The sequence below is a fragment of the Protopterus annectens genome, chromosome 8.part0, assembly GCF_019279795.1.
Source record: "Protopterus annectens isolate FY-2018-M chromosome 8.part0, PAN1.0, whole genome shotgun sequence".
NCBI lineage: Eukaryota > Metazoa > Chordata > Ceratodontiformes > Protopteridae > Protopterus > Protopterus annectens.
The window spans coordinates 206,158,125-206,230,213 of NC_056741.1; positions in this window are offsets into that span (position 1 = coordinate 206,158,125).

The following is a 72,089-nucleotide window of genomic DNA, read 5'->3' on the forward strand; positions in this document are numbered from 1 at the left end:
GATTTCTTTTTGCTGCTGTTCTTCAAGTTGATACATACTAGATTTTTGGGTGGACCATGGCCACTGATCCATCCTGCAATTTTCCAAAGGTTTTAAGGGAAGATTCTACAACAATGTAGACTACATCTCAAGGAACCCAGACTACCTTGGACAATTATGTTGCTCAAAGTTTCCCTTCTAACAATGGACATTCCAATACAAATGTAAGTGGAAGCTTTACAAATTATATGGAGAAGCTGATGGGGGAGAGACACATTAAGATTGGTAATCCTTTTTCTACTACTGGTTTTGGCAATCTTGGCTTACCTGTGGACAGCCAGGATTTATGTGACACCCTGGAGAAGTTGATGCTGGCAGAAACTAAGGTACATTTAACCATTCTGGGTTTACAGTGTTATTTAGAATTGAAAATAACCCCTAGAGGTATACGGGCATTTAAAAGTCCAACTACTCCCTTTGATTTAGCTAATGATGCTGACAAAACCTTTTGTGACCACTAGGTGGCAGCAGCGCACCATTGTGCAAGTGAATGGGTCTCTATTCTCATTGAGAGAGACATGCTGATGCAAGCAAAGTTAAAGGAAGATATTAAGCATACTTTTTCCAACCTGTCTCCCTTGCTTGCTCCCTCTCAGGTTGATTTGGTGTTATAGGACTTGAATGGCAAGCTTAGGGAACTAGAATATCTCTTGATTGAGAGAAAGAGAAGTAAAATCAAGAGGGATTCTCGTGATTATGAGAATAAGCATGCTTTTCTTTGGAAAACTAATGAAAGAAGGGACAAGAACATTTTTCTTTCAAATGGGGGCTTAAAACGTTCACACTCAGTAATTTTTTCTTCTTCTGATGGATTAACAAGTGTGTGTGACAGTGATGAATCTACATATCTACCTCTTCCCAATGGCCAGTGTCCAGAAGCCATGCAAACTTTTTGTAGGCAGGGAGATGACCAGAGTGGACAACAGAACAGAAAAAGGAATAAGAACTTTCAGGGACAGAATGTTTATACTAAATCAGACTATAGACCTCATTTTAAATGAGGTAGATGGAACTGAAAATTTACCAGTAAGTTTGGATAATGTATCTTTTAATTCTAATTGTTTAGTGAATTTGTCAGGTTGCAATTTAAATGACAATGAGTGCCATATTTTACAATTTGGTTTAAAGTTTGTACCTACAGTTATTCCTCGCCTTCACATGTTAAAACAAGATGTTTTTTTCCTGGTTAGGAAATTGCATTTAAAGTATTTTTTTAATAGGACAGACAATGCAAGGAATATTAAAGTTTCTGACCTTGCATTATTGTATTTTATATACATAAATATATATATATATATATATATATATATATATATATATATATATATATATATATATAAAATGATTAATTGTCTACAATATAATTATTCATTTATTCATGGAGCATGTTGGCTTAGATGACTGGATATTGCATCAGTATTTTAGCAACAAGTTTTTATATGTCATATGTTTTTAAAAAAAAGGGAATTACATAATTTTAAATATATACGAAGGAAGGTTTTTAGTTGTTGTTTGTTGTCTGATGAAGTTTGCTATTTGAGACAAATGAAAAGTGCTTAACAGTAAATAAAGAAGCCGTTCTATATCTCTCACCGTTATTTAGTTGGCTTTATTTATATAGTTTGTGCACTTTTTGGTTCATTCACTTTGAACATCTGTTAAGTGACTAAGCATTCATTATCATCAAGGCCTTTTTTGCCATCTTCTACATGGATGAAGGTGCCATATTAACTGTCATCATCTCTCTCGATTCAGTACCACTTCATTACCTTCTTTGACAGCCATACCTGACTGTCACAGGTCTTCTCTCACACAATTCTTCCATCAAATTGTCCTTGGTTCCTCTTGTCTTCTTCCTATCTGTCCCAAATATTCCTCACCAGAATATCTTCTGCTTTCCTGCAAATGTGACCCAGCTACTGTAATCTGTTCTCTTTGAGCCTCTCTGCAATTGTAGCTACTTTGGTTTCCACACTGATGTCCTCATTTCTTCATCTGTTCAGCAGTGTGTATCCTACCACCAGTCTCATGTACTTAATCTCAGACACTGCTAGCTTTTTCTACTGTTCTGCCTTCAATGCTCAGGTATCTGTACCATACAGTGCTATGGGTTGCACCACAGTTCTCTACACCTTACATTGCAGCTTATTTTTCATCCTTCTGTCATATCATATCCCTAACACTCTGTGTCAGTTGCCTGCAGTCCCTCTGATTCTAGCTTTTACCACCACTTTCCAACTCCCCTTCTCTTCAATGACCCATCCCAGATAGTTGAAAATTCTAAATTATGCCACTATTTTCCCGTTTATCTTAATTCTCAGCTTGTTCTAATTTCTCTCATTTGCTGCCATTACATGTCATATATGTACTCATTTTCATCCTGTGTATCCTCAGTTTTATATTCCATTCCCCTGTTATCTGCTGAAGTTCTTGTTCAAGCCTTACATGTAGTGACACATTTGTCTGCTTATAACAGATTTGTTGATCTGTCCCCTCTGACTTGTTTGCTAATGTAGTCCATCACAAGTATGAACGAGAATGGGTCACTGAGCTCTGATACACACCCACTCCCACTGCGAAACCTTCTGTGAGTCTGAACAATGGTCATAATTGTGTCATTGGCCCCTTGTATATAGCCAGCATTAAGTTAACCAATGTTTCTGAGACTTCATACCATTGCAAGACTGCCAAAATCAGCTTTCATCATATGCTTTCTCCAAGTATATGAATGCGAACTGAACTCCTGTCTAGCCTTCTTCTTAACTATCTGTCTCATAGAAAACATCAAGTCAATTGTTCTGCATCCTGATCTGAATCTGAACTGCTCATCTCCCATCTTACTTTCTAATATTTATTATGTTCATTTATCAGTTACCCTTTCCAGAACTTTCATGCAGTGTGATAGGAGCTTGATACCTCCATAATGCCCACAGTTGTGCATGTCCCCTTTGTATACTGGCACTCGCTGTCCAATAAAATGGGATTCATCTCTATCTCCATACTGCTATGAATACTCTCTGGAGCCACTTCACCCCTAACTCATGCAACATCTTGATCTAATCTGTCGTGACCTTATCTGAGCCTTCTGCTTTCCCTGACTTTATTTTCCTTACTGCTGTTCTTATTGTTTTGAGAATGTTTGTGTGGAGCCTTACTGTTGTTTTTAATTTTTCTAGGGTGGACTCTTCTTTATCTTTTATTGTGTATTGTGTCTTGGGAAGAATAGCTCCTGTGGGGTTTTCTGCATCATGAATCTGCTGGAAGTACTTCATTCATATGCTGTTGATGTTCTGTGGATTGATGAGCAGGCTGTTGCTAGCATCACTTGTGAATGGTGTTTGATGACTATCTTTTTTACTTTTCTGTCTTTGCCTTGCAACCTGATAAGAGTTTCTTTGTACCATGTACTGAGCCACTTTCAAGAAACTGTTCCTCGATGCCTTATACTTTGCTTTTGCAACTGCTGTCTTTGCCTGTTTATTATCTACCCAATATTCCTTCTTTAACTGATCTGTCTTTTCTATCTTCCATATTTTCCAGCACACTTTCCTTCTTTTGATAACTTCACAGACATCTCTCTGCATTAGACCACCAGCTTTCCTCATGTACACTTTTTGGCCATCTAACCTGGACTGGCACACCAACGGTGGAGGTGTGTCCATATTCATTAAGGATATCCACCCCTCCAGGCTAGTTGCTCAGCATAATGCATCCAAGGTCGTCCTAGTGTGACTAACTCTTGGCAAATCTGCAATCCACATTGTAGCTTGCTACAGATTCCCATCATGCCCCAGAATTCTCACTCCTCTTTTCTTGATATACTGGAAAATATTAGGGTTCAACCAAATGCCCTAATAATGGGCGATTTCAACTACCCCAGTCTACTCATGTACCATCTCCTTCACTCAACGCTTTCTGGAATTCATAAGTTTCAATGCCCTGGATCAACTTACCCACACCCCCATCAGAGGTAACAATATCCTAGACCTAGTCATTACCAACATGAGTGACCAGTGTTCCACACCTGAAGTCAACACCTCGTTGGTCAGATCTGACCATAAGCTAATCGCCCTAGATATCTACATCCCACCTCCACCTCCCCATTAAGGAAACCATGCTAAAAAATTTCTCCAAAGCCAACTTCATGTTTCTTAAGATGTTAACCTAACTGATGACCTGAAATTGCAAAAAAAAAATTGATCTTTCCTTTTTTTCCAAAATGTCTATAGTGCGTTTTTTTTGTGGCGCTTCTGTATTTTATATTGATGTTCATGCTGCCTTTTTTACCAATGTCGTAGTATGCAGTGCATTATTTACGTAGCTACATACACTTCATGTTTCTTAAGACAGAAGTGGCGAACTTCATGACACCCATGCAGATGGAAAATACAGTTACGACTGCTGAATCCTACACAAATGTACTCTATAAGCACTTACACGAGTGCATGGATCATGCTAACCCAAAGAGAACCAAGATGCTATCCTCCAAAAAAAGGAAGCCAATCTGATGTTCCCCTGCCATAAACAAACTCTACAACAGAAGGAAGAAACTGTTGCAAAAGAGAGTAAAATCCCATGAGTGGAGGAGCTCCCTGGTCAGCCTCAGTAAGAAGCTAAGATCCCTTATAAGATCCTCTAAATCTAGCTACGAAAACAAAATCACCACTGATTCTAAGGACAACCACAAAGCATTATACAGATATGTCAGGAATCTCAATGGCAACACCCAGATCTGCTCTGAGTTACAGCACAATGGCACGAAAGTTACAGAACCAACTGATATTGCCAACATCCTGGCAGATAGGTTTACTGCTAACTTTACCCCCTCCCATGCCCTAAGGGCCCATATCTATATAGGAAGAATGCAGAGTCCCTGTAATCACAACTACGTGAGTAAAAGTTGTACTCTCTAAAGCCAAAAACACAGCATCCATGGGACCGGACAACATCCCAGGCTGTGTTTTACACAAACTTCTGAATGAATTGGCTCCCCACCTAAGCACTATGATCAATCATAGCCTCTCATCAGGCTTTGTGCCCACTGAATGGTGTGCAGCAACAGTTATCCCACTCCACAAAGGGGGAGCCACCACTGATTCCAGGAATTATCGCCCTATTAGCCTGACAAGCCTGGTCTGTAAGGCCATGGAACATATCATCATGGAACTCATAAACAAAGACATTAGTAACCTCCATACTCTGGACCCCACCCAGTTCGGGTTTGTGAAAGGCAGATCATGCCTCCTGAACCTAATCGACTTCTTTGAGGAAGTCAACAAAGCTGCAGACTAGGGTAAGGTGGTTCACACAGCCTATCTTGACCTCACCAAGGATTTTGACACCATTCCCCATTCTGGAATTATAGATAAACCTCACTAAAAACTAGGTATAAATCCTTACGTCACAAGATCGGTTGAAAACTGGCTCAATGACAGAACTCACACTGTAAAAGCTGCAGACTCCAAATCTGACTTCAAACCAGTGATAAGTGGAATATCACAAGGTTCAGTCCTGGGACCTCTCCTGCTTGGTATCTACTTCTCTGAAGTACAGGCTAACAGAGAAGGTCTTTGGCTAACGAATTCACAGATGACTGCAAACTAAGTGCCATAGTCGAGTCCCCAAATGATGTGGACATCCTACAGAAGGTCCTCACTGCAACAGATGCCTGGTGTCAGAGCCATGGCGTCAAGCTCAATGCCAAAAAGTGCATTGTCATCCCCTTTGGTAAAAATTCTGTACCCATGAACTACCACATAGGTGGCAGTCTACTTAACACCAAATGTGTGATAAGAGACCTTAGAACCCAGCTGGACAGTAGTCTTTCCTTTAATACTCACATCACCACAGTAGTCAGGAAATCCTTCTACATGGCACACCTCATCACAAAAGGGTTCTCATCCAGGAAAAAAGAGGTCATTGTTCCCCTCTACTCAACACTCATAAGACCCATTATAGAGTACAATGCCCCTTTTGGAATGTACCTCACAAGACATCTGCAGCAGCTGGAAAGGCCACAGAAGTACCTCACAAATAGGACTACTGGCCTCAAACAGATACTCTACACTGACTGTCTCAAAAAACTCCAGCTTTGCTCCATAGCATATCACCTACTCTGAGGTGATCTCTGCTTAACATATAAAGCTATGTCAAACCCAGAGCTGTTGGACATGCTGCACCTAAAGAAATCCCAATCCCTCTGAGCTACACACTCTAGGGACCTAAACCTTGTCACCACAATAAACAGGACATACTGAAGGGATAGATTCCTGTCCCAGAGATTTCCCATACTCTGAAACAAGCTACCCATCTATGTCAAGCAAAGTTCCTCATTAGCACTCTTCAAGAAAAATCTTGATGAGTGGATGGGAGATAGGCAATACACCCCGGGGATCACTTCTGTGGATCTGCTCAACAGAGGCACAGGCAAATAACTTTCTTGGGTGGCATAAGCCAGGGAACCTTGTTGGTTAGGCTTACTTAGGCCCTTGGGCCAAAAGCCTAGTACCTACCTATGAACCTGCCTATGAACCTATGAACATTACTTCCATACATGTCCTGGCTGCATTATCTATCCCATAGTCCTCACACATGCTGTTTTGAGGTACCACCATTCTTCTTCAATCCACCTGTTTCATCTAATTCTTGAAGTGCTACAACTCTGAGTATTTCCTTGAGCTCTTGTGCTTTTTCTCTGCATCTTCAGTCTAGTCTTTGTTGACCCTAGAGCCTTCTCTAACCATTACTTGTAGATGACTGTGGCAAACAATGGTTTATGCTGTGGGCTGACTGCTTTACTGGATATGACTTTGCAGTCACTAATTGTACCGTAATGTTGTTTCCTTACTATGATAAAGTCTACCTATGTTTGGTGATGGCCACTCATATGTGATCTTGTGACCATCTCTCTTGTTTAACTGTGTGTTGGTTATCATTATCATTTACCAGAAAGAAGTGCAGAATGGCCTCCTCTTCTTTATTTCTGTTACCCCACCCATGCAGACCCAGGCAGTCCTCATATCCTGTTCTGTCTGGCCCTAGATGTACATTTAGGTCCCCCATTATCAGCACCAGCTCATGTTCTCCTGCAACTGCTGCCAGAATGTTATCTTAATCAAAACCTTGATTTGGGGCATAGGCTGAGATTATAAACAGTGGTCCACCCTTACTCTGGAGTCTGATTGCCACGAACCTGTCAGTGATTCTAATGATATCCCTTGCTGTCTTTTGAAGCCATTCCCTCTCCTCAATTCTCATACAACTTGCAGTCCATCCTCCCCTGACTAGCAGACTCTGGATTCCAGTCTAATTGACTAAGCACTAAGAAAGCATAATTTTGATTCATTAAGTTCCTTTGTAGGTAGTTACCATGTATGCCAGTGATGGCAAACCTTTTGGGTTCAGCGTGTCAAAAATTCGGAAAATGTCTATCTTGACTCTGCTGGTGTGTCACTCCCTCCCAAACAAAAGAGCAACACTCCTTTTCATATTCATTTATTTAAAAATGCAATCCAATCATGTGTGCTGCTGTGTATTATAAAAGTAAAAGAAATATCAATGACATACAATACAGAAAATGGTATGCACTCTGATAATTGGCCTTAAAACAGTGCACCAAAAAAATGACCCTACTTTTAAAAGTAATTTTGAATTGAACTGAAAAAAAATATGGAACACATTGCATTTGATTTGATTAACATCAATTAATGACTTTTTTTGTTATTGTGCTTTAGTAAATAAGTACAGGGTCACATATTCCTTGTATTTTTGTTCATTCGGTTTCTTTGGTAACTTAGGTGTTGGTGAACACTGGTGTGTCACCTTTGACATGCATGTCACAGGTTCACCATCGCTGAAGTGAAGCATAGTTTGACCAGAGCAGTTTCTGTTTAAGTGACTTAGAGACAATACATAAACAAAGACTGAAGGAACCAAGTATTGATCCAGAGGAAGCTGCTCTTTAACACCTCATAGCCTCAGTTCTCTGAACTAACTTAACTGCCAGACTTCTTTTGTTTTTTTAACCCCATTCTTGGAAGTACTACTGCCAGACCAGATGATATACGTTATCAAATAATGTTCTTATTCTGCTAACAATTTTAGCAAGCTAGTGTATTTATTTGTTTATTTTTTAAAAACTTGTCTGTGGTCATGAAATTTAATGAGTATTTAAAACTAAAGACTGGAACTGCGGTGGTGGTGCTGCGGTAGCGTTGTCGCCTCACAGTAAGATGTTGTCCTGTTCTATTCTCAGCTAAAGCATCTTCTGTGTGGAGACATGCGTGAATGGGCGTACCTTCATTGAAGGTTGTGTGTCAGTGCTGGCAACTCAGCACGTAAAAATCTACTGCCAATCATTAGCGGACTGGAGTTCCGCTGTGGCGACCCCTAACCGGGAAAAGCTGAAAGACACAACAACAACTGGGGAGGGTGTGGGACTCATTCCTCTCACTCGCAAGATAACTCACACTCACAAGAATTCTGGACAAAGCCAAAAATAATAGTGGATACTTACCCAGAATCAGGGACATATTTTAAACATTTCTCTTATCAACTTAGAAAGTTACTAGAATAGCTGATTTTGCCTCAATATGCATTTTCTAAAGAATATGATGTCTGAAACTCAAATGTTTATTACTAGTTAGTGAGAGTAATTCTCATTGATTTGCCATTAAACTACACATTTTACTAGGGACAGACAAAAAATTCTGGACATTCTGCACTGAACAGTTGAAAAGGTAAGACTGTGTCTGACAACGATATCAGAGGCATTCTTTTTTCATAAAGAAAGTTGTTCAACAGGCCTTTATATCACATTCAGAGTGGAGGAGTGTATGATTGGGCTGACATGCACAAAGCAAAAAATCTGCAAACAAGGAGTTCTGTGTCTGTATCAGACAACAAGTTAGATTCATGTGTGTGTGTGTGTGTGTGTGTGTGTCTGTGTGTGTGTGTGTGTGTGTGTGTGTGTGTGTGTGTGTGTGTGTGTGTGTGTGTGTGTGTGTGTGTGTGTTTGTGTATGTGTGTGTGTTTATTTCTTCAGTACTGTTCTAAGACTCACACACACACACACACACACACACACACACACACACACATATATATATATATATATATATATATATATATATATATATATATATATATATATATATATATACACACACACAGGGTTCCTATTAGAACACCAAATGCTTGAAATGTCTAATGTCATATGGTCAACACCATAGGACCGACATTTCAAGAGTTTGAAGGTTAAATGTAACAGCACCATATGGTGCAGAATGGGAGAATTTCCATTTTCTGCACTGATGTGCGGTCTCTGAATTGGTATATTTAAGTAGGGGGGTGTGGGGGGTGCAGGGGGGCTTGCCCCCTTGCTCACACCATTAAGGTAAGGTTTTCTTTCCTTTTCTTTTTTTTTTTGTTATTGTATATTCGATCTTTCAAACTTCGACCATATGTTTTCGAACATATGGGATTCGAAGTTTTGAAAGTTTGAATATATAATATAGACCCCCACACACACATACACACACACACACACACACACACACACACACACACACACACACACACACACACACACACACACACACACACACACACACACCAAAACTTATGCACAGACACCTTTCCAGGAATTCACATGGTTATATAAAGTATATTTTTGTGGATGAATATTGTAGGACAAGTCTCATTATTAGTTAATTTAGTGTACAAAGACACAGAGTCCCAAGAATTCATATCTTTATATAAAAGTTTGGAGATCCTTGAAGTGCTACAATGAAAAAAACTTTGGAAAGCACTGATCTAGGCCTTTACTGTGATCTGAGGTATGAGTAGGAAGAGTAGATCATAAATATATATATGATTTAATGGCAACAAGCTGAGTTGAGGGAGGTCCTTGTGTGTGTGTGCGTTATGTGTGTTTGGTTATGCAAACAATATATATGTACATACATGTACACACACACACACACACACACACACACACACACACAGACACACACAGTGTAAATGTTTGTGTGTATGTCTATATCTATATCTAACTATATAGACAGATGATATAGATATCTATATCTCTGTCTGTCTATATACAAACATGTTTCCAGGTTTGACGTGGTTTCGGTTTTTGGTGTTACTAGTTTGTGTTTCGTGGAGTTTATCTAATTCTTAGTCTAATGGCGTTCCACCCGTCTTCACCTGCTTCACCGAACCTTTTGGGATCTCAGTTAATTGAAACAGCTGGTTCCAACAATACAACTGCTAAAGCATACTTAACAGCTACTGAAAACACGAATTTTGGACTTCTTATGTAAAAAAATTGATGCACTATGTAAACGACTCGATCATTTAGACTCTAATCAGAAAGTATTTAAAGACTTTATGTCCGCAAAAGCTGCTGACTTGAATATGTTGCACATTGACAGTGTTAATTTCACTACTGACCAGTTTAACGGGAACCACGGCTGTACTACTGAAAGCAACTCTGTGACTCCTTCCAGTGATGACAGCACACCGCCACCAGATCAAGGGTCACCAGCTATCATATCGCAAGCCAGCAGACAAAAGGATTTACCTATACAAACACAGCCATATGGTGTTTCTCAGCCATCTGTTTTACTAGTTAACGGTACGCCTAATACTACTTCAGGGCAACGCACTTCTTTTACGTTAACTAATAATTCGCCAAAGCTGTCTTTATTGATAAAAGACTCCTTTTCATTAGGGAGAAATTCAGTAGAACAAGTTTGTTCTAACACCAACAGGGGAGAACAGTCACAAGACAAAAACGTCGCACCAGACATTGTAAGTAATTTAAAAACCCTTGATAATCACTTGCTGAAATTAAAAAAGACACAACTTGAGATCGCTTATTTCAAAAAGTGTTTAAATGTTAAGATCATACCAAAGGGTTTACGTAGAACTCAATATCCTACGGGGTTGGAAAATGATTCTCCTTTTCATAAAGAACTTGTGCAGTTGTTTAAACGACAGGGAGCAGATTTGCTTAACCTTATGATTAAGCATTATTCTATTTTTGTCAATGAATTGACTGATACTGTGCTCGAGTTGGACAAACTTGTAATTAGTGACTCAGAGTTTTTCAGATATAAGTATGATTACTCTAGGTCTATAACGAGCATTGATAAACATCTGACTAAACTGCAAGCTAATAAGAACAGAAAACTTGAAAGAGACATTAAAGCCTATAATGAAGGCACAGCATACCCTACGCCTTCTCCAGCTCAAACTTGGCAACGCTTGACTGTTAGAAATGCTGTTCAAAATGCTTGTATTTTGACTGAATGTGCTAGTTGCAAATGTTCACATTCTAATGATATCCATACTGACAATGTTGAGTTTGATAATAATTACTTGGACGATGATGTAGAATTTCCAACTTTAAGAAGAAGCGAAAGGCTTCAGAACAATTCAAAAAAACAATCATAATTCTAATTCAAGGTTCATTAATACTAAAAACGCTACTCCTTCCAATAGAAGTTCCAACCATGAGTACAATGGAGCAAGACCTAAACAACAAAGACCAATGCACAACTTTAATACAAGGTCAAAAAATTTTCAATAGAGGAGGAAACTGGAGTTACTGAATTTTTGATTCAGGCCGAGTCCCCCTCCATTGACACACATGAACCTATTGTTGCTAGTCCTTTTAATTATGAGGCAAATGTTGTCTTGAACAACCTCGAGAACACTTTAGCTTCACAAATGCCTATAGTTATGTCCAATAAAAGTAAAGACTTTAAAGTCTACAATTTCTCTTCTTGTCCAATATCATCAGATTAGGTTGAATTATTATCTAAAGGGCAAACATATGTCCCTTATACGAAGTTTGACATTACATCTGCCATCCTTGATCTTAAACTGTATACTAGGAAACTAAACTTCCAATATTTATTTGGCAATATTACAAATACAGGACCTCCACTAAGCTTCCACATACCTAGTACATTCAATCCACCATTACACCCTGTCATACAAATGTTTGAGAATGTCTGTGAATTAGATTTTAGATCTCTCGCTAAGGAGAGAACAAAGAGAACAACCAAGTCTGAAGAAACTGACTTAATTAAATTTGTTCATTCACAAAAAATTAGACTATGTAAGCCAGATAAAGGGGGTGGAATTGTAGTGTTTGACATCGATGACTACAATTGTCGGATGAGAGCTATGCTTGACAATGATTCATATTCACAGAGTTCTAGGTCAGAGGTGAACAAAGCTTATAACTTAGTGAAAATATGCATCAATGATTTATTTATTGAAGGGCAAATTGATCAGGAATTATTAAATTACTTGTCTACTTCTTTTCCTACCTACCCGAGTTTCTTTGGGATCCCTAAAATCCATAAAGATTTATTTAATCCCCCTATGAGACCGTTGGTCGATGGAAGGGGATCACCTTTATATGTTTGCGCTAAAGTTATTGATTCTTTTTTGCAGAAAATAGTAGCAAATGAAAAACAAGTCTGTAAAGACTCTTGGTCTTTTTTAGAACAGGTTAACACTCTTGAATTTGACGCCAATTATAATTTCTTAACGATTGATGTAAAAGACCTATACACTTGTATTCCACACACAATAGCTATTGAATGGGTAACACTCATGATGTACAAACACAATGCTTCAAAAAAAAGACATTTTTTTTAGTTTCTGAACTTTTGGACTTAGTCCTTTCATATGACTTCTTTATTTTCGATTCATCATTTTTTGTTCAGAAAATAGGCATTGCTATGGGTTCTTCTTGTGGAGCAAGTGTAGCAAATTTAGTGATGGCATTTTGGGAGTTTGACTTTGTTTTCAAATCAAAGTTGTACCTAGACACAGTAGTGTTTTACACTAGATACCTTGATGACATGTTAATAAAGGGTAACGACCACACAGCCTCACTCCTAGTGAACTCTTTTAATACTTCGACTGAATTTTTGAAGTTTACGCACACGTTTGATAGCTACTCAATTTCATACTTAGACATAAGGTTATCTAAAAATGTTGAATTGAATAGTTATGTATCTAGAGTTTATCGTAAAGTTACATATTCGGACACATTTTTACACTACTCAAGTTGTCACCCCTCCCACCAAAAAAAGGCGGTTATTAAAGGGCATCTAGGAAGAGCAGCCCGGATTGTTACTCTCGATTTTGAATTCGATGAAGAATGTTCATTCTTAAAAGAAGCTTTTATTAAAAGAGAGTACCCGGTGGAGCTCTTAGAAGAGATGATAGCCGAGGTGAAAAGAAAAAGGGAAAATAACATTTTTAGACCTTTATTGGCTATTAAAGCCCACTGCTTTGACTAACACCAACTAGAGTAGTGATGGCATCAATGTTGTACAAACTACTAATAAATTTAATAATAATAACTCTAATAGAGCTAACTATTTCTCTACAACATATGTAAAAATGAGTTCCTCATATATTAATATATTAAATAAAAATTGGAACTTGTTTAGAAATAACATGACTTTAATAGATAAAATAGGACATAGACCTAAGGTTGTTTTCAAACGTGGTCGTAATTTAAAAGATACTTTGAAGTTTCAAGACAATTTGTCGGGGAAGTCGACTGGGATGTTTAAATGTGAGGCTTGCAATATGTGTAAACATATTTCTGTAAATAACTCTTTTACATTCGAGGAAATTAAATACAAACTACGCAATAAGTATAATTGTAATTCTAAAGACACTATTTATTTAGCTAAGTGCAATTGTTGTCCTTCCTTCTAGGTGGGAAAAACTGAGCGGAGACTCAGAGATAGAATTTATGAACATATGTACGCTATTTCCCACAAGAAGGCTGACAACGCACTGGCTAAACATATTATTTCTTTTACAGATCACCCCTTTAAATTTATGGTCATTGATAAACTAGAAAGCAACTTTAGGGGTGGCCCACATTCTTTAAAATTATTAGAGCTAGAACTGAAGTGGCAAGTTAAATTAAATGCAAGCAACTTCCCTGGGCTTAATGAAGCCCTTTCAATAGGTGCCCTTTTGAAATTAAAAAGCTTGGCGAGATAGTTTCTCTTTCTTATACAATGTAGAATAACTATTCTTACAATGTTTTTATGTTTAAATACATTTTTACTTTTAAGTTATGTCATTAATGAATATATATTTTTTAGTTTTAGTTAGTTTAGAAAATATATACATTTTTGTGTTTTCTTTGTATAAATGTAATTGGTTTATTTTAGAGTCTACCAGGAATTATTACTGCTGTGCGTCTTAATTGCAAGATATACACACTCATATCCTTTTTAAAACTTAATTGTTTAATGAAGTATTAATTGTTTAATTTTGGCGCCTTTTTACCATATAAAAATAAGTGGATTTTGTCATTTTATTGTTCTGAAGAAGGCTAACTATCGTAAGCCGAAAAGCGCTTTGACACACTTGTTAATAAAGGTTCGTTTCCAGGTTTGACGTGGTTTCGGTTTTTGGTGTTACTATATACAAACAAGTACCTATATGGGGTTACAAAGATTCCTTGAACAAATAACCATCATAACCCAGCTGCTCACAACAACAGCAATAAAAACTGCATTAAAAACATAAAACAACAAAATGAGTGCATAAAAGGATTTTTTTTTTTTTTTGCAGGAGACAACTCTCTCTAGACTCCTAACCCTCCTGATTCTTATATATACCAATTTTAACCTTGCAAAACCATGGAGTAAGGGCAAATTACCCAAACCCACTGCAGGGTGATCTCATGCAATGCAGCTGTGAGAAATAAAATGCATATTCAGTCAGCAGTATATCTTTCAAGCTATATTTGTATGTGTATATATATATATATATATATATATATATATATATATATATATATATATATATATATATAGATAGATATATAGAGATAGATATATATCTGTGTGTGAGTCTGTGTGTGTGTGTGTGTGTGTGTGTGTGTGTGTGTGTGTGTGTGTGTGTGTGTGTGTGTGTGTGTGTGTGTGTGTGTGTGTGTGTGTGTGTGTTGAACAGTATAACAGATATCCATTGTCAAACAAACTGTATAGCTATGTCCACATGTTGCAATATCCATACCTTGTTACAACGTGTGGATTGTAGGACTGGTCTCAGTGACAGTTCACATTAACAGACACATTACTGGGAATTCCTTAAAGTGCCAAGCATGAGCATTTCAGTTCATGCCAAAAAGTCCCTTCTCCCAAGAGCTAAATTTCCAAATGGTGTATTTAAGACTTTTGTTATCTAGTTTCAGCACAATCCTAAAATATGGAAAATTTGATGTTTTATAGACATTATCATATTTCATTGCCAGTTTCACATATCCATTGTCGAACTGTATTTTTTGCTTATGTATACAGACCAGTAGTCACTTGTTCATGCAGACAGTAGCATCCCCCCACAGTCACTCTCTTACACAAATAGGTATGTAAACATGAAAATGCACACATACATATATACATACACCACAATCCTAGTACCTATTTTTACCTTATCTGAAGCCCTGTGGTTACCCCAACCAACGTAATAACTGAAGCGTCATTTTAGCACATGTCTAATAGGCCTTGGTGGACTAGTATATATATACCGACCCACTGATCCCTGTTATGATATGTGTCATTAAAGGACTTCACTTTTTATGTTCTCCTTGGTGGTCTGGTAAATCCACTCACCCCCGATCCCCATTATTATGTTGGTGCTGTTATGGCATTTTAAAGGGTAATCGCTGGTCTAGAGCACCCTCAAGTCCCTAATTCCTGTTATGGCATTACAGCACTTTAAAGAGTATTCCCTGCTGTCTATTGTATCCATCCACCCACAAGCCCAGTTATGATGTCAGTGCCATTATCATACTATAAAAATATTCTCTGGTGTCTGGTGTACCCCCCCAATCCCTGTACTGCCACTGGTGCTATTGCAGCATTTTAAAAAGTAATCCTTGGTATCTAGTGGTTTCCCACCACCACATTCATGGTAGGTGGTTAAACACAGCCTTTGGGCCATGTTCAAAAACACCTAGTGGTGGATATGGATGTGTTGATGCCTTCCTGGAAGCAGTTCCAGGGAGAAAGCACATGGCTAATTATAGGTTCATAGGTTCATAGGTTCATACTAGGCTATCTGCCCTAGGGCATTTATAAGCCTAGCCAGAGTGTGTGTGGCTTTCACCACCCCTTAGGATGAGAATACTATACCCATTAGTTTGCTGTGCCTCTGTCCAGCAGTGATACAGAGATGATTCCCGGGGTAAACCTACGATCTCCCATCCACTCGTCAAGATTTCTCTTGAACAGAGTCAGTGAGGGGCTCTGCCTCACATGGACTGGGATTCTGTTCCATAGTGTGGGGAGTCTCTGGGTGATGAATCTGTCCCTCCAGCACGTCCTATTTATATCCATGTTAAGGTTTAAGTCTCTTGCTCTCGTGGCTCTGGTGGATTTGGATTTTTTGAGGTGGAGCATGTCCATTAATTCCGGGTTGGACCTGGCCTTGTATGTCAGGCGCAGATAACCACTGAGCAGATAGAGCTGGAGTTTCTTCAGTCGATCATCGTATGACATATGTTTGAGCCCCTTTATCCTTTTGGTGAGGAACTTTTGGGGTCTTTCCAACTGCTGCAGGTGTCGGGTAAGGTACATTCCGAATGGGGTGTTGTACTCAATCATTGGTCTGATATGTGAAGAGTACAGGGGTAAAATGACCTCTCCTGATCTGGATGTGAATCCCTTCATGATCAGGTGGGCAATGTAGAAGGTCTTCCTAACCACTTTGGCAATGTGAGTGTCAAAAGAGAGGTTACTGTCAACTTGGGTCCCCAGGTCCCTGATAACTTCTTCCGTGTTTAATGGATTACCACCTATGTGGTAATTAGGGGTTACCTTGTTTTTCCCAAAGAGTATGACTATACATTTTTGGCATTTAGCTTAAGGCCATGGCTCTGGCACCAGTTATCCATTTCTATGAGACCTCTCTGGAGGATGTCTGTGTCTGATGGAGTGTCAATTATGGTGCCCAGTTTGCAGTCATCTGCAAATTTTGTCAGCCACAATCCCCTATGTTTGCCTGCACTTCAGAAAAATAAATGCCGAACAAGAGGGGGCCCAGGACTGAGCCCTGTGGGACACCGCTCATGACTGGCTTAGAGTCTGACATGGCACCAGCAACTCTAACCCTGTGTGTTCTGTCCTTGAGCCAGTTTGCAACCCATCTTGTGACATATGGGTTTACATCTAAGCTGGTGAGCTTTTCTATGATGCCCGAGTGGGGTATTGTGTCGAACGCTTTTGCTAGGTCAAGGTAGGCTGTGTGAACTGCCTTACCCTCATCAATGGCCTTAGTGACTGTTTTGAAAAAGTTGACCAAGTTCAAGAGGCAGGATCTGCCCTTGACAAAGCCAAATTGGGTAGGATCCAGTGTCTGTAGGTCCCCAATGTCTTTATTTATGAGTTCCATTATGATCCTCTCCATAGCTTTGCAGACAAGGCTCATCAAGCTTATGGGGCAGTAATTTCAGGGTCCGTAGAAGCACCGCCTTTGTGGAGTGGGACCACAGTTGCCGTACGCCATTCTTTGGGTATGTATCCTGTAGTAAGGCTAAGATTAAACAGCAGCCTTATGTGTGGGTTTAGTTCCTCATTGAGTTCGTGTAGCACACAGCCGGGACACCGTCCGGTCCCATTGATGCTGTGTTTTTGTTTTAGAGAGAGCAGCTCTCACCTGGGCATCTGAGATGTTTGGGGGGCTAGACTCTGGTGGGATAGATTTTTCTCTTTTGGGGGGGGGAGGGGAGAAATTTGCACTGAACCTGTCTGCCAGTATGTTGGCAATGTCTGTGGGTTCAGTGATTTGTTTATCATTTTGGACTAATTCTGAGCATATCTGGGAGTTTCCACCCAGGTTTCTAACATAGCTAAAGAAGGCCTTATGATTGTCTTTTGTGTCATTAGCGATTTTTCTCTCAAAGTTGGCCTTGGATGATTTTATGAGTGATGGTAGTTTTTTGCTAGTATTGATCAGAGATGCCTTCCCTTTTAGGGATTTTGCTCTGTCATGTAGTAGCTTTCTCCTCTTGTTGTAGAGTTTGTTTATGGCTTGGGTCCACCAGACCAGGCGCCTGCCTTTGGTGGAAAGGGTCTTGATTTTATTAGGGATTGCTTGATCCATACATTCCTGGAGGTGCTCGTAGAAGGCATTTGTAAGGGTTTCAGCAGCATGGGTTGTGGTTTCCACTGGCTCGGGAGCCTTGAAGGATACCACTCTAGTCTTAAGAAGTGTGAAGTTTGCTTTTGAGAAGTTCTTCACTGTGGTCTTTTTTGCTGGGGGTGGGGGTCGGATGTGGATCTCCAGTGAGATTAATTTATGGTCTGATCTCACCAATGAGGGATATACTTCCGGTGTGGAGCATTTTGTCCCCATGTTTGTGATGATCAGGTCTAATATATTTTCTCCTCTTGTGGGAATGGTGACTAGTTGTTCCATAGCATTTGAGTTTATGAACTCCAGGAACCTTTGGGCTAGGGTGTTGGGGCTTGAGTAATGTTCCTAGTCTATGTTTGGGTAGTTGAAGTCACCCAATATGATGGTGTTTGGAGAGACATTCATACTCTCCAGTGTCTTCAGGAAGGCTGTGTGGGTTTCCTGAGTTTGAGAAGGTGGTCTGTAGCATGTTACAAACTGTAGGGCAGTTTTACCTATGGTTAATTGCACCTGGATGGTCTCCGATGCTTTGTGCATTGCCACTAACCTGGAGGTGTGGGTATCCTTTATGAATATGGATACTCCCCTCCTTTTGTGGTTCGGTCCGGATTTTGGGGCCGGAATGCATGATATGAGGTATAACCTGATAGTGCTGGGGTGCTCTCAGGAGCCTTGAACCAGGTTTCAGTCACAGCACAGACATCAATGTTCTCCATACTGAGGAGGGCTTCGAGGGCGTGCATCTTGAGGTTTAGACTTCTGGCATTGAGCAGTATTACCCTTAGTTTTCTCCATTTTTGTTTTCTAGGGCGGTAGGTTTATCATTTGAGCCTTGCCTAAAAAAGGCACTATGGGGGTGGCAAGAGCCTTTGCCAATATCCAGAAGCCCAGGGGTGACAGGTGCAAGCCGTCCCTTGCAAAGCAGCGTGGCTTGTCAAGCATGTCATCCCAGGCAGACAGACATTGGATCCCCTTAGAATGACACCAGTAATAAAGCCAATTATTAAAGCTGATCATTTTGTCTCTGTATTGTGGCATCATTCTTGGTGAGGGTAGGATACTGCTCAGGGTCAGGGTCATACCGGCCTGGGCTACATAATCTGAGAGCTCCTCTATGTCTCTTTTCATGTAGTCCAGGGAGGTACGTCTCAGGTCGTTCACACCGGCATGGACAATGACTGAGTCATTCTTGTACTTGCTGTGGAGTGACCTGAGTGCTTGTGTTATGTGGCAGATTCTAGCGCCTGACAGGCAGCTTACTGTGATCTTTTCCTTGTTCAGTCTGGTGAGTGGGACGTCAGTGTGTCTGACTATGGAGTCACCTATAACAAGTGTGTCTGGCATTGTGTTTGGCCTTAAGGGCTGTGACTGTTTAGCACACTGACTTTGAGAACTATGTGTTGCATGTCTTATGTCTTGAGGTGGCAGTTGCTTGGGTTCTGCTTTGGAGGCCTCTGTAGTTTTGGTAGATTTTTGATCAGTGCCTCTGAGTATGTCTTTGTGTGTTTATGTGTTTGTTTTGCAGTTGTGATAGTTCTATGTGAAACTGGGTTTGTGGTGTGCGTGGTTTCCTTCTCCTCCTGTCTGGTCTTGCCAGTCCTGAGTTGAGAGAGCTCAGCCTCCAGTTTGGCTATATAGTTGCATCTCTCACATGTATTTGTGTTTTGTGGGAGAAGGAGTGGGTTGTCTGTGTACATGAGGCAATTGTAACATTGCCTCAAGATGCCCAGATTCCCAGCTGAACAGGAGAGGACGCTAGCAACTGACCCTTCGACATGCTAGAAAAAGTGAAAAAGTTTGCTGTGTAACTGAGTCAGAAGGGACCTATAGGGAAATGGTTACTCAAGGGGATTCTAGGCTAATGTAGTACTTTCTTTAGTATACAAGTACTTTACCTATATAAAAATGCTTTAGGAGCAAGTGCTGAGCTTTTGAGATAGAGAATAGACTGTTTAGATTGCAAGTAGAGAAGTTCTAAGGGAAAAATTGAAGAGCAGACTTTACGGAGCCAGAAATAGTTTAACCTTGTTTAACCGGCGCTGCCCGATGGTGCTCTATGGGTAACTCCGTGCTAAATCACGCAAAAGCGCGCTAAAGCGGGCTTTATAGCAGGGGGTTGAAAAGAGCTAAGAATTGGCCCAAAATGGCCAACAGACTACAAGTTTCTGGCTGGAACCACTGCTCTAGAGACAAATAGGCTGCTCAGTGCTCCCCACTCCCACTGGTGAACAAAGAAGCTTCCCTTTATCCAAATATATTTATGCCTCTCTTCTCCAAGAATGCCTTATTAACATTCTGCACAACTGTAGGGCCAGCCCTTTGCAGTGTTATATGTCTTCGATTTAGCGGACTGTATAACACTGTGTAAGGGCATTTGCGAACTCAGGGAAAGGTACTGTAATATATACATATAGGTGTACACATCATGGTAGCCTCTTGAATTCCCCATTGTCTTTTCATAACTGTAGTTGTTATGTATGTAGCAGGATGTTAATCTAATGCTTGTCATTGGAGTGTTGCAATGAGTGTCTATATGACAGCTGCCTGGCATTTAAGTGTTTGCTGGTCTGTAGGTTCATACTGATGTACAAGCTTAGCACTACATTGCTCTTTACTGTACTGCACTGTCTGTACAGAAGTTCTACAGTACTGATAGTGGTGTGTATTGCATTCTGCTGGGTTAAGTTTTCATTGCCCTTTTTTATTAATTTGTGAGCAATCACTGTAATGTATGAGATTACAGAGGTGCTTATAGTAGAAATTTGTTATATTTTATGTTCAAATATGTGCTGGATTAGGTTAAATATGTTTTACCTTACTACTGATGAGTTATATTTTCCAGGTTGCACAGATAATAAATGTTGCATGTACAGCATTGCCTACTTGTGATCAATGATTGAAATTTTTAACAGCTTGTTGCAGGCAGGGAAAATTATTACTTATTGTGCAATATACTGGAAGTGCATTCGTCATCTCACACATCAGAGGAGCTTCATACATGTTATTTTCTTTTATTCTTTTCTGTCTAGCTGTTTTATGTGCTATGACTTGATTTGACCAGACTGTACATGACTGTCATCTCTTACAGGGCCATTGCTGGAGATAGACCAAGTGGACTGGTAGTCTGAGCATTGCACACCAGCAAGTCATCATGCAATGTACCATCTTAATACAACATGATTCATGGATGTGATTTCCAATTGAGAACCTATAGCTCCCAACCTTGACATTGCCAATCATCACCAGGAACTGCCTGATATGGTATAGGAGGCCTTTACATGGGTCCTGGTCAGTGGCTTGAGAGCAGATGATTATCACACTTCGAAGGATCTTGCAGGAGTTGGAAAGCCCCCTCTTAGATCAACATAAACACTTCTGCCATTAAATATCTGGCTTAGGTGAGCATGGTATGGTCTAGCTATACATGTCTTAATGAGTTGTAGTAATGCCTATGTTGTTCACCAGTTGGCTGTCCTCCTTTTCCCTGTACAACCATCTGTATTATACATGCTATTTTTCAAATGTTTTGGAGTGATGCTGCCTGTTTGCTTATTCCATCACCTGCTATTTGATTGGTGAAATGTTTGTAGTACAGGATAGAAACATTTTTACACATCGTTGTGCCATGGTGGCTTTAACAGTCAGGAGGATTGCAAGTGTGCATCTTACTCTGGATTGTATTGACATGGACACTTGCATAATGAGCATAGTGTATATGCCACTATACAAGTGTACTGCATGCTGTGATGTGCATGCATGGTGGAATCAGAAAGCTGTATGCATTTTGCTTTTTGTGGTGCAATTATATCTTCTCTGTACCATCACAGTACATATCAGTGCACATTAGTCCATTTTGCCTGCATATAGTTCGGTTGATGTTTGCTTATTCTCCACGGCAGTTCCCATTGGTGCATGATGTTTTAGGAAAACACACACACACGCACATACTGCACATAATAATGTGTGTATCACATCTTTTACATGTGGGTGATCCACAGGACTGGCTTCTGCACTGGGTGAGCATTTCCCTTTGATAACTGGACTTGGGCTGATGTTTTGAACACAAACTGGTTGCAACATGGCAAGAGATAATCAATTAATCCTTCTATTAATCATTCTTCAATGAACAAATGTATTTGTATATAAGACTTAGGGCTGGATTCACAAAGGATTGCATGGAGTCTAAGAGTAGAGTAAGACTCCATACAGCCAACATGTCCACCGAGCGATCCAGGAACAGCCGGCAGGGGCGTGCAAGAGAGCTCCTAAAATGACTCTTACACGGACAGAGTTTGGTTTTGCAAATTACCTCATTTGCTGCTGAAAGCTATGCAAATGAGGTAAATTTGCGATCCAGGAAACCCTAACCTGTCCGAGTAAGAGTAGTGTTATTTGCAGAAATGTACTCGGTTGGCAACTGAGTACCGTTCTGCAAATAGAAAAACGGAGCCATGACAGCTCAAAATAAAGGATGCATTCAGTTGAGGAAGCATGCCAATGGCCAAATATAAGGCCATTGACATCTAAGCATGTTGCAAATTAATAAAATCAATTTTTTTTCCATGATTTGCGATGTTTAAGCATAGCACAGCGCCGTGCAAACATACGGTCCTTTAAAAAACAGAAAATAACACAAAAATGGGCAAAAATAGGCATTTCAATAAAAAATGTAATTTGCCTTGCAGGTGAATGGCAGACTGAAGACAACATGGCCACTGAGGAGGGGTTGCTATGGGGGGAAGCTAAATCCCAGAGATGTAACCAAGCATTAGTAGGCAGTCCTATGCAAATGAGGGTAAGGATAGTGAATCCCAATTTTACATAGCATATGAGCCAAGTCCATGGAGTGTAAGAGTAGGATAAGGGGAGTATCAGAGTAGAAGATAGGTGACATCATGAGGGGGGTATGTATGAAAGACTATAAGCTCATTGAAGCAGAGTGGCATGTGTTCGCTGTCAGTCAGTCATCACTGGAAGAGGCGTATCAACATGTATCCTAGCTAAAGGCAAGAAATTGAAGGTGTACACCATGGATAACACTAAAGTTTCTTGTACAAATGCCTACAACGTGTTTGCGCGCGTGTGCGTGTGCACCTGTGTGCGCACGTGTGTGCCTGTGTGCGCACGGTTAAGCCTGAGTAAGCAAGTGTTAGGTTGTGGAAACCTGTGTAAGCCCGTGTAAGCATGTGTGCATGTGTGTGAGCTGGTGTGCGCATGTTGGCGCTCCTGTGAGCGTGTTGGTGCTCGTGTGTGCTTGTTTGCGTGATGCTGCCCCCTGTGGTAACAGAAAATGGAAAAGGAAGGAAAACAAATAGTAGGAAGTTAATTAAGGAGAACTAGCAGAGCTAGCAGGTGAAAACAATCAGAATCAGGCAATTACACAGGCAGTACAGTAGCCCAGCCCAGCCCAGCACTTAAAACTCTGCAAACAACATTCCACCATGTTTTTCTCAGAGACACTGCAGCACTGCAGTATACTAAGAGAAGTGAAAACTTAAAAAGCTCTACTGAGACAAAAAAATGTTAGGGGCTACCATTGCTATTATAAGGCAACATATACAACATGCTGAGGGTGGTGACAATGCAAATGCTGCTGAGCAACCCACAGTGAGGAGACGGAGAAGAGTGTACAGGCCCAGGGTAACCTATCAGGGGCTACATGAGCTGGAGATAGTGGAGCGCTATAGAGCAGACAGAGACCTCATTCAGCAAATTGTTGAGCTGTGCAGGCCAAGAACCAACAGAGGGGAACCCATTCCAGTGGAAACCAAGGTATGTGTTGGCCTTAGAATACTAGCAACAGGTACCTTCCAGAGACCAACTGGTGATATAATGGGGATTTCACAGGCATCAGCATCCCGGGTACTGCACCAGTTCCTGAATGCCATGTCAGCACATGTCGGTGATCATGTATATTTCCCCAATTCCCGTGAGGTATTGGCCAGCAATATGCGTCTCTTCCAGCAAATAGCAGAATACCCTGAGGTAGTGGGTGCAATAGACTGCACGCACATATGCATCAAAGCACCAGCTGGTGAGCGGGGTGGAGGCTACTACAACCGCAAGGGCTTCTCCTCCATCAACTGCCAGGTTGTGTGTGATGCCCAGGGCATAATACTGAATGTGTGTGCTGGCTGCCCTGGAAGCTACCATGATTCCCATATCTGGAATCTGATGCAGATGTACCAGACATTTGCCATTGGGGACATCCTTCATGGTAACCTAGTGGGGGATGCTGGATATGCACTGGAGCCATGGCTGGGGACACCCATCAGAAATGCACACACACCTGAACAGGAATGCCATAATGAGGCACACGCACAAACATGAAATGTAATTCAGCATGTGTTTGGGCTGCTCAAGTCACGGTTCCGGTGCCTGGATACATCTGGTGGTGCCTTGCAGTACTCACCAACTACATGTACCCAAATTGTCATGGTATGAGCTATGCTACATACCATGATCCTGCGAAAACAGCTGCAGCAGGAGCAGCATAGGCCTGGGCCAAACAGCCCCCCACCATTGCCAAAGCCATCACAGGCAGAGCGTAACTCGGAGGAATGACTTGAGCTTGCCCCAGTAGGCAGAAGGAGGTGTGCCCAATATGCCTTGGCCTTGGAAAAGAGGCAACACATAGCACATACACTGGCTCAGTAGGAACCCCGGAAATTATACCTCTCTCTGACTCGCACATATAGTAAAAGGGATGTCTAACTTGACACTACCTGTTTTCAAACATGTACAGGGAGTGTACTATGTGCATCCAACATAGGCAGCCCTGCAGCACCACCTGAGGCATGATTGCCATGTTTTAAGCAATATAAAGCAGTGCTAAACAGCCTTTACCACTATTTAGTATATGTAAACAAAATTGCATGCACTAACTAGCACAACTCTGGGCACTGTTGAGCAATATTGGGCAGCATTAAGCAGTATTAACATTGAGCAATGTAGGGCAAGTCCGACCAAAGTTGGGCATAGTTGAGCAAAACTAGGTAAACATGCTCATATTTGCTCTACTGGTCTTTAAGCAGTCTGGTATGCCCAGTATGAAAATAAAAAGCAGTAACAGTCCTCGAACTCAGCATACTGTGCACTACAGTCACAGTACTGAACCACTAAACCATGACAGTATTTCACTGGTCAGACTGTATGAAGAAATGTTGATAAGTCTATGCAAAGTGTCTCATGGAAACCCTGCAGGCACAGCATAATCCTTGTAGATTTATGCCACAAAGGTGAGCCCTGCAGTAAAAATACAACATGATTTTCAACACACATATAGTATAAATGTGAATATTGGGCGTGTTCACACACAACAAATGTAGTGGACTTCAGACAGCAACATACTGAAAGGTCACACTGGGCATGCTCACACACTTAGGCTGTGTCTGAGTACAGCAGTGGGCCACACATATCTGCCAATTGCATGTCTTAACCCAGGAACCTCTCACTATTCACCAATCCTGCCCTGTGCACACAGTTCTATGAAAACAGATACATGTATAATATATTGGAACCCTGTCATAATCAAATATGTACTACAGATACATAGGTTGTTCACAGAAAGTGGAAAGGCATAGAAGATAAAAAAACTGCAATCAGTATCATCAATAAACAATGTGCACTCCAAACATTATCCAATCCAGGTTATGGAAAAAGAATCTGGGAAGGAGTCCATACAGAACCATGATGCTTCCTTCAGCTATGTCATAAATAGCAATGTACACTCATATATGTCCTGAGTCACTGCCAGCTGTAAATGACTGGCAATGCCAACATCCTGTCAGACAGGCCTATACATACATACCCACCTCACACTGACAAAAGGCCCTATCATCATACTAGGAGATATCACATGTAGAATGGGTAAACAGCTCCTTCTAAAGCTGAAAACACAGCATCAATGGAATTACATTGTTACCCCATATGTGTCATACGTGAACTGCAGAACAAACAGACCCTGCACCCGAACAGTCTGTTGAGCCTCACCCTCTCTACAGGATATGAAACTGTTGAATGGGTTACAGCAACATCTGGCATACTCCACAAGTGTTGGAGCACAACAAACCATGGGACCTATAGTGTTATAAGCCTATGAAGCCAGATCTTCAAGGCCATGGAGTCCATCATGATTGAAGTCATAAACAGAGCTATTGGAAGCCCACTAACACACAACACCACCAACCTTGGTTTGGTCATGGGCAGATCATGGTTTCCAAACCCGCTAGACTGTTTACAAGGCAGTCACCCAGGACATACATCAATGAAATGAGCTACACACGTCCCACATAGACCTTGAATAGCCCTTTTCCAACATCCTAGACACATGTCGTATCCACAAAATCAACAACCTGTGCATAAATATGTATTGTCATCTGATGGATTGCCAACTGGGACACAGATACATCACACAAGGTAAGAATTGTGGAGTCCTGTTCAAGCTGGTAACACCTGCTGTCCCCCATGGCTCAGTCCTGGGATTGCATAAGACAAAGTGCACACTCATTACCATGTCTAGTCTGATGATGTCAGCATCCTACAAATATAGCAGTGGAAATTAACCCCCCCCCCCCCACCCCAGGAAAGCATATAGCACATTGTGTTAATGCGTACCTCTCTAGTATCATAACACAGTTAGGTAGAGGTTTGAATCCTGCAATTGCTGAGTGAGAGTGTGTGTGTGTGTGTGTGTGTGGGTGGGGGGGTGTATGTTGGCATGTGATTTCCTTTGAGAGGAGTGCCCTTTTTGGAGACAATGAAAATACCTGAAAAGTGGTATAGTCATCACTGGCAAGTCTGATGATGTCAGCATCCTACAAATATAGCAGTGGAAATGAAAACCCAGCCATAAAGCATATAGTGCATCGAGTTAATGCGTACTTTTCTAATATCAAACATAGTTAGGTAGGGGTCTGAATCCTGCAATTGCTAAGTGTGTGTGTTTGTGTGTGATTTCCTTTGAGAGGAGTGCCCTTTTTGGAGACAATGAAAATACCTGAAAAGTGGTATAGTCATCATTGGCAAGTCTGATGATGTCAGCATCCTACAAATATAGCAGTGGAAATGAAAACCCAGCCATAAAGCATATAGTGCATCGTGTTAATGCGTACTTTTCTAATATCAAACATAGTTAGGTAGGGGTCTGAATCCTGCAATTGCTAAGTGTGTGTGTTTGTGTGTGATTTCCTTTGAGAGGAGTGCCCTTTTTGGAGACAATGAAAATACCTGAAAAGTGGTATAGTCATCACTGGCAAGTCTGATGATGTCAGCATCCTACAAATATAGCAGTGGAAATGAAAACCCAGCCATAAAGCATATAGTGCATCGTGTTAATGCGTACTTTTCTAATATCAAACATAGTTAGGTAGGGGTCTGAATCCTGCAATTGCTAAGTGTGTGTGTTTGTGTGTGATTTCCTTTGAGAGGAGTGCCCTTTTTGGAGACAATGAAAATACCTGAAAAGTGGTATAGTCATCATTGGCAAGTCTGATGATGTCAGCATCCTACAAATATAGCAGTGGAAATGAAAACCCAGCCATAAAGCATATAGTGCATCGTGTTAATGCGTACTTTTCTAATATCAAACATAGTTAGGTAGGGGTCTGAATCCTGCAATTGCTAAGTGTGTGTGTTTGTGTGTGGTTTCCTTTGAGAAGAGTGCCCTTTTTGGAGACAATGAAAATACCTGAAAAGTGGTATAGTCATCATTGGCAAGTCTGATGATGTCAGCATCCTACAAATATAGCAGTGGAAATGAAAACCCAGCCATAAAGCATATAGTGCATCGTGTTAATGCGTACTTTTCTAATATCAAACATAGTTAGGTAGGGGTCTGAATCCTGCAATTGCTAAGTGTGTGTGTTTGTGTGTGGTTTCCTTTGAGAAGAGTGCCCTTTTTGGAGACTATGAAAATACCTGAAAAGTGGTATAGTCATCACTGGCAAGTCTGATGATGTCAGCATCCTACAAATATAGCAGTGGAAATGAAAACCCCCAGTAAAGCATATAACGCATCGTGTTAATGCGTACTTCTCTAATATCAAACATAATTAGGTAGGGGTTTGAATCCTGCAATTGCTGAGTGTTTGTGTGTGATTTCCTTTGAAAGGAGTTCCCTTTTTGGAGACTAGGAAAATACCTGAAAAGTAGTATATTCATCTTTGGCAAGTCTGATGATGTCAGCATCCTACAAATATAACAGTGGAAATCAAATCACTGTATTCGTGTGTACTTCACTAGTATCATAACATAGTTAGATAGGGGTTTGAATCCTGCAATTGCTGAGTTTGTGTGTGTGTGACACTGTTGGTTAATGTGTGTGGGTTTTGCTTTTACTACTGTATGACATATCAGTATAACAACTGTATGTGCATTGCACACTTCAGGTATCTTTGTGGCATATACATATATGTTCAAGTGACCTCGATTAGTTCATAGGTGTGAAGCCTGCTGTCTACATGAATACATCTGTTACCTTTGACAGATTGTGCTGCTGCTTTCCAGACCTTAGGTCACATATGTATGTTTGTGACAAGGCCAGCCACTGTAGTGATCTGTGGCCCAGGTCATCTGTGTCACACACACCCATGACAGTTTCTATAGAAGAGTGTCAGTGAGGGTTCATGCCTGGGGTATATGTCAGACATGTTCAAACACAACAAAGTCTCTGTCAATAATGGACAGTCATTATAGGTGACAACAACTTTGTGGATATGCATACAGACCCCTTATTGCTTATGTGATACACCGAGGGACATCAGAATACCTTTGGAAAAGTGAATACCAAAAGACAGATGACATAACACTTGGCTGTATGTACACATCGGTACCCATTCTACATATTGGGGGCTACTACCTATGTGGTACTGTCGGGATACTATGTTTAGTAAATGTGGATGACTATGCTATAGATGGCTTATAGCTTTACAGCATGGGTTGGACAACAGTTATCTGTCTGTATGATACCCTTGAGGAGGATAAGTGCCACATCCGGAGAATGCATTGCAGGCCACTGTATACATTGCCAGATGTGGACGGACATATCCCTAGTGTGTTTGCTTGTACCTCAGAGGGCTATATGCCAAACAGGAGTGGTTCCAGGAATGGGTGGTGGTCAATACCACTGGTTACTGGTAGAGTATAGTACCGGAAGGATCCAAATGCTATTGAGTTTCCTACATCTGTGTGTCACTTGTCAAGACATCATCTAACAATTGGTTATAGTCAGGCTGTTGAGGTTGTGTATACTACCAGAATGCAAACCAATGACAGATAGTAACAGTATCACCCACAGCATAGTGTCAAACCATGTCATACACACATGTGTACCCAAGTTAAAGCATATTTGTAGTAAAATGCATACTGGCCACCAATAGAACCTATGAAGTATTAACACTGTGTAATACAGAGCATGTCACCCTTCCCATGTGTCCACTATGCAAGTACATGCAGACAGTGCACCTCCACCATGTTCAAAAATGTGCACCTGCAAATCTGTGCTGCACACATGACACATGTACTGTCCACTCACCAACACATGCTGGCAAAAATACACACATCAGCCAAGTGGCACATGGGCAGACAATACATTTTTGGAATTAGCACTGGTGTAAACAATACTACATTGATAATCATAGCTTTAATGCATCATGCCTGCTCAGATATACCTACAAGGATATCATTACACTCTACTGTTGACAACATGCTAACATTGATACACTGCTATAAAGTCACCCTGTGCATCAGCACCATGTTAGCCTGCTCCTGCATCAATGTGACAGATGTCAGGAGGTGGCACAGTATTATCATATGCACAGGGTGTGTTGTTGATTTGCCAGAGCCCGATATTGACCCATCCAATTGACATGTATGTGTGTATGTGTGTGTGAGTGTGTGTGTGTGTGTGTGTGTGTGTGTGTGTGTGTGTGTGTGTGTGTGTGTGTGTGTGTGTTTGTGTGTGAGGGACAACAGTACAGCGTGGGTCAATGTTGATGTAATGTGTGCATGTATGTGTTAGTCCTAGGTGTTTGGTTTATGTGTGTGTCTGCATGCACACAGTTCCACCATGTGGCTGCCATATACGGGAGGTTGTGGGACAGCCACAGACTGTACCTGCCAGGCTGTACAGATCACCGTCTCTGGCCATGGCCACAGTACCTGCACCTAGCAGGGGTACCATGGACAGTATCGGATACTAAGCCAGACTGGGTACTATCATCAGAGGCAGAGGTATGTTGACTGGACCCATGTCCCTGCTGGGACTGGCCAGAGCCATGTGCACGTTGTCTGCTATGATGGTCAATTGACAGCCCAGCCCCAACATTGCTGGGGCTGCTACTGCCAATACGGGAGCGGCTGTGACTTGTGTGTCGTCCGCGATGACTGCCAGCCGATTATGTTGCTGGCATACATCCACGTCGATGTCTCAGCCGTCCTGCACTGTCCTGGCACATGGACATGACATTGTGGAGGACATCTAATGTCTTCCACCCAACGTCCATCAATGACCTCGGTGTAATTATGGATGGCACCGGCAAGGTCACGGATACTGTCACTGATAGTGGTGTTATGGGCTCTCTGCGCCCTTAGTTCCTGTCTGGTGTACCATTCCATACGTGTCTGTGCCTGCATTACAGCCCGGAACATACCTGAGGTTGTAAGACCTGTGGGGGCATGTCTGCCAGGGGCATTATGACCAGCGGTGCTCCCACGAGAACCCCTGTACATCTGCCTATGTGGTACCATTCCAGGAATCTGAGTATGGCTGCTGTGAGGGGATGCATGTGCCATAGATACCACACTATCCTGGTCAATGCCTACTGTATGCTGTCCCTCAGCTAAGGCCATTGGTGATGAGGGATGTATTGTCAGTATGAATGTGCGCATAGATGGGGTGGAAAACTGTGTACTGTCGATTGACGGACCAACAACAGACCCTGTCAAACCTGCCTGTGCCACAACACATGTATCACCATTTCCACTATTTGTGGCAATGTCGTCAGGTTCCCTGCTGCACTCAACCAACACAACCTCAGCACCTGTGAGAGGAAGACAGGAAACACACTTTACAATCTGTGCATGATGTTAGCACACATGCACACATGCACACATGAACACATGAATACATGAACACATGCACACATGAACACATGAACACATGCACGCATGCACACATGAACAAATGAACACATGCACACATGAACACATGAACACATGTACACATGCACACATGAACACATGCACATATGAACACATGAACACATGCACACATGCACACATGAACACATGGACACATGAACACATGCACACATGAACACATGCACACAAGAACACATGAACACATGAACACATGCACACATGAACACATGAATGCATGCACACATGCACACATGCACACATGAACACATGCACACATGCACACATGAACACATGCACACATGAATACATGAACACATGCACACATGAACACATAAACACATGCACACATGAACACATGAACACAAATACACTACTCATTAACGTAGACACACACACACACACACACACACACACACACACACACACACACACACACACACACACACCAACAGCAATCCAGAACATACTCATTAGTGGTTGATGGTGGAGTACAGTATCACAAGCCAAAGAGTCCTATCACACGTGTCAGCATGCAGGATGTGTGTTGTTCAACAGCATGCAGTGTGAGTGTAGAGAGTCCTTGTTAATAACAGTATACATGTCTTTGATGCATGTGTGTTGTTCAATGATTGGCCTCACCCTGGAACACAATGTGTAGATGGACACAACATTGCTGTGCAAGTATTAAATGCTTTTCAATGTCCTGTGTACCATCACTCACAGGTATACATACCATGGCTGGATGCACACAACTGTCAGGTGTATAGCAATGAATGGTATGTGTAGTACTGTAGTTACTGTAACTGGATGTAGTGTAGTACTATGAGCCATCATCAGGCAGCATCATGTGGTCACTCAAGGCCACCAGTGTGTGCCACACTGGCAACTATCTTGCTGTACCTGAACTGCAGCACTGTGGCTACATTAACTATTTCACAGGCAGTTGTTACATGGGTATGTAAGGTGTTCAATAGGGAGCATTGCCTAACATGAATGTGTTGTGTGTTAAGAGTGTCACACTGCCCCATGATAGGCCTCTACCTCTCAGGTATGGTATGTGTGCTGTGTGGATGACATTTGGGATACTGGAGTCTGACCTTACAGCAGGTGTCTAAATACGCCATGTGTATCATATTAACATGTACTGCGTATGACAAAGTGGTGTATGTTGTGTGCATGTGTATTGACTCTGCCTATACAATGTCCACTACAGTGTACCACAATTGTTTGGGATGCTCTGTGTACTGCATGTGTTTGAGGCAGCTACTCATGTTACTGGGATGTGCATAGTCCCACAGAAAACATGCAGAGCATGCATTATGTGTAGGTGTTATACATGTGTATTTGGCCTACAACTCATCTATGACATGCACATGTTATTTGCTATATCAAATGTAAAACACTCACCAGCATGGGTCTGCTGTCTTGCTGTCACACCAGAGGGACCTACAAGTATTTGAGACAGTTTGTCAGTGTCAACAACTATGGCACTGCTGCTGTGAGTTTGTAATTGTACAGTAGTACAACGGTTGACAGTCACAGGCATACAGATTATGTTCCAGATTATCAGTATTGCACAACACCAGGCTCATCTTCTAAATACACAGTACACATCTGACATATGCATGTTCTAACAATCGAGCTAACAGTAGTCTACAGATATGCCATGCCACCATCTGTTGTAGTGGTTGGCCAGGAGCCACCATGCTGATGAGCAGCTCTTCCACTCTGGTGAGGGCTGGATGTGATGCTGCACCACCACCTGTAGCAAGCTGTTGTCTGCGGACATCAGAGGCATGCTGCCGGACATGTCTAATTAAATCACTGCAGTGATGGCGTACCTGCTCATAAGTCCAGTTATGCATGCCTACATCATTAACCCGACGGACAACATCTTGCCACAGTGCAGTGCGCTCATGCTGGTCCTGGCTGGTTCTGGAGAACAGCAGGGCGTGATGTTGTAGTAGTGTGGATATAATAATTTCCTCCTCTTCAGGGGAATAAGCAGGGTTGCGGTGGTGAGACATGTCCCTGGAAGACAAGAAAACAATAATTGTCAGCAAGTCATGTGGCACACTTAACATTCTACAGTACAGATATCAATGAAATGCCATATATAAAACAACCTATTGGCTGTCAGTAGATACACACGTTTAATACCACATATCAGTGCTCAGCCCACAAATGCCTGACAGTGCCTGGCACGTTCAATATATTAAGCCATGTTCTGCACAGCAACAAAGTGAAACCAGTATGTAAGACTATACAACAGTACATGGCACACTGTATGTGACACAATGCACCACCTAGCCACAGGAGGTATATATGAAGCTAATGCATACAGAAATATGTCATCCATCAAAATGATTGTGAAGTACAGTTACAGTACTACCAGTACACCACACTACTTGTTGATAGCACCCCCCTATGTAACATATGTGCACATTCATCAATATAGGTGGCATAATGCTGTACTACACTATACATGTTGCTAGATATGCACTTATATCCTGTAACACACATACGACCGAGGCCATGTTACAAGCATACCCACACACACATCAGACATACCTACAAGACACAAAGGTATGGCAACCCTGATGAGCTTTACCTGTGTACCATACAATACTGTGTGTCAGCACTTACAAAACCTTATGCCTGAGGTATGTAATGTGTGAGGAGTACAGGTAACAAACAAAACAGTGTTTTCAAGCAATGTGGATATACACCATACTGTGCTGTTTAGGCCTACAGCTTCAGGCAGTACTACTGTTCATACAGGATTTGTATTCACTAGTGTTAACAATCAATAAGCATACATGTACTGCTTTAGCCTACAATGGCACACTCCAGTCAACACCATGGGACTACGTCACACCGTATGTCATACTGCTTTTCCTGCCTAGCAATGGCATACATATCTTCTGTGGGGATCATAGATAGAACACTACATACCATGATACAAACAGTTTCTCACTAGGCTATCACACATATACACAATGTTGACACATTCATCTACACATTTGCCATCACACTCAGTCAACCTCACATAGCAATTAATGCAACATATACATGCATGTGTGTATCGGGTCCTAGGTAGCTAATGGGCTATGAGTCATAGGGCCTATAGAAGCCTAGCCATATGGTACCCTGCCCTTCAACACCCATGTCATTTAAGTTCATGTGTAGAGCCACAGAGGTGATTCCCGGGTTGTATTTCCTATCTCACATCAATTCACCATGATTATTCATGATGACTGCTAATGAGGACCTTTCTTTGCTATTGATAGGTAGTTAGTTCCAGAGTATGGTATGTTGTGTCTGAGATGAGAATGTACCACTCCAGCGTGTTCTGCTTTTTGACGTTACAAGGTTTAAATCAGTACAGTGTGTAGCTTGTAGGGATTTTGATCTGTTTACATGGAGCATGTCCAACACCTGTGAGTTTGGCATAGCTTTGTATGTTAGGCAGAGGTTGCCTCTGGGTAGGCGGTATGCAACACAGTGTAGCTGTGGTTTTGTAAGACAGTCTGCATAGGGCATCTGTTTGATTCTGGTAATACTCTTTGTGAGGTATGTGCCTGGCATCTACAGTTACTGTAGATGTCTTCTGAGGAACATACCACAAGGGCCATTGTACTCTATGATAGGTTTTATGACTGATGAGTAGAGTGGAACATTGACCTCTTTTTCCATGGATGACACACCTTTTCTGATGACATGTGGACTGTACACAGTTTACATGACTAGTGTGGCACTGTGCTCATCAAAAGGGACACTATTTTCCACCTGTGTCCCATGGTCACTTATCACACTTTCGGTGTGGAGTAGACTCCCACCTATGTGGTAGTTCATGGGTACAGGGTTTCTAACAAAAGGGATAGCAATACATGTACAACATTGAGCTTGAGCATACATATAAACATACAGCGTTGTACATATAGATGTACATATAGGCACATATACAGTCCACCTTTCATGGTGGGAATATCAATTATGCAAAGGTTGAGAGGGATACAGTTATGTAATAATATTGCACAGTCTTGTGCAGCATGCATTGAAGGTATTCACAGCCCATGTATCTTTAGCAGGACTCCCTGTCTGGAAGAATAAAAACTTAACAAATCAATCATACCCACAGCATTTAAACACCACATGTCATATACCAGCACTCTCTTGTTTGCGACACACTACAACCTATATAACATTATGCACATAACAACCTTCACCAACATATATATGTCCACCCTTCACAAACAGTTGCAGTATGTCCCTTGCTCTATGCACATGTACAGATGCTAATATATCTGACACATACATATCTCTCCATATGTGTGTGCCATACACACACATGGTCCACACTGTTGTAAGTCCGTACACCTCATGGATGAGCTGTTGGGCCTTGCTACAACATGAACAGTTGGCACATGTGTGCACACAGTAATATTACAGGAAGTATATATAGCTGCAAATGCTACCTTACTATACTAGCCTGGTACAGCAGTTGACAATGCTAAGCTACACATTATATGACTATCATGCATGTCTTACTCTGTCACATCCAAGTTTATATAGCTGTTTGCACTACTCCCCCAAACAGCCATTATACACAGTACTGTACAGAACATAGATAACATGATCAGATGTCTGGAATTTAATGTTGAGCTACATTTGTCACAGTTATGTCCCACTGCACACAGCTACACACTAATTTGTTCATGGCAGTAGTTATGCATGGCATCAGTGCATACATACCAACTGCTGCCACATATGCATGTTTCAAAGTATGTACAGTACTCTTCATAAACATCTAATACTTGCTGGTAACTTACATATCTGTTACATACCTGTTTGTCAGTTGCAGGTCCGTCTGTGTATGTTATGACAAAGCTATATTCTGTGTTTACTGTCTTTTTGGTATCGGTTAAGTAATGTTTGTTTTTACTTATCTTTTTTTTTTTGGTTATTAATTAAGTTTTTTTTTTTTTTACTTAATTAATATTTTAGGTTCTTAATTAAGTAACTTTATTGTTTTACTTAAGTATTTTTTTTTGTCCTCTCCTGGATCTAGCTACACTCCAAGTCATGCAATGTAATGATTGCATGTGGGGATAGCAAGTACAGTCTACTTTTATAGGTATCTGCGCATGTGCATGTAATGCCCTCTGCACCTATTGGTGCCCAGCATTTGGTAAAAGCATACAGCCTGCTGTGTGGTAATTGCAGTACACACTGTCATAGCAACCCACTGCTATAAATTGCTAAGTTATGTAGGCGTAGTGCTTTCAGATTTCCAGAGTGGGGCCCATGCTTGTTTGCTGTGGACACTGTTGTTCCATTCAGAAGGTTGGTATACTTCTTATAGCTGAAGCTAGGTTTATAGCCAGTGATGTACATGTTGTACTCAGACCTGACTGTTGCTACTTCCAGTACAGAGATATCAGTGTAGATTTTAACTCACCCCTACAAATGCTTACACAAGATATATGTGAGTATGTAGTTTCTCTTCTGCTTATATTAATAACTGCCATACAGAAGTAATTATTGCAATGTATTCTTTTGACACATGAACTGTTTGTGAACTGTTATACTGTGAATATTAATGTACTCACTTCTGCAGGGTTTGTGCTTTTTATTGTTGACATTAGCACAGGATTATAAAGAAAACTGGACAATTCCAGTACTCAGTATGCCTACTTACATCCTTGGTAGACTCTAAACACACAAGTATATTATAAATTTGGGGGGGTGCAGACATACAGAGAGCATTATGTATTATTGTGTGAATGTTATCTTACTGGACTAAAAGGGTTGGTGTGTACCTTTTAGTTTACCAAGGCAGGTGGTCTGTCTGCATAGTTCCCAACTGTGAACTTATCCAGATGGTAGCCATATGTTAGCCTGTTATTCTTTGTCTGGGCAACCCACAGGTGTTTACAGCACTGGTACAATGGCATTGTCACAGTCAGTTGCTACCAGTACATGGCTACATCCTTTGGTATTTATGTGTTGTACTCCTACAGAAGGGTATCCTTGTGGAAGTCCTCCCAAAGCTATTGGCAGAGTGTGTAACAGCAGTAAAGCTGATATGCCTGTGTGTTTGTGCCTCTGCCTGGCCTATGAAACCCTCAGATTCATACTTGCATGGAGTCAGGGATAGGTAGTTGAAAGTGAGGTACACCTTCCAAATAATAGAGACAGTAAGTGTAGACTTGAGTGAAGCAGTGCATATGGATTAGTACACCTTTTATGAAGTACAAGTGGTGTCTACTGTTATTATTGTCATTATTCATTGTGTAATACCCCACCTTTCTGCCTAACATCAGTACTTTTCCGAGGGATTCAGAAGGACACAGCTAATATATGTTTCACAATTAGGGACATCCCTGAAAAGTAGTCACAGTTGGGAAGTATGGCCTCCGCCCTAATCAGATATGCCAGTGTTTCTCCTGCTATGATACTGTGTGGGGGTTGTAAAGTGCTTCTGTAACATTATTTGCTGCTAGAATGACTGCTTCTCACATCACAGTCATGTAATGCAATTCCACAACAATTGCTGGCAAAGATCCACAGAACAAGCTTTGTGTTATGGCCTTGCTATTTTTCCTTTACATTCACTCATTGTATTGCATGATATATTTATTTCAGTACCAAGTTATTGTATATCTGTTGTGGCTCAGTGGTACTTCATGCAGTCTAGTGTGTCCAAGGTCTGTGGTTTGAGACTGACAGAGGTGTTTTATTTTGCTGCTGAGCAGAACAAGGCCACTGACATACAGAGTGACTAAGGCACTTTTAAGCAGTTGTAAGTGGGTTTGCGCGGGTTTGCACGACACTTAGCACAGTGCACACAAGCGCACCCCCGCTAACTACTGCTTAAAATTGCTTACTCCTGCTAACCCCCGTGATAATTTCTTTGAAAGAAAAGAAAATGGGGAGATAGGAAAGTGGTGAAAAAGGGGGCACAAAGAGGGAAAGACAGTAGGGAAACCAGCTCGGGATGTGCAGGACGGGTGAAGGGAAGGTCCATAGCTGCCCATTTCTTTACCAGCAACAGCTGTGCATATTGCAGAAATTTGGAGTGAAATTTGAAGCCTTCCACCCCCGAGAGAGGGGTGAGGACAACAATGTATGTTGTACTGCCAATTATAATTATCAGTTTACATGTCCATCGGACATGTGTGTGAGATGGGTAGCTATGTATGGGGCGTAATTTTTTTGTGGGAACAGCTTGCCCTTTTTTTTCAGGAGAGAGTGGAATTTGAGGTAGGGGAAGTAGGTATGTTGTGGGAGGTAGGTTGGGGAGGTAAACAGACAAGACAAACAAGACACATACAGGGCCAGAATATGACACATGGGGTGGGTGAACACAATTGACGGGGAAGGATGTTTGGAAATCGCAAGCCCATGAGCCCACAGATGGTAACAGTGGAACTGAGATTCCCACCCATGGCATTCACCACTGCACCTTCACAGACCCGAGGGTAGCTGTGCTGGTGGCTGTGTAGGAGGGGCAGGTCAACCGTGAGTCGCGCCACTCTTGCCTCGAGCTGACGTAGAGGATCAGCGACTGTGCGCTCAATCTCTTTATGCACCACAGCCGGACCATTCGGAGGGTGATGGATGGCCCTTCTCTGGCCATGCTTGCAGGGGGGGGACGAGCCCCATCCCCTGCAGTGCTTCCACCCGAAGGTGGCACAGGGCCACTGGAGGAGGAGGTCCCAGGCTGGGCACCGGACATGCTGGTGCCCGGTGCCATTACCAGCTGAGGTGGGAGAGGAGGGTCCGCTGGGATCAGCCTTCCCATATGTTCTATGTTTAGCAGGATTTAATGACAACATGGGTTAGTAACAGACAACAGCATTCCAAATTAGTTGTAACAGCATGCAGTAGTATTCCCATTAACCCAACACACAGGTATTCCAGCAGTTGAACAGCAAGTATAACACATGCATATTTAGAACACCAATGGACATTCCAAAAGCATGCAGGATTGATTGGTGGCAACAGGCCACCATGGTTTGGGTATGTGAACAGGGTACATGCATCAAAGTGCATGCAGATATTTATAAACCAACAGGACATATGTCCCAACAAAGTTTTTGAGATTACACATACCCATTAAGTTGTGGAATGGCATTATTTATGAACATAAAGTAAGGTTAAAAAAAATCCATTAACAACTTGTATATACTTATAACTGTACTCTACATTCCTATTGACAGCAGGTATATATCCCCTACATGTATTATTACACTAGGCAGTGTCCATGAAATTGTGAATTGAGTTTTGATAGTTGTTTATATACCTGACCTGTATCTGACATACAAACTGTTCCAGATGCAGATGTTACTGCTACATATTTCTGTATTTCCTTTATATTCATATATCTACATATCTGGCTGTCTTCAGGTGACATTTTCAGCTACATTTAAACAGACCCCTACATTTCTAGCAGCACACTGACATTTCTGGGGATCACATTCACAAGCTACTCATGTGCCAGATTAACCTGTACATACTAGCCATGAACCAACAGTTGAGGACTGTATATATGCTTAAGGGCTACTGGCATTCCCTACATCCACTTTATATGGACTTGCCCAATTGTGGATTGACAGCATTTAATACAACTGTACTACTCCATAATGCAAGGGTATTACAACATATCAAAGAAATTGACACATACACAGTCCAGGCATTCTACTTTATTAATTACATTACACACTTTTGTAGTGGCTCTATATCATTCATGTCATATTTTGGTGCATGCAGAATACTTTTATTCCAAACCTATTATACCTTTATTAATGGGTTCCAGCACTTTTTTACACTCTCTCACTTAATTTATATTACAATACATGCAGAGACTTTATTCATGGCTTATTAGAACTTTATTGATGGGTTACAACACTCTTTTTCAGGCTCTCTCACTTCTTTTATATAATAATACATGCAGAAGAATTATTAACCTGCCTGGTGGTGCAGCCTTAGCAGCCTATCTGCATAGGCTTGCTGATTCGGGGCATGGACACCTGCAGCTGTAATGTAAATTAAGGGATATTGAGACATACCTATCCATAATATAGACTACAAGAGCATTCCTTACATACTTCATTCCATGGCTACCAACTCAGTAGTGGGGAGTTTTCCATTTGACAGGCCTCCCGGATCCATTGGGTCAGTTGGTCCTGCTTCCGTCTCTTCAGGTCTGAATGGTGGTGATGGACCTGCTCACCAGTCCTTGGGATGCCTGTGGCACTAGTGAGATCATAAGCTAACCTGTTCCAAGCCTCTGCTTCAAACTCCGTACCTTGAAACTGGCCCTGCAGGAGTCTAGACTCATGACGATGGACAAGGAGCCAAACCATGTATTTTGACACCTCAATGCCCCACCTTTGTGCTCTAACGTGATTACCCTCTCCAGCTCTGGCCATCCTGACTGCAAATGGGAACCACAATCAGTTAATGTGAGTATTCCCACCTATGGGGCTTAAATATGCCTCATTTCCTGCACTTATTTGTGATTGGCCGTTTTGTAAAATTCTTGGCTAACAGCAAACCTGCTTAGCAATGGTTAAACTTCCATTCAAAAGTATATGTATGTTAACAGTGCATGATTTTGCAAAGCTGACATGGCGTGGTGGTTCAGTACTTTGACTATGGTGCACAGTGTCCCAGGTTCAAACCTTGTCATTGCTTTTTATTTTACTACTGTCCAGACAGGCTAGGGGGTGTGGCTGTGTTTAGGCAACTTTGCTCAACTTTGCTCTACGTTGCCCGACGTTGCTCAGTGTTGAACGCCGGTATGCTAGTTGGCACAGTGCACAGCTCCACGCAAAACTATTGTGCTGGGTAAAGCACTGCTTAGCTATGGGCAACTATATTGCGCTGGGTTAAGGGCAACTATATTGTGCTGGGTTAAGTGCCACTTAACTATGGGCAACTATATTGCTCTGGGTAAAACACTGCTTAGCTGCATACCTCCCTATGAACCTATGTACAGTGCATGAACTTTCACTTTAGCTTTTAACCAGTATAGCATCTATAACAAATTTAAGGTAATTCTAATTGGAATAAAGATGTACAGATGATGTATACCAACCCTTAATGATACACCAAGAATGCAGGAAAACTTTGAATGACATGCCAATAGAGTAACTATATTAACAAAATCTCAGGTGCACCATATCACACCTTTTATGCATCTCTCTCTCTCTCTCTCTCTCTATATATATATATATATATATGTGTGTGTGTGTGTGTGTGTGTGTGTGTATCTGTGCGTGTCTGTATACATATACAAATGTAATATGAGTCTATGGAACCACAGGTGGTCATTGCCAAGACTTCAAAAACATAATTGCTAAAAATTCAACAGATTGAAAATACAACTAGTCACAAAATGAGAACAGTTTAAGTTTTGCAGTCAAGTAACCAAAACCCTACCATTATCTCCAGACACACTTTGTCCGAATAATGTAGCAGTGTTATGGAGTTTTTTTTTTTCTTAATTAATATGTAGGCTTGGGTTAGGAGCAGGGGTGAGGTTAATGTTACCATACATTAGTGAGGCTATGCACCAACTTTACCACCACATGCTAACACTAACCTTGTTGTTGATCCTACATCTTACCTTTACTAATATACTTTTTGTAGCATTACCAGTACACAAGACACCTAGATACACAACAAATACAGCAATGCACACCATATACAGCAACACACATACAACACAAAGGGCTGGATTCCAAAAATTGCCATAACTCTGTAGACTGTTCATAGTATGAGGCTCGAATTCCACCAAGCAATGCGATAGGTAAAAAAGTTCAGTGCTGAAATTGCATGTAGGCAAGAAATATTTACTGAGCATCAAAGGAGAAAGAGGAAATTCTGACAATTAGGTGCAATTAAAAGGAATAAAAGGAAGAAACGCAATATGCTTAAATTAACCCTTCAAAGGAAATAGCTGCCCACTTCAGAAATTGCATAGCTATGTAAATCGGCACAGAGATATGTTACAGATGGTAAATAAATCCTACAAAGGGAAGGTCAGCCAGTTGGAAGAGATTCATTAGTCTTAGTATTAGTAGTAATCAACCACATTAATTAGACAGTTAGTCCATTACTGCAGCTCCGTGAACTCACAGTGATAAGCTATCATAAAAAATGCACGATACATGACATGTCTTGTTCCACAAGATTAGGTGTTCCAGTTCAATACTCTTTGCTTCACTGGTCAGCATTATAACTGTTTACAAAAATGTTATTGTATCACACACCATTTGCAGTATATCCCCTGTGATTCACCTGGTTATTGGGGTCTGTTGAATGCTGTTGCCCCTTGTATATTCTTAGTATGGGGAATGAGTTTCATAATAAGTGCCAAAGCCAGGGGTCATGAATTGAGATATTATTCCTACACTACAATATAATGTAGCTATAATACTGCCTCCTCCAAGTATTCCATTTTTCTGTTTCTTTCTTTTATTTATTTATTTATGTATTGTAGCTTGGATTGATATATACCACTCATTTCAATGGGGGTGTTGCAACTGGGTAAATTATCTATTCACTGAGCTATACATAAATTACTCAAGGTTTATGACTAAGTTATCTCATGTATCATTTTGTAATTTAGTACTAAGTTAAATTTTGATATCTTTTTACATTTGCAGGCATTTTTTAGTATTGTAAATAGAACTTTGTTAAGATCTTTTATTTTTATGCTACAGTGATTTCAAGATTTTCACTACACCTTTCTAAACATACTGGAAAATATTAAGATACAACCAAACACCCTAATGCTGGGTGATTTCAATACTCTGCCATTAACTGGGAAAACTACTTGGGTACCAACTCCTTTTACCAATGGTTCTTGGAATTCATAAATTCCAATGCCGTGGATCAACTAATCCATTGTCCCACCAGGGGCTTTAGTATCCTAGACCTGGACATTGCCAACATGGGAGATAGATGCTCCACACCAGTGGTCACCCCGTCATTGGTCAGGTCTGACAATAAGCAAATCACCCTTGACATCCACATCCCACTCCCACACCCCAGTAAGGAAACCTCCTTAAAAAACTTCTCCAAAGCCAACTTCATGCTACTGAAGTCAGAAGTGACAAACTTCATGACACCCATGCAGATGGGATCTGAAAGTTCAACTGCTGAATCCTACACTAAGGCACTGTACGAGCACATCCACTCATGCATGAATCGTGCCATCCTAAATAGAACCAAGATGCTCTCCTCCAAAAAAAGGAAGCCAATCTGGTGGTCCCCTGCTATAAACAAACTATACAACAGAAGGAAGCAACTGTTGCAGAAAAGAGGAAAATCCCAGGATGCAAAAAACTCCCTCACCAGCCTCAGTAAGAAGTTGAGATCCCTCATAAAATCCTCAAAAGCTAGTTACGAAAAGAAAAGTGCCAAAGATTCAATACAACCACAAGACATTCTATAGTTATGTTAAGAATCTAAATGGCAATGCTCAGATCTGCTCTGAGCTTCAACAGAATGGCATTAAATGTACTGATCCCAAGGATATTGCCAATATCCTGGCAGATCGATTTAGTGCCAGCTTCACCCCCCTCTCACCCCATAAAGGGCTCATCTCAATACCAAAAGATTGCAAAATTCCGGTAATCACGGCCACACTGGTAGAAACCGCACTCTCCAAAGCTAAGAATACAGCATCCATGGGACCAGATGACATCCTGGGCTGTGTACTACATGAACTACAAAATAAACTGGCACCTCACCTAAGTTGTGTCTTTCGGCTTTTCCCGGTTAGGGGTCACCACAGTGGAATTTTGGTCCGCTAATGATTGGCAGTAGATTTTTACGTACCGAGTTGCCAGCTCTGATGCACAACCTTCAATGAAGGCATGCCCATTCACGCATGTCTCCACACAGAAGATGCTTTAGCTGAGAATCAAACAGGACAATGACTTACTGTGAGGCGACAACGCTACCGCAGTTGGCACCTCACCTAAGTGTCATGTAAAATCATAGCCTCACCTCAGGCTTCATGCCCACTGAGTGGCGCACAGCTACAGTTATCCCACTCCACAAGGGGGGATCCACCTTGGATCCTGGGAACTACCGTCCCATCAGTTTGACGAGCCTAATCTGCAAGGGCATGGAACACATTATCATGGAATTAGAAACAAAGACATTGGCAACCTTCAAACACTGGGCCCCACCCAGTTTGGGTTTGTAAAGGGTCGATCTTGTCTCCTGAACCTGATTGACTTCTTTGAATCAGTCTCCAGAGCTGTGGATGGGGGTAAGGCAGTCCACACAGCCTATCTGGACATCGCCAAGGCCTTCGACACCGTCCCCCACTCTGGAATCATAGATAAACTTACTAAGCTGGGCATAAATCCCTCTGTCACTCGATGGGCTGCCAACTGACTTACTGACAGTATAGGCCAACATGAAGGGACTCTGGCTAACAAAGTTCGCAGATGACTGCAAACTGGGAGTCATTACTGAATCCCCAAATGATGTGGATATTCTACAAAAGGGCATTACAGAAACAGATGCCTGGTGCCAGAGCCATGGGCTCAAGCTTAATGTCAAGAAATGTATAGTTATCCCCTTTGGAAAAAACATGTACCCATGAATTACCACATAGGTGGCAGTACACTAAACATTGAAAGTGTGATGAGAGACTTAGGGATGCAGGTGGACAGTGGTCTCACTTTCGATAACCACATCACCACATCAATCAGGAAATCCTTCTATGTGGCACACCTCATCACTAAGGGCTTTTCATCCAGAAAAAAGGAGGTCATTGCCCACTGTACTCATCCCTCATTAGACCCATTATAGAGTATAATGCCCCGTTTGGTACGTACCTCACAAGACATCTGCAACAGCTGGAAAGGCCACAGAAATACCTCACTAAAAGAATCACAGGCCTAAAGCAGATGCCATATTCTGACCATGTAAAAAAACTCCAGCTATACTCTGTGGCATATCGTCTACTCAGCGGTGATTTCTGCTTAACATACAAGGCCATGTCAAACCCTGAGCTATTGGACATGCTCCACTTAAAGAAATCCCAATCCCTCAGAGCCACACACTCCAGGGATCTAAACCTTGTCATCCCAATGAACAAAACATGCTAGAGGGATATGTTCCTGACCTAGAGACTCCCCATACTCTGGAATAGACTGCCCATACACGTCAAGCAGAGGACCTCCTTGGCTCTCTTCAAAAGGAAACTTGATGATTGGATAGGAGTTGGTAATTCACCCCGGGGATCATGTCAGTCACCCTGCTAGACAATGGTCCAGAGAAGTAAATATTGAGGGAAGAAATATCCAGGGAATTGTTATGGTTAGGCTTGTACAGGCCTAGTACCAAGCTATGAACCTAAGAACCTATATACTCTTTCTTTGAAATCTGAGATTTGTGTCATTTTAGTAGTAATGTTTTCCAGATAAAATTCATGTTTTGTTCGATTTTTAGTCCTTTATTTCTTTTTTTTTCATTTAAAAATACTACACATTTTGTTTTTGGGGTTTGATTAGCATGAACAGTACTTTTATTTGTGAGGTCTATTTTGTGTAAGCACTAAGTAAATGCTTCTTAAATCACGTAGCTTAAAGTTTGTCTATTTCCTTCTTTCAGCATTTACTTGGAGAAATGTAGTTTTTCACATTTGCCTTTAGTTTATATGTATTTCAGGCAAATAACTGACATTCCTAATAATGGTACAGTTCAAGTTCTCATCTTTGAGTACATATGCACAATATCTCTTGGCCCTTAGCTGATCACCACAAGCTGGCCTGCATGGATTTGACACCCCCCACCAGTCTCTAACCTTCCTATACATCACTTCCTTTTAAATCTCCTGATGAACCCCATCTTCAAATTAAAGTCTTATCCTTTCATTGTCCCCTTTATGTTCTCACTCTGTATTACTAATTACTACAACCTCGCTCAGCCTCAGTCTTAGCAGAACTGTAAAACCTTTGTGACCTAACAGTTTAATTATTCATTTCAGATTTTGTAGAAATATTCACTTGAACAGCTTAAAACAAATGATTTGTCCCAGTCGCATAGCCCTAAATTCAAATTCACTACAGAAACATTTACTTAAGCAACTTATTCCCTGTCAAATGTGGCATGTAAAACTCTCCTAACACGGAGGGCAGGTTTCACAGTTATAATATCGGTTATGCTTCACAGTGTCCTATTATACTGTGCAGGGCTGGCCTTAGATGAAATGGCACCTTAGGAAAAGGCTGCATGCCGTCCTCCTCCCGACTGCCTACTGCTCCCCTCCTGCATCCTTCTAATACACACTAACTTACCAAAACTGTAATCTATACCACGACTCTTATTATTATGCACAGAATGCACGCTTTATTGGTGCGTAAACAGTTGTAAATATGGACTATTAATGGAAAGGTCCGTTGCTTTGACTTTTCCCATTATGTTTAAAAAAAATTTCTGAAATTGCACATGTTTTAAAAAAGCAATGGACATCGCCATTTTTTTTGGAAGAGATCACATTGTTCTTTTGTGTTGTCTTTAAATTAAAGTGTAAAAAAAAGCATAAAAGCAGCAACGGAGATCTTGCTTTCTGTTGTTTTTGGCCACAAAGTCTGATGTACTCGCAGGCATCATCAGAGTACATCAGAACTGCCGGGGATACAAGGCAAGCAGGAGGTATAGCAAATGCCATTATTTAAGAAAATGCATTTATATTTTCTTATAACTATTTATAATATAATATAAATAACCCATCTCTTGGGTACGTGGGTAGATTTTAATGGTTGTAATGTGGTTTTGTTGCAAACCACGCCATCCCATCCGGTGAAAATCCCGTGATACAGCCCAGCCAGGTGTGGGTTATTGCTATAATAACTGTGGATGAAATAATTTAATTAAGCCAGGGGAGTGACAGCATCTATGTTCGCACACATCACAGGGTTATACATGTTCTGAGGTATATTTTATAGTTTTTTTCCTAATCTTTTGATCTAGCAATGGTCACAACAAAAATCTAGAGTATGGAAATAAATTCAGTCTGGTTTTTTTTTTTTTTGGTTCAAAAGAAACAAATATTTGTATCCAATACTTAATATTCAAAGATGATGACATATCAGTTTATCAAAAACTGAAAAGACAAATGCTTGCTAGGATACATAAGTCATGTCTAGAAATAGTGTCTGCCCCCCTCCAAAAAATCACATGAAGATACAAATGGCAGTAATTATATATTTCAAGTTGCTGTTGTCATACATATATACAGTATTTCTACTCACCCCTATCACTAAAAGGTAACCACTTTCTGTTTACCCCTCTAATGTCAGATTGGCATGAAACTAAAACTAATGCATCAGACACAATATAATAGTATATTTCAAGATGTAGCTGGCAGATGTATATAAACAACATGCTTCCTTGCTTCTGTTCCAAACAAGATAGCCATCTATATATGCATCTGATGTTTGATGGTGAGGAAAGTGAAAAATAGTCACAATAATGTATACCATCAGTACACTGCCCACAGACAAATTATAGTGACTTTCTGTGCACACCTCTAATGTTTGTGAGGAAAATTAGAAATGATGTCCACACCATAACGTTAGCATGAACACCTGGGGATATATCTGAGTAAGAACAGTTTTAAAAGAGGTGAAGATTGGGGTGGAGGCCAATAATATTCCTTTGTCAAATTCCACTTATGCAGCCTTGGCTCTGTGGGCCAATAGGCCTCCCAGAAGCAATAAGGGTCTGGATGTTCTGTTAAATTTTATGCCTTATTTTTGAAAGATTACTTGCTAACTTTGTTTTTACTGCAACCCAGATAAGTTATGCCAGTGCTCAGCAGTATTGTGGGGAACCACAGATAAAAGTCAGAGGTATTGTTTTTTTTTTTTTGCACACACACACATACACACACACACACACACACACACACACACACACACACACACACGCACACACACACGCACACACACACACACACACACACACACAATACTCATGCATAAGTCATGTAAATGCTATCTGTGCAGTGATTTCAGTCAATATAATGAGATGTATAATACTTCTGCCATTCTTTATCAGTGACTCTTGTTTAAAAGTGATCAAACAACAGTATATATAAACCATATTTATTGATAAGTATCATTCATACTCATCAATTACTGAATGTGCACACCTCAGATAGCTCGACTGTGTTAAACAAAATTAAATAATAATAAAACTTAATGTAATGTGCTTAAACTATGTTTCACACAAATTCTCAGTGACTACAATAAAGTAATCCATTGTACTTTGCATAAATTCACACTAGTCCTGCATTGCCAGATCAGTGACTGTTTCAACTGATCAAGTCACAAGAGGTTCAGTTTTATTTAGAGACAGCCCCCGAACAGTAGTTACAGCCACTTCAGACATCTAACTATGAAAAAAGATGGCTATGCTCCCCTAAAACAGTGTCCATACATTAAAATATATTACATCACTTCTCACAAGTCACATTCGTCTTGCAAAGCCAGAATAATGAACAAACAGCAGACATTTATTTTTCTCTACAGATAACCCCAGTAATTAAAGCTACTTTCTCTGTATATACTGTATCTCAGATGCTTAAATTGCTTCACACATGTGTTACATTAGTCCTATAAATCCAGAATAATGACCATACAACTGCATCAGAAGCCTGATTTTTATAATAAAAAAAAAAAATCACAGTGCAAGAATCATTGAAAAAAAAAAATAAAAATCATGAAGAGATTCTAAATACTACTCTTATATACTTAGAACATTGACAGAATAACAGGTTGTGTGTTGATGTGTTTTGTGATGTATATGAAGTCTCAAAGTCAAAATGTTGTTTACAGGGAATGTGCCAAAAACATCAGAGCAAACTCATGGACATTTTTATCAGGGACAGTTTGAGAGTTATGAAGATATGGTCTGTTGCCTAACAGGGTTTTTAAAAATACTGACCTGCTACAAATCATATTGCAGCATTCACCTAACACTTCCAATGCTAGTATCATTGTGGCCATTTCTTTCAAGTTTAAAAAAAATCTCATAATTTCTGCTTGGTTGCACTCATCATGATCTACACTATGTATAACGCAGCCTTGGTGATCTTGCACTCATCATGATCTACACTATGTATAACACAGCCTTGGTGATCTTGCACTCATCATGATCTACACTATGTATATCGCAGCCTTGGTGATCTTGCACTCATCATGATCTACACTATGTATAACACAGCCTTGGTGATCTTGCACTCATCATGATCTACACTATGTATAACGCAGCCTTGGTGATCTTGCACTCATCATGATCTACACTATGTATAACGCAGCCTTGGTGATCTTGCACTCATCATGATCTACACTATGTATAACGCAGCCTTGGTGATCTTGCACTCATCATGATCTACACTATGTATAACGCAGCCTTGGTGATCTTGCACTCATCATGATCTACACTATGTATAACGCAGCCTTGGTGATCTTGCACTCATCATGATCTACACTATGTATAATGCAGCCTTGGTGATCTTGCACTCATCATGATCTACACTATGTATAACACAGCCTTGGTGATCTTGCACTCATCATGATCTACACTATGTATAACACAGCCTTGGTGATCTCAAAGGATCTGTGATTGACTGTCTAAGTTGTGTTGAGTGGCACCAAGCAAAAAGTCTGGATATTAACGAAAGTGTGTCACTAACTTTATAGTCAGCTGATCTTCTTTCGATTTTGGCAGTTTTTCCTCAAAAAATAAAAACAAAGTTGCAATGCATCCCTGGTCTAGTGTCACACTTGCTGCCTAGCCTAGGTCACCTATGTCTAAAGTTGGTCATGATTCTATGATTACTTGTATAATTTATAATTTAACCTGACTCAGACCTAATATATACATATGTAGCTACAGAATTCTTCCCACTTTCATTACACTGTCTTACTTTTTCATCCACTCCTATAAAATGAATACCACCTTTTCCTATTTCTACTTTCAAACAAACTATCACATAAATTGTACCACAAGCTTACCACCCTAGTTTTGTTATTATCAGATAACATAAGCAATAAGCCTGGTCCACCAAGACTTTCCAAGAACACTGACCATCTACCACCAGTTATCTGTACACAGCAACAATAACACCTTCATTATGGCCTCATCCATTCTGGAATAATTAATCACATACTTGAACTAAGCATAACTAAAAACTTTGATGATTACTGTACAACTGCTGTTCTTTAAAGTCACCATCATTTTCAGCAGGTAATCAAGCATTCATCCACCCATCCATCCATACATACACATGTGCTTAAATAGGCATACACACACACACACACACACACACACACACACACACACACACACACACACACACACACACACACACACACATACGCACATGCACACACCCACAGCACACACAAATACATAAATACATTGTAGGAGAATAATTCAGTTGTTGCTTTCAATGTCAAGTAAGATGAAAAAAAAAGGTGACAGTGTACAAACTGCAGTATTTTAATTGCCACAGAGCCTGTGATGACAATTCCCCTAATTAAACAGTGAGTTGCAGGCGATCTGTAAACTATAACTTGACTCAGTTTATATAAGGTAATGAAAAAGTTTCTTAACAGTGGATAAATCAGTTACAGGTCCTGTGATAGTCAAAGTGAAAAAAATCTATTTACTCACCTTTATTGTAGTTCTGTTTGTTCAATTATTGTAGTTCTAGCTGGCAATGAAAGCTGGAGGCTATATTAGCTGTAAAGTAAGTTTTAATACTTTTCTATTTAAACAGCATTTGTTTAAATGTTCTGTACTTTTCTACCCGAGACAGTTAAAGTAAAAAAGAGATGACTAAGCTTGTCTGTGTTTTCACGTTGCTGTAATTCTAGATGGCCGACAGAGATGGAAGCTGTCTTATTTATAAAGTATATTCAAGTATGTTGCATCATTATTTGAACTGTAATGTGCTTTTCAAGTCACCTTACTATTTTAAACTGCATTATAAAAAGACTCTGAGAAGTTATAATGGCAGCAAAGAACAGTGACTTTGCAGATGACTGTAAACTGGGTGCTGTTATTCAATCTTCAGATGACATACAATTACCCCAACATGGGTTAGACCATTACAGAAAAACTCTTAGCATACTACTGTTCATACAGCAATGATAGAAAGATGGATTCAGCCATGTTAGGAATATAAGTCACATGATTTACTGTATCTCATTTGAGCACTTTCATCCTTCTAGAGTTCTGACAAAGTCCACCAAATCTAGATGGATGAAAGCACTAAACTATGACATAATAACGGGTGTGATTTATATTACTGGATGGCCGAATCCTTTTTTTTTTGATGGGTTTAGACCATGTTAACAGTTGATGCAATGAAAATGGTCTCAAATTAAATGTAAAAAAAAATGTAGCACAATACATTTTGGTAAACAAAACAGTTTCAATTACCATATAGGAGATGCACACTTGTAATCAGGCACTGTTGTAAAGACTCTGCTTATTCTTGTTGATAATCCCTTATCATTTGACTATCAAGTCTCCACAATAGTTTGGAAAGATTTTATCTGGCCCTTCTAATTTCCATAGGTATCTTCACTAGACGTTACTTATTCTTAATTCCTCTTCACTCATATCTTATCAGACCCATTATTGAATATAATGTACTTTTTATCATGTATTTATCTAAACATATCACACAACTTGAGAAACCTAGAGATTCAAAACTAAAGCAATCTATGGCCTCAAAAATCTTAGTTATCAGGAGAGACTGTCAGCCCTTTCTCTGTGCTGTGTCTCTTACAGACTCATACATGAAGGTCTATGTCTAGCCCTTTAAGCCTCATGGCTGATATACCAGGTGGCACAGTGGTGCAGCAGTTAGTGTTGTAACCTCACAGCAACAGGTTCTCTGGTTTGGTTCTCAGCTGCATGTCTTCCCTGTGTTCGTGCGGGTTTCCTTTGGGTGCTCTGGCTTTCTACCACATTCCAAAGACATGTATCTGGAGTGTTCTTCCCAGGCCTCCTCTGAAAATGGGCTCTGTCCTAGTCAGACAGACATTCCCAGTAAACAAATGTAAAATACATAAATAAATAAATAAATAAATAAATAAATAAAAAAGATCCAAACCTATTTGATATCCTATTCCTTCAGAGAACTAATGTTACATCAAATACTCTGTTAAAGGAATTAATCTTCATCAGCAGATAAATAAGGCATGGTGCGATAGATCCCAATGTGTCCTTCACCTCTGTAACAACCTTCATTTACATGTCAAGCAGAGTAACATGTTCACTAACTTCAAGGTAAACGTAGATAACTGGATGAGCAGCTTTAAATTCTCTCCTGGTTTATCTTTTCTTGCCCTCCTTTATGGTAGCGAGAAATTTTTGGCTAGGCTTGAAATGGTCTGCAGAGCGAATGGCTAGTCCTTACCTATGAACGTATAACTGACAATTTACATTTTATTTGTATATGAAACTTCCAACCCTCTTTTCACCAGTTGTACACTCAGATGTGTTGTCATCTTAAGAACATCTTTTCAGGGCTGCAGTGATATAACACATGTGCTTAAGGTCCACCACCACTGTTTTACTCTACAAGATTCTCCAGTAGATTGTTCCATGATTCTACATCCCTCACTATGTCACTTGTTGTTGTGTCTCACCTCACTGCACTTCCTTTATTCACTCCACACCTATTCCCCACTCTGTATTCCTCTTATGTTCACTTGCACTGCATATAGTCTCAGAGCAAGTGTACTTTTCTGGACTGTGGGGAGCAGAAAGCATACAGTGTGTGGATGTGAAGTGCACACCTATTACATAGTTCTGCTTCTTAATCTGGACAATGGTGCAATAAAACTGTAATAAACAGTCACTCCATGTGTGTAGTGCCTATACTGCTAGCTCTTCAGTATATAGCCAATCACATTTACATGATGACACTGTCATGTTAAAGCCTTAGTATGTACAACAAGCTCAACAGAAGTTTCCAGTGCAGGACTGAGCACAATGTTTAGAACTGCAATGGTGTTAAAGCCAGTTAACATATAGTCACACAGGTAACATCCAGTAACACAGGTAATGTCCAGTCACACAGTAACATGCAGTCACACAGATAACATCCAGTCGCACAGGTAACGTCCAGTCACACAGCACTTAGTGCCATTCATTGCAGCCATAAGAATGAATTAATGATAACTCACGGGCCACAAACAGTAAAAAAAATATGGACAACCTTTAATTTACAAAAGGCAGATGGTAATTTAACTGATATAACTGTTGCAAGGTGGACAACAGATCACTTGGGTCTAAGGTAGTTTACAGTCAGGCTAAGATGCTACCCTTTCCTTGCCATACAATCAGTTAAATGCATAATTCAATAAGAAAGGCTGCATATATTCTTACAGGGTATATGCTAAGGAAGATGTGCTCAGGTTTTCATGGCTGGTCTCAGTGCATTAATCTACAGGACAAGTAAAGGACTGGTGGAACATGCATCACGGAATGCTATGCATGTCTCTAGCCTCACGTGGAGTCATTAGAAAACATTACATACAGTGTTAAAGAAGGTCCCATTCCAGTGGACATGAAGCAGTGTTTGAAAGCGCTGAAAATCACATAAATATGTGTGCAATACATGTAGCTCATTGCACTGACCTCCTTTAGGTGCAGTTTTGTAGATAATCCTGAATTAATGGGAACAACAGGAAACATGCTACCAATATCTCACAATGGCACAAAGCTCAATACTATGGTAGCCATAACAAATAGTCTAGTAACATTTATAATATCCTCTGCGTCTGCTTTGCAGACATGTACACTCAATATGGATATACTGTGTAATACCTCTGTTTATAATATTTAAGTGTGTTTCCTAGAGTTATTATGAAACCCTTTGAGTTATGTACATATTAATGCAATATTTTTGTTCTAATTGATGACATTTAGCAGCAGAGATGGTGCCTTTTTAATGTTATCAACATCACTGTTTTAGTGTTTGCATGAGATTTCACACTCCTGTTATTGTCAAGAGATGTTTCCATTTACACTTATCCTGCTTGTCACAGAATTCAGCACTTTATTGCAATTTGTTATTAAGTTCATATTTAAAAATAAAATTGTCAGTAGTTTAACAGGTGGCACACTTTTTGTTAATGCATGAAGATCAGAAGGCTCTTGGTTTGCAGCTTGGGGGGGATGCACTGTCTGTTACCTTGTCATGCAGCACTGGGGGGTGCACTGTTTGTTATCTTGTCATGCAGCATTGGGGCGGTGCTCTGTCTGTTATCTTGTCATGCAGCATTGGGATGGTGCACTGTCTGTTACCTTGTCATGCAGCATTGGGGGTGCACTGTCTGTTACCTTGTCATGCAGCACTGGGATGGTGCACTGTCTGTTACCTTGTCATGCAGCACTGGGGGGTGCACTGTCTGTTATCTTGTCATGCAGCATTGGGGCTGTGCTCTGTCTATCTTGTCATGCAGCATTGGGCTGGTGTTCTGTCTGTTATCTTGTCATGCAGCATTGGGATGGTGCACTGTCTGTTACCTTGTCATGCAGCATTGGGGGGTGCACTGTCTGTTACCTTGTCATGCAGCATTGGGGGGGTGCACTGTCTGTTATCTTGTCATGCAGCATTGGGATGGTGCACTGTCTGTTATCTTGTCATGCAGCATTGGGGGGGTGCACTGTCTGTTATCTTGTCATGCAGCATTGGGATGGTGCACTGTCTGTTATCTTGTCATGCAGCATTGGGGCGGTGCTCTGTCTGTTGGTGCACTGTCTATTATCTTGTCATGCTTTGGATGAGATATTAAACTGAGTTCTCATCTCCTTGAGTTGTTGGTAACTCAGGTGAATATAAAAAAATCCCCTGACACTTAAAGAAAATAGTTGGGGACTTTTAATTAAAAGTAATTTTTCACATCATACTTCTATAAAATTGTTAATCAAAATAATATGAACAAGTTAAGTATTCAAAATATAAGAAATCAAAGTACTTAAGATGGTTAAAATATATAAAAGAAAAGAATTACAATTTAATTCAACATAGTTTGCATTTTTATTTTCTAAACTCTTTGCTGTTGCCATAATCTTATCTTTATCAAAATGTCAGCTTCATTCCTATATATTCCTTGTAAAAGTCATACAATATCTATTCGGCTTTTCCTGCTTGCATTTATCACAACCCTGATAATAACCATATGCAAGACTCTCCTTGTTAGTATTTCTATATCTTTTGGTGTTCTTTAATTTTCCAAGAAATTCCATAATTTTCTTACCCTTGGACATGTTAAAAATACTACATTTTTCCTCTGTCTGGTGTTTTGTAGTTCTTTCACTCATCTTTCTATAACCCATACTCTCTTTTTCTAGTAGCTTATTCAGTACTAATCTTCCTATAAAGTCTTGACTTTCAAACACATCTACAAATCTTTTCATTCTCTTTTTAATAGATGTTTTCCATCTCCCTTAAAATTTGACAATGCATCAGCATAAACTTTTACCAACATTTCCTCATTTTGTTTTTTTTTTTTTTGCCTTGGTCTATATTTGCTCATCTTTCCTGATTTGTATCTTATGCGCTGACATCTCCCATTCATCCTGCCTTTTTTATAGCTCTAGCTTGCCTGTTTCTTCCAAAAATGTATATAGTTAATAGTTAACAGTCTTGGCGTAGTTTGTTTTTCCTTTTCTTATTTCACTATATGCAACACCCAATATATCTGCACCATTAAATTAATCAAGTTTAATCCCACTTTTTCAATTATCTATGGAAATTTCCCGTTAATAAGGTTTAACACTGACCAACTCAGACCACTTAGGAAATGCATGTAAAAAACACTTTTTCATTGTATATGGAAAGCAAATACTCCCTCAAAATAACCATATAGAAAACAAATATTCCTTCAAAATAAGTAATCACTTTTCTTAGCCCTATTGTATTGAGCAAATTTGTATTAAACAAATTGATCAGTCACTAAACTTCCATTTCCACATAGACAAAGTGAGAGCCAAGCCAGCCAGAGTAGCCTATGACAAAAGAGTTCTCCTTTCTCAGTGCTTGATTAGTCACTAGACTTCCATTTCCTCATAGACAAAATCAGAACAAAAAAAAAAACTCCATCTTCTGGGCCAAAAAGATTTCCATTTTAATATACCAACCAGTCAGAGCAGATATTGGCAAAGGAGTTCTCCTTTCTTGACTTGAATTTGGGCTCCCAAATCTTGCTTCTATCTCCAAAATTATATCCATGGATGGTGCAGTGGTAGCATTTTCATCTCACAGCAAGAGGTTCTCTGGTTTGATTCTTGGCTGGAGTGCCTTTTGTGTGGAGTCTGCATGTCCTCCCTGTGTTCATGTGAGTTTCCTCTGGGTGCTCCAGTTTCCTCCCATGTTACAAAGACATGCATCTGGACTGTTTCTCCCTGGGCCTCCACTGAAAATTGGCTTTGTTCCAAGTCTGACTTTCCCAGTTAATGCAATAAACATTGTCACACTCCAGACTATATTTAACAGCATCTGCTGATTCATTGCAAACTCACCTCTCTGTGAACATCACTGTATCATCCTAGAAAAAGCCAAATGGCTTCACATATAACAAATATCTAATGTGTTGTTGGATCCCAACTCTACAAGCTACTGCAACTCTATACATTTACTCAGCTTGCAGCTAGACTTCATGAAAAAAAAACTCCTCATCCAACCTGACACATTACGCAAAAGCCATACCAACTCTCATTACCCACAGAACCAAACTCCAAAGTAGTAAACATGCTTTCTTCTCTTGGGCACCAACCCTCTGGTAAGCTGTTCCCATCTACATTAAGGAAATCAGAACGTATTCCAAATTCAGAACGTAACTCAAAAAGCACTTCTTCATCCAAGCCAAATGCTCCTTCTTCAGCACAGGACACATCACCTAACCTATCTCCTTGTCAAGATTAACTGAAGATTGACCCACTTTAGAAACTAATGTATATATTGTACATTACACTCTGCTTGGCTATGCATTGCACTGTGCTTGTTCACTAGTATGTATATACACAGTTTTTATTCTATGTAATTATTTTAAATGACCCTGTTATTGCTTACATTTCTATATTTTTTTGTTTGTAAAATGTTTTTTTGCATTTCACCTGGGCTGAGCATGAAATTGGTTACTATTGATCAATGCACTACCCCAATAAACAAATAAATAATTAAAGATGTAAGTAAGCCATTTTTCTAAATGTCATTCTAAAATCTTGCCTAATTTCACTGTCTCTTGCACTTCTCCCAACAAATCACCACACTGTTTTTTTTTGTTTCAAATTTTGCAAAAGTGACATAAATTTCTTACTTCTTTCCTTGTTTGCATTTCATAGAAATCTCACCAAATCCTTTATTCTTTTCTTTCTTTTTACTTAAACTTCTATAACAAATAAATAACACCAACTTCACTACTGCTATGAAATGCTTTCCTGGGGATTCATTAACAACTGTGTTCTCATCAAGTTGAACCTACACATCCGCTCATCATTGTGCAACGAGCAGCATTGCTCATGAAATGTGCAAGATACAAGCAACAGTGCACATCATGCAGCACCAGTTCATGGCTAGAACATCTGCTAGTGGCCACGTTGAGCTGTAAACAGGCTCAATCACACATTATAAGCAACAGGTTGCACATAAGCTTAAACTCAGTAAGTCAGGATGCATGCATGCAGAGCACAACAATGCTTGCACAACCTGCAGGACATAAATTAAGGTTTTGGTGGAGCTTAAATAGGAGGGTGCTTTTGTATGGCAAACTGATTACATTTTTGATTATATTAGGAAATAATTGTGCACAACAGGACACATTTACATGATTTCCGAAGTGAGATGTTGACAAAAAGAGATTTGAATGACACAGCTACAGTTAATAAAATGATTGAATTTTATGCATATAACACCTGACTTTGAGATGTGAGATAAGAGTTGCCAAGGAAAGCAGATACAGTAGGGGATATTGTATATACTGCAGGTGCCACACAGTTATGGAACTTCACTTGCATTGACAAGTATATTGTAAAAGTAAAGAAAGGGCAGTAATTTACTTAATGAACTGATGTTTGAACAGACAGGTTAAAGTTTTTTGACCTATTCCTTGTCTTATATGTATGAATTGAAATAAGTTCTAATAGCAATGTACACACATAGTCAGACCAGATGGCATAATAGTTAATGTCTTTTTCTCTCATGCACAAGGTACAACATTCAAGTCTGAACTCCAGCTAATACTTGTATGAGTTTGCATGCTCTCACTGTGGCTCTGTGAGGTTCCACCCACCTCCCAGGAAAAACATGCTGAGTGTTTCCAGTCAAACTCACTCAAAAATGGAGCTGTGGGAAGCAACACAGACTCTAGATGGTGCATATAGTGGATAGAGTTGGACTGGGGCATCAACTCTGGGGTGCAGTACCCTCTAGATAGGAGAACTTCGATCACAGACTGCACAATGTATTATGGCTAGCTACACAATAATGTAAGATTTGGCTCTATATGATTTAGTTGAGTTGACTAATGTCACCAGAAATGGGCATGCTGGTGATAAGTACATTGAAGACTTGGAAAAGGGTGTATATTCCCCTATTGGCCACTGTGCTCCCCTCCATAAAGCCCAACCCTGTATTAATAAGCTACTGTCTGGTTGGTGTCCAGTGGAAGCTGAACATAAAACTAACCAACCTACCAAATATGAACTAAGAAATGTTGCACTCAGAGTAGATTTACTGGCAGGATGCAGCTTGGAAGTTGATGACATTATGGTAAGGAGGAGGCTGGACATCCTATGTTTCCACTATACAAGATGGTAGAGCAGTATAGCAAGGACACTTGGCTTGGGAATCTACTACTCAGAAGGAGGACAGATGAAAAAGGGTATGGGAATTGTAGTGAGGGAGATGCTGGAGAGGCTGCAGAAGACAGTGAGGGATATCATCAGAATTCGTGACAGACTTAAGACAATAATGTTAGGGTAGTCATGATTTCAGCCTGTGTCCCACTAGATACTGTTAAAACAACAGCAAATAAATAAATAAATAGATAAAACAGGACAACAGGAATTTGTGCAAGCAGTTATCAGAAAAGGCTCTAAGGTCAACCTAAACTAGGCTGAAGATCTGGTAGTTAACTGAAGAGAAAGCATAGGAGTTCAAATAATTATTCAGGACTCTAGTCCTTCAGGAAGAAGAGTAAATAGGAGTTGAAGAATGGCCAAGCCTCAAAATAGCATGTGTGAGAACTATAGAATAGATATGCCACCAAGCAAGGTATGGAAATAAGGTGCATAAGGAAAGCGGGTGGTGGAATGCAAAAGTCCAGGAAGTCATAAAATGAAAGAAGGAGTAGAAGCAGAAAGGACAGACCAGGCTAAGAAGGAGTACTGGTCGACTAACAAATAGACTAAGAGAAGAGTTGCAATTTGCAGTAGCAAAGAACAAGGCATCAGAGACACTCTATCAGCTTCTGCAAAGTGATTTTTAGAGGACACAAAAAAAACTATATCAGGTTGCAAGGCAGAAACAGAAAGATACAGATAAAGAAGATAGTCAGACAAAACTTCATAAAGGATGCCAGCAACAATCTGCTCACCAGTTTACAGGATATCAAAAAGTACTTCCAGAAGATTCTAAATGAAGCAAACCCCCACAGAAGCTGTAGTACCTCAAGCACAGGTTATGATGAAAGAAGAGGAGCAGCCCACCATAGAAGAAGTAAGCAGTAAGGAAGCATCGCCAGAGAAAGCAGCAGGCTCAGATGAGGTCTCACCTGATATTATCGAGATGTTTTGTGAGCTAGGGGAGAAATAGCTCCCGAGGGTCCTTACAGCAGTATGGAAAGAAAAGCATATCACACATGAATGGAGAATAAACATACTAGTGCCAGTGTACAAGAACAAAGGCCACATCCACAATTGTGGGCAGTACAGGGATATCAAACTCTTCTCACACTGCTTGAAAGTTCTGGAGAAGATTTCTTTATTTATGTGTTTTACATTTGTTAACCGGGGGTGTCTGACTGAGTCAAAAAGGCCCCTTTTCAGCAGAGGCCAGGGGAGAAAAGCTCCACATAGAAAAATTACAGCTACATTTAGATATTTAGAAATGATCAGTATACACACAAATTACAATACACATGTTTTTACAGTGGTATGCAGTGCATCAACAGTTACAGTGGAGAGAACAAACAAGAAAATATTAATTTAAAAATAAAGGTAATTAATAGATTTTATAAGAGCAGAAAAAGGAAGCAACAGACCAACTTCTCTTCTGACTTAAGGTCACACTGCATTCAGCATACATTAGTCTCCAGTTAAAATGCAAACATAAAATTCCTTTCTGAAACTCACTTAACAGTCAAAACTCTATATAAAACAGAAATTAAACTTTCTATACAAAATTACTATAACAATATAGAAATATTATAAAAATACATATTTTAAAATGTGTATATATATATATATATATATATATATATATATATATATATATATATATATATATATATATATATATATATATATATATATATATATATATATATATACATATATATATATATATATATATATATATATATATATATATATATATATATATATATATACACACACACACACACACACACACACACACACACACACACACACACACACACACACACACACATGAAATACCATGGCATAGATCACCAACTACTTTTTTAAATCTCTAGCTAATAAAATGGGCTTAATATTCAATTTATCATTGAGGCCCTTTCCCATATTTGCCTTGAGTCTCACTTGTTTGTATTTTAACTGGAGAAGAATTTATGCTGAATGCAGTATGACTTTAAGTCAGAAGGGAAGGGCTAGGCATTAACATAATTAATTGAATTGCTGGGTATAAAACTTGAAAGGATTTTTCATTACATTGTCTGATGAAGTGGCTTATTCCATGAAAGCGCTCACCTGACATTGTTTTTGGATTAAAAGTGTTTTATGTCATTTATAGCTGTGGCCTGCTGCCTCCTTTTTCTGCTTTTATGAATTGACTGTTGGTTGGAGGCACTGTTTGCCATTACCAATTATTTTTTGCTTCTTGTCTAATTAATACATTTGTGGTGTGCAGCTGAAATTTGGAACATAGGTAGAATGCATACATATTACACAGGTACGGTACATACATTGCACCTTAGCCAATGTTTGTGAGTAAGAGTGAAAACTATTATCAAGCACTCTAGGTTTAGTATATGTACCTTACCAGCTTTCACTAGCCTGGAGAGCAGTCATGGCACTGCCAGCTTTGCTTGAGATGTTGCCTAATGAGGTTTTTAAAGGAGGCTTTGGACAATGTGTTTTGTATGCTAGTGAGGAGAGAGTTCCATTTTTAGCCACTGAACTACTATATAGTGTGTCTCCAAAGCTATTGTAGCTGTTGGTGAATTCTAGTAGTAGTTTGCTTAATGATCTAAGAGGCCTTTTGGCCGTGTGATGTTGTACTAGGTTTTTGAGGGCAGGACACTTATTGGGGAGGTAATAGATAGAATGACAGAAGCAGAATTTCAGAGGCAGAGGCAGAATGACAGAGGCAGAGATGACCGATAAATGAAAATGCAGAAATCAATCATCTGTCTAGTTTTGGAGGGTTGATGCTAAGAAAACAGTTCACAGTATAATTTGTTTAGTGAAGGCCTAGAGAGGGGGTAATGGTATGAGTAGATGGTAAGATTCAGATCAGGATGCGGCACAACTGCTCTGATGTTTGCAGTGAGACAGATAGTTGAGAAAAAGAAATGAGGAAATAGTCCAAGTGGGCATTCCTAAAGTTGGAGAAAGTATATGAAAAGGCCCCAAGAAAGCTGATTTGGGCAATTCTGTGGTGGCTTCATGTCACAGACCAGGTTATATACAAGGATCCAATGACTCAAGTAAGGACAGTGCTAGGTCTCACAGAGAGGTTTCTAGTGGAAGTGATTGTGCATCAGAGTTCATCTCTGAGCCCACCGTTGTTCATACTAGTGACGGACTACATTAGTCAGAGGGGACAGCTCATCAAATTTTCTGTATGCAGATGATGTAACATTACAAGCAAACTCTGAGCAAGAACTTCAGCATAGGATAGGGGATTGAAATGCAAAACAAAAGACATATGGGATGAAACTGACTACAGATACGACAGTTGTGACGACAGCAAATGGATAAAATTAGAAGAGGTTGATAACTGAGTCAGAAGAAAAGACACCCTGACCCCATGTAGAAAAATGGAAAAAAAGGGGTTGATAATTATAAATGACACACATGGAAAATTGTGGACATATTGAGAAGAATTGCGAATACCTGAAAAATCATTCTAGTAATAGCAATGTATTTGGGAAAAATTCAGTTGTAGCAGCAACATGCATGTTGTGAATGATAGAAGTGTAACTATTCATTCATCCTACGTGTTTATGTGCTGCAATCCAGAAGAACCTGACATATATACAGACCTGTCACTTTGAACATCATATCAACAGAAGATTGTGCTGATATCCATACTCATGTGTAATAATATAATAACAGATGTAATAAATACACATTTGAAAAACTACAGAGTATTTTAACATGCATATTAATCAAGACAAATCTCATGTGAAGTCACTCCCTTGGCAACAGGCTTCTGTGCATAGGAATGCCAGTATATTTTGAGCATATGATGTATGTATATGTGAAAGAAAGACAAGAAATGGATAAGTAGCCCATAGAAGACCTAGGCCAAAACAACTTACATGCCAGCAGTAGTGGAAAATGACATCAGCTACAGGGGAAATGTATCATCTGTCATTTAAAATTTGTTTGACTGTAATGTGTATAATCATCCTTACTATGTGTGTCTTTTCTGTAGCAACTACCCCACAATACATGTTGAAATAAAAAAGATGTCAAACTACACCTCTGAATGCAGTATTGCAACATATGCCATTAGAACGCACCATAACCTAGATAAACATATTCCCCAGGATTCAATAAACTCCGTGTAGGAATAATGTTATTCCTACATGGAGTGAATGGTGTTTGAGTCCATATAGCCTTTTCAGCAGCACACCATTCATCTTGATGAAGGCATACTACTGAGAATGGATCTGCTGACATGAAAACTGAATGCATGCAGGGGGCATGTTGCAGTAGTGTCTACAGATCCAACACGCCCCCTGCACTCTCAAAGTGCCATACGGCACTTTTTAAATGCTTTCAGTGTCCATGGACACTGAAAGCAACTAATAAAGCAGTGAAACAGTGTCCATGGACACTAAAAGTTACTAGGACTTGAAATAAATGCAGGGGGTGTGTGACAGCTGCTGTCACCCCCTCTCCCTGCATTGTGAAAGTGCCGTATGGCACTTTACAATGCTTTCAGTGTCCACTGGAGTGTGAATGGGAAGCAATGCAGGGTGTGTGGACAGGAACTGTAATACACCCCCTGCATTGTCAAAGTGCCATATGGCACTTTACAGTACAAGTGTGTCCCAGACACACAGCCATACCTGCAAACCTCTTAGTGCCCAATATCTGGACAAAGGGCAATGAAACGGGGGAACAAATGTCCATAAATAGGGACATATTTGAAGTACAGCTCTCATAAACTTAGAAAGTTGATAGAGGAACAAAGTTTGCATTAGCATACATTTACTGAAGGATTAGAAGTCTGAAACTCAAATGTATGCCATTATCTAGTAACTTCAATCCTGAGATCATCCCACTGATTTGCAGAAAACCACGGATGTTATGAGGAACAAAACAAAAATAGGTGCCAAACGTCTGGAAGTCTGCAATAATCTGGACAGTTGAGAGGTATGCACACACCTCAATCACTTCCACCAAGAAATCAGGATAAAGCCATGAAATAAACGTGGGACAAAGTTCCCAAAATAGGGAAAAACTAAAAATTATTGCACATGCAGACTTAGAAAGTTGATAGAATGACAGGTAGCGCATTGCCAAATATGAAGCAGCATTAGTATTAATATATGTAATTAAAGTGGTTGTATTATTTATTTTTCCATTATAAGTGAAACTTAAGTGTAGCTGGGTGGGTTTGCACATCGCAGCACTTTGCTCAGCATTCTTAGACATCTCTTAGGAGCTAAATACAAATGTATAGCTAAAATCTTTAATGGCAAAATGGAGTAGTGGTTAGAGTTCTGGATTTACATGCAGCATTTCACGGTTTGAGTATCAAAACAGACCCTTCATTTTTACTTGGGAAAGCATTGTTAATTTTTTAATTTTTTATTTTTAAATGATGTAGTAATTGATATTTGTTAACCAGGCTAGTGTAGCTGGTCCCTAATTGAATTATCAGTGGATATATGCAGTGAACCCCCATGTAAACAGAAGTGTCCCATACAGTACAGTCACACCGCAAGATAATGTTATGTAAGCGCATAGGGAGATGTAATGTAAAGTAAAATATATACACTTAATAATATGTCAGTTGTTGTTTTTCTTCCGGCTTTTCCTGGTTTGGGGTTGCCAAAGCAGAACTCCGGTCCACTAATGATTGGCAGTCGATTTTTATGGTGCTGAGGTGCCAGCCTAATGCCCAACCTTCAACAAAGGCACGCCCATTCACGCATGTCTTTCGAACACCACTCGACCACGGGAAGGACATGCAGACTCCACACAGAAGGCGCTCCAGCCAAGAATCGAATGGGAGAACTTCTTGGTGTGAGGCGGGAATGCTACCACTGCACCACCGCAGCTTCTCAGTAAATGAGCAATTAATGTCCAGTTCAAAACTGTTTTTGACCTGAAAAGTGAGCAATGCTTAGCAGTGCTCAACTCTGCTGAGCCAGTTTCAGCATTGCTTAGAAGTCTATTTTAAGCAGTATTCAGCCCAGCTGAACAGAGTTGCGCACTGCAAAGCACTGCTCATCATATACCCTTTTAAGCACGGCTTAACTCAGCTTAGCAGGTTTGAGCAATGCTTAGCTGTGCTCAACATTTTCAAAATGTTCCAGTTGGTAAAGGGTGGGAATATGGCCTTATTTAAACTGCACAGGCAGGAATACAGCCAGAACCTGTTGTAGCTTGATCTCTGCAGGATCTATGTCTGGCATTTGAAAGGGAGCGTGCTTTCAGGTGCAGTGCTGGGGCATCTTGGAGTCCAGGGTCATGGCTGGGCTCCTCATTAAAGACCATGACCTCAGACTGCTGCAGGGCTAGTACTAGGACTCACAGTATAAAGAAGAGGCCTGGGACTCTCTGGCACATGATCTTCCCAGTGCTCCTGGTATCTCCCGAACTGGTGAGCAGGTATGACATTATTTTGCTGACCTAAAGCATAAGAAGGGGACGCTCTTAGCCCAGTGGATCCAAGAAGCTTGAAACCAGAATACTCCAGTAGTTTGTAAGTATATCATCCATAGCTGTACCAAATTCTAGCCTGAGTATGTGATAGACAGGTATGCATAATGTTTGTTTTTCCCCCTACAGCTGCAGCAGAGAGAGATAACAATGTGGAGGCCCATGCAGACAGACTGTCGAAGCTGCACAGACAGGCAAGTGAGTATAGATCTATCTTGCAGTATACGGTGCAAAAAATAAGAAGGAGTGCATTGTTTACTGCCAGTAGCTATAATGTGTTCTGTGTCTACTGAATAAATAAAGTTTGTCAGAGTAATACTGATCTACAGGATATGCAGTTATAATGCACTGTGTCATGTTACTCAAATAAAGATTTATACCACAAACTGTTGTGTTTACTCTGGTATGCTGTTGTAGAAATATAATCCGTACAGGTTCTTCACAAAAAATATGACTTTGACAGCATGTATTAACTGAGGTTGTTCTGAGAACCAGCTGTTATGCAAAACTTTAGATTGTGGAGCTGTAAAACAAGATATAAATGAAATATGAAATATGTCCTGCACTAAGATCTGAACCCTGAATAGTAATATGTAATGTATTATAGTGTGTACCCTGCAGCATTGCCTTGTATTAACCTTTGTTTTCCAGATTGTAGTATCTCAAAGGAGTAATACACAGTACACTAACTATCTGTCATGCATAAATCTCAGGATTACAAGGTCAGACTGCCTAACCAAGAGAGTATTAGGCAGAAATCAGTCAAACAAGAGACAGCAATTCCCCAGTAACTCAGTGTGAAGAAAAATAGCTTTGTTGTTCATTTTCTGACACTGCATGAATCCAAGGAGTGGTATTAAGATGTATACATATTTACACTCAAGAAATCTTGAATATTTGTAGAAACAGTCAGGTAGTGGTAACAGATATTTTCTCCGCATGTCTTACAGGTAAATAAATGTTTGTAGTAGCTGTAGGAAGGGTATACTAATACATCCATGTACATCTGTTTCATTGCTCAACCCCATACCTGCATGTGACAGCAGGATGGGTACATACACCATGCATGCTTTCCGATACATCTCACAAGTGTCACGTTATCATGGCAAATGGTCACTGCTGCCAATAACCCAGGACACAGATAGGAATCCAGGTGAAGTATGCCAGTAGCACACTGACACAACATCAGTGCAGGATACCCCTTCTTTGTCATATATGTAACCTGACATGTACGAGTCCCCTCTAGTCATGTACCCAGAGTTGTCACAGCATACCATTCCAGTTGACAGTTTAACAGGTATGCATGTGCTACAGAAGCTATGGGCCATAGGTAGATGTAAAGTTAGAGCAGACATGTACAGTATTGAGTAGTACTGTTGTGAAAAATAGAAGCTTATACAGTTGTTAATGGACTTTTTTCTCTCCCCTTATCTGCATCATTAATTATTATTCATATACTATGGGTATGTTTTTTTCAAAACCTAATTTTGGGACTTGTGTTCGATTATTGTTCATATATTTAATTGGTTACATATTAACATACCTTGTTCAAATACCATTGTTGGTGGCCTGTTGCCATGAATGTAACTGGCATGCTGTTAAAATGATTACTGTTGTTCCATTTATGCATGTGTTCTATTTGCAATGCAACTGTTTCAAATCTATTGTTTTGGGTTAATGTGAACACCCTCACATGCTGTATAACTCATTTTGACATGTTGTGTTCATGACTAACCAATAAATCTTGGAAAACCTCAACACCATAGCATGTTCAGGAAGGCAAATCCCAGCGGATCTGCCTGTCCTGCCTCATCTGGCTGTGGCACCAGGTCCCAACACATCAGGGATTCAACCTGGAATCCTCCAATGCTAATCCTGCACCACCTTGAGGTGAAACCGCCTCAAGGGACGGGGCCCATCCCCCCCTGGGTGTGGAGAGGAGCCCGTCACCCACTACAAGTTCCGGGGTATGGTGCACAGTGTCATCCACTCAAAGTTGGATGGATGGCTGAGCCAGATGGAGGGCTGCCTGGTGCATCTCGAGGAGCAGGCTGCCCTTGTTGTCCAGCCCCCAGCACTGCCACCTTCGCGGCCGGGAAGGTGCAGTGGTGACTGCCCATGGGCTGGGGCCTCAGTCCCACTGTTTCTGTCTGGGGCACATGGGCTTCAGATTCCCAATCATCCTCCCTTCCAAGGTGTTTACCCCCCTCATGTGTCATACACCACTCCTTTCTGCTGTCTTGTCTGTCTGCAAAAGAAACCTCTCCTACCCAACCTACCTCCCCAAACATACATACATTTCCCTAACATCCCACTCTCACTTTAAAAAAAAAGGGGGGGGGGGCATCTGTTCCCACAAAAAAAAAAAAATCACATCCCATACATAGCTCTCCATTTCACCCCTATGTACACTGATGTAAATCAATTTACCCTTGAATTACTCAAGCAATTTACAGCACCCACACCCCTCCTTTTGTGGTGTGAGGCTCTAAATTCCAAATTGTCTGCATCATTCGCAGCTGTTGCTGCAGAAGAAATGGAGAGATATGTTCCTTTCCTACACCCGTCCTGCACATCCCTAGCTGTTTTTCCTAATGTTTTTCCCAAAAAGACAGTGGACTAATAGCAAAGTGGAGAAATACACACCAAAAGTAGCTTCAAGCAAGAACGAAGTAGTCTCCACACCATCAAAAGTTTTAATAAAACGACAAAGCTTTCAGATACAAACTATCCTTCTTCATTGTCTTACATACAAATTCACAAAAACAGCATTTTTAAATGCAAACTAATTACATCTCATGACACAGTCAACCTATCAAATAACATCAATTAAAATTTACAATTAGTCTTCTTAAAGAAAACCATCCAAAGGATGTAATACATAAAATCACTAAAATATATGCATAAAATACACACATAAAGAACTACCTTTTCTTTACTCTTCATTGTTTGGCTTTCAAAATAGGTTTCAAAGTAACCTGCTTGTTCAAACCTGGATATTTATCTGCTTCTAGTTGAATAATTAATTCATACTCCTTAGTATCTATGTTGTTAATTGCATCACCATGTCTTACATTTGGGTGCATAACATGTATAGCTCTAAAAGTGAACTGATGTGTATCCTCGTTCTCTTCTATATGTTGAGCTAGGGAGTTAGTATCTCCCTACGTATCTCAGACCTGTGCTCTATTATCCTGTCTTTTAGCCTTCTCATTGATTTCCCAACATAGAAGCCTAAGCATTTTTTACATGTGGCAAGATAAATAATAGAAGCCATATTACACATTGCTGTGCAATGGAAGGTAAACTTCCTACCACTAACAGGATGTATAAACTCCACTGTAATTAGTTTGCATTTAAAAATGATGTTTTTCTGAATTTGTATGTAAGACACTGAAGAAGGATAGTTTGCATCTGAAAGCTTTGTCGTTTTATTAAAATTTTTGACGGTGTGGAGACTACTTTCTTGCTTGAAGCTGCTTTTGGTGTGCATTTCTCCACTTTGCTTTTAGTCCACTGACTTTTTGGAATTTGTTGTTGCTTTTATTTTGGTGGAGTAGTGGACATCGTTATTGCCTCTGAACTTTACCATGACACAGTCTGTTACTTCAGAAAATGACTCTACAACTCGTTCATTAAATGGCTTACTACAGAGAGAGAGAACCCACTATTGGAATATATCAGTTATATGACCTATAAGAAAGTTAGTCATGGAGAAATGAGACCTGAAAGAAATGACTTTTATGTTATGATTCAGACTTTAGAAAATAATGTCATGAGTTTTAAAAGGCTGCAATGGCAGCATTTTAGTTTTAATGCATACCTTGACTTAGGTATTGTAGAATGAGGACTGTGAATTCTGAATATGCCCTCTTATGGCAATACCTATCCTGGGCTACTTAAAAAGTGGTGGGAAATTAATATAAAATTAAGTATGGACTATATGCATCTCACAAATAATTCTTTTGCACCAAAAGAAAATGAACTGTGCATAGACATAAATACCTTAGAAAAACAAATAGTGAACTCAACAGCTTTTTATGAGAATGTTTCACTATATGATGCTATGATAGGAAGATTAGGTGCATTTGACAAACAACTAGAATCTACTAAGAGAAAGAAACTTCAGCGTGACATCAATGACTTTAGTAATATTCATATTTTCTCTTGGCCGAAACGTTCCCAGAGGGATAATAAACCTGTTCCCTTTAAAAATGTGCGGGGTTTGATGTATGACGTAAATTAATTTGAACCCTTAACCAATCAGCAACAACCAGAAGCAGGAGATGGAACCTTACTGCTTAATGACCAATCGGACACCAGCAGAGATACCTTAGGCACCCCCTCGATGTCATCCCAGCCTAATGAGCTTCAGGCGAGACCTACAACAGACTTGTGTGCTGCTGCAGTAAAAGAAAGTTTACAAAACGCCTCAAATTCTTTTTTAGAGACCAACCGGGGCATCAGAATGAATTTGCCAGAGAAACTGGTTGTGGGAGGATGTGGCATCTCCAGGCAACGGTTGAAATCTCGAGGAAGAGTAAAGAATGGACCAACGATGAGAAGCAGAGCCTTAAAACAGCAATAAGTTACACTAAAAATACTTTTGACTGCCAAAATGTACAGAATATGTTGGTGGAATGTTGTTTAAGTAATAATTTTTTGAAAAAGTGTGATAGAAATGTTTTATCCAGGTGTAAAAATACCCTTGACTGAATGAACATGATCTGCTGGCAGAAAGCCGCTTGATTCATAGACGATCTAGAAACTGTCAAGAAATAACTAACTATGATAGTGCTTCATCTAATGAATTATCAATATATAAAAATAGATGTGCTACATCTTTAGACTGTGCTTTTGGTGGGAATATTCAAAATGCTCACCAACTGTGCCAAATGGTGTGAGACTTAAGTTTAAATGTTTTAAATAATACAAATGAGTGTATAGGGCTATTGATAAGCCCCCCCAGCTGTAGCAACGTCCGATAATATTTGTATGGTGACAACCTCTGGTGAAAATGGCTTTAGCCAGCAGAATGGACAGCTGGGATGTACTAGTATGTTGGTACAAGCTATAGGTTTATCTGATACTGTACATAAATATCAAAAGGCAGCAACTTCAGGTTCTTATTGTGTAAATGACTATGCAGGGTTAATAGAGAGCCCTTTGGCTATAGAGCTGCCTGATAATGGGCATGTGTTAGTAGATGTTGATAAAGCTGATTATGTCGATGCATCTGTACAAACTGCTATCTTATTTAATACCACATAGACATGTAGAATGGCAGTGGTTCCAGACTTTAATATCATTAATGGTAGTAATGAATAAATGGAACCAATGGAGAATCCTCTGACTATGGAATTGTTTGATAATGGTCATATAGTGGAAGGGCTTGATGAAATTAATTCTAACCAGTCTAATGAACAATTAGCTGATGTGAGTATGCCTTTGTCAGCTATGAATCTGCTTGATTCTATAGGAAACATTCAGGTAATGACAATGGAATTGGTTGGTAATGGTCATATGACACAAGGACTTAGTGAAATTGACTCTAGTCAATCTAATGAACAACTAGCTGATGCTAGCTTGCCTATACCAGCTGTGAATTTATTCAATACTATAGGAAATAGTCAGGTAATGACAGTTCCTGACAAAACAACTTCTGAGGAGACATTAAAATGTCTTTTGGTAGTAAATCTATCCAAATATCAACTCTCCCAAGCAGAGAGGTCATTATTGGCACATGGGATTAAGTTTGTACCTGCTGGGACAGATGATTTGGTCAATGCAGTTACAGACTTAAACTTATTTTCAAGGAATTTAATTTGAAAAATATGTTTAAGGATAGCTGTGCTTCTATGAATAGCCATCTTAAAAAAAGTAGTACCTTTATTCCTGTTAGTGACCCTGTTATTAATGTGTTTAACAACATCTGTGAAAAACAAATTTGTGAGCTTTATAATAAAAAAAGTTTTAAGAAATTGTATAACTTAACTGTTAAAGAGTCTGAGGCATTGAAATCCTTGCAGAATAATGATGAAATAATTATAAAGGAAGCAGATAAGGGAGGTGCTATTGTACTAATGGATACAGATAAATATTTGCAAATTATGCTTCATTTATTATCTGACATACTTTTAAACCTATTGATAATAAGGGGATAGTATAATAAGTAAAATGAATATATCTATGTATGACCTACAGTTGTTGGATGATATAGACATTGACACCTTTCACTTTTTGAGCGTACCATGCCCAACCATTACTGTACTCTATGGGCTCCCAAAAATACATAAATCTTTGTCACAACCCCCGGTGAGACC